This window comes from Xyrauchen texanus, chromosome 47 (assembly GCF_025860055.1).
Source record: "Xyrauchen texanus isolate HMW12.3.18 chromosome 47, RBS_HiC_50CHRs, whole genome shotgun sequence".
Classification (NCBI taxonomy): domain Eukaryota; kingdom Metazoa; phylum Chordata; class Actinopteri; order Cypriniformes; family Catostomidae; genus Xyrauchen; species Xyrauchen texanus.
The window spans coordinates 27,029,055-27,082,634 of record NC_068322.1 but is presented as its reverse complement, the minus strand read 5'-3'; the positions used below and the strand labels follow the sequence as shown (position 1 = coordinate 27,082,634).

Here is a 53,580-nt window from a genome sequence, read left to right as displayed (position 1 = left end):
TACACAACTGCTTGTTCAGTCACTTGTCATAACTAGACTGGACTGTAACGCTCTCATTGCAGGCCTCCCTGCATGTGCAATTAGACCTCAGCAAATTATCCACAATACAGCAGCATGTCTGGTCTTTAATGAACCAAAGAGAGCACATGTTACACCACTCAATGTCTCTCTCCACTGGCTACTGGTTGATGCTCATATCAAATTCAAGGCTCTGATGCTGGCAAACAGAACAGTCACTGGATCTGCTCTGACATACCTAAAATCATCTCTGCAGAGCTACATACCCACTAGAAGCCTACGTTCGGCTAAGGAACGTCGCCTTGTTGTACCTATTATCTTTTCCAAGAGCACTTAACTAGTCACTAAAAACTATTAATAAAAAAAAATTTTGCATGTTTATGTTTTGAATACTATTTTGATGCTAGTGAAACTTTGTAATATGGCACTTTTGTACCACTGTCCCTTAAGATGATTCGCTTATGTTTTCCTCTTTTGTAAGTCACTTTGGATAAAAGCGTCTGCCAAATGAATAAATGTAAAATGTAAATGAGGGAGTGTGGGCTAGGATTCTAAAAAATGTCAAGCCTGTATCTAGAGATGCAAGGGTGTGACTTATGCAATTCAAAATTTTATTTAGATTCTATTGGACCCCCTCTATATTGTATAGGCTTGCCCAGGGGGCATCCTTACCAGATGCCCAACCCACATCAACTAGCTCCTTTCGACGCAAAGGAGCAGCGGCTCTACTCTGGGAGAAGCCTGCCACCCTTCTGAGGAAACCCATTTTGGCCGCTTGTACTCGTGACCTAGTTCTTTTGGTCATGACCCAGCCTTCGTGACCGTAGGTAGGAATGAAAATTGACTGGTAGATCGAGAGCTTTGACTTCCGTGATGAGCAGTAATGAGCACCTTGGAGTAAACTTTACCAGGGAGGCTGAGAATTGTGATACCCCTGTAGTTGTCACACACTCTCTGGTCCCCCTTTTTGAAGAGGGGAACCACCACCCCATTATGCCACTGCTTGGGCATTGTCCCAGACTTCCACGCAATGTTGAAGAGGTGTGTAATCCATGACACCCCCTCCACATCCAAAGCTTTCAGCATTTCTGGTCAGATCTCATCAATCCCCGCTTTGCCACTGTGGAGTTGTTTGACCACCTAATTGACCACCCCCTGGGAAATTGAATCTGATCCCCCATCAAGGAGTTTAGGAATCTGAACTCCTAAATCCCAGCGTGTTGGGATTTAGGAGTTCTTCAAAGAGTTCCTTTGAAACTCCTCGGTTGAGGTCAACAGCATCCCATCTTTGCTGTATACAGCTTGGATGGTTCCCCGTTTCCTCCTCCTAAAGTGGCAGATGATTTTTGGCCTTCTCCAAACTTTCCCAGTTCACCTGCACTACTCGCTTGGGTTTCCCAGGTCTATCCAGAGTCTTTCCCACACCCCCTGACCCAACTCACCACCAGATGGTGAACGATTGACAGTTCCGGCCCCTCTTCACCAGAGTGTCCAAAACATATGACCTCAGATCCGACTTCATGATTACAAAATCGATCATTGACCTTCGTCCTAGGGTACTCTGGTACCACATACACTTATGAGCATCCTTATGTTCGAACATGGTGTTTGTTATAGATAATATATGACTAGCACAGAAGTCTAACATCAAACATCCACTCGGGTTCAGATTGGGAAGGCCTTCCTCCCAATCACGCCTCTCCAGGTGTCCTTGTCATTTCCCATGTGCGCGTTGAAGTCACCCAGCATCACTATGGAGTCCCCTACTGGGGCCCTATTCAGGTCTCCATTTAGGGTCTCCAAGAAGGCCGAATACACTGAACTGCTGTTCATATGCACAGACAACAGTAAGAGTTTCCCCCCCACAACCCGTAGGCCTAGGGAGGCGACCCTCTCGTCCACCGGGGTAAACACTAACGTAGCAGCGCTCAACCGGTACTTGTGAGTATCCCCACACCCACCAGTCGCCTCACACCCTGGGAAACTCCAGAGAAGAACTCTGGTCCGTCGAACCCCCCGGCCTTCATTGCCACCAAAATGGCAGCGCACCCGACTCCTGCGGTTTCTCCAATGGGAGGTGGGCCCAAGGGATGAAGAGGGGGGTGTCACATCACTTCTTCGGGCTGTGCCAGCCGGGCACCGTGGCAAGCTCTGCCACCAGGCGCTCGCCAACGAGGCCTCCGTTTGGGCCTGGCTCCAGACAGGGGCCAGGGCTTCCTCTGGGCAGGGTAGCTCCTCCTCTTGCCGTTATTTCCATGGCGTCTTTGTGAACCATTCTTAGTCTGGCCCCTCACCTGAGACCACTTTGTTTTGGGAGACCCTACCAGGCTCCCTGGCTCCAGACAACTCAGCCCTCAGGTTCATAAGGGCACACAACCCTCTCCAACACGATACGGTGATGGTTCCTGGAGAGGTTCTTGGAATCAATAAAATGTTAATCTTAAAAAAAAAAGACTTTTATAGTGAGATTTAAATGGAGGGATTATGTAATTTTGTGTTTATATTCATGACTGTAATGTCTTGACTCACTCGTGCTATCACTTTCCTTATGTTTATGTTGATGTCAAAAGAATGGCGCTCTCCAAGGCCTAGTCACCTAAAGTCATTTTGAAAAACACTTTTCAGCTCTTCATGCTCATTTACAGCATATACAGTATCATATGATACACCTAATGACCTTTAAATCATACTTTATGGACAACAGTTTCTATTGTTGTAACTCTTTCATAAATGCTTCACATGTGTCCACTTTACATTGAGGTACATTTTAATAGGTTATTAATGGTGAATAAGTATTATAAAAAATTGACCATGTGGATTATTTGGCAAGTATTGCATGAAAGTCGCCCTTTTTGTGCTGGTTGTTATAAGTTCAAGTATAAGTTTGTTTATTGTCATGTGTGGAAGGTAAGAAGTTACACTGAACAAAGAAATTCTCCTATTTGCATCCACACGATGTTCAGCAGTAATACATAATAGAAAATAACCATATATCAATGGTTTATAATGTAAATACATTATTACCATTTTCATTAATGAACCTTAACGTAGAGATTTTTTTATTTTTTTGTAAACTGTTACCTTTATTTCCATTTACTAATGATGTCTCATGTCTCATATCTGCCCATTACTAATATTCATGTTCATTACTTGGCTTTAATAACTAACTTTCTATTTATTCAGCAAACTTAACATTACCATGGCCTTGTTCATGCAGAAAATACTGACAAAGAGAGAGCAATTTCATAACACACACGACCTGAAAATGAAGATTCATATTTTTTATCTGTTTTACCACCAGAGAAAAACTCTACTTTTTATTATTTTTATACATTTTATTATGTTGGAGTACACTTGCATAAAGATGTTTGAGAGTACACTGTCCTGTCCTGAAGAGCCCTTTGACTTTAACAACAGCAGGGAATGGAGCTCTTACTGTAAGCATCACAGCCGAGACCTGAGCAGATCTCACACTGAAAAACATCTTTACATGTCAGCTTTTAAGGAATGTTCTGGGTTTAATACAAGTTAACCTCAATCGACAGCATTTGTGGCATAATGCTGATTAGCACAAAAATGTATTTCAAGTCGTCCCTCTTTTTAAAAACGAAACAAAAATCTGGGTTACTGTGAAACACTTACAATGGAAGCGAATTGGAGACAATTTTTAAACATTAAAAAACTATTTTTTCAAAAGTATAGCCACCAGACATATAGGATATTTGAGTTAACATGATTTTAGTGTGATAAAGTCGCTTAACCTTTTCTGTGTAAAGCTATATCCAATTTTTCAACCTTTTTTACAATTGTACAAAACCTCAAACCTTAAAACGATGACGATTTAAACAAATTTAAAGCTCAAATAATACACGTTTTAACAGAAGCATTAATGTATTTTTTTTAATTGTAAGCTTCACATTTTTGCCTTAAACCATCCAAAAATTGGCCCCATTGACTTCCATTGTTAGTGCCTCACTGGACTCAACATTATGCCATAAATTCTGTTAACTGAGCTCAACTTGTGTTGAATCTGGAATATTCTTTTAAAGCAATAGTTCCGTAGATTGAAAACTCATCATATATTCACCAAACCCATTTGACTTTCTTGCTTCTGTGAAACACAAAAGGTGAATTTTTCAAGAATATCCTGGCCTCTCTTTTCCATATAGTCAATGTGAAAAGGGACTGAGAGAAGTAGTCGTGTCTGATTCGTGAACACTTTTAAGCTGGTCATTTTTGGGCCATGACCCTGTCAAGAACCACTGGTCTAGACACAAAATAAGTACAGTTTTCAGACAAATAGGACACAGATAGCAATTATCAACCAGTTGTTGTTGGTTTTTTGTTTTTTAGGGGGACTAACATGCCATTTTATGCCTTAAACATTTTTCATCTTTATCTTTTTTATTATTTAAAAGAGAGGCATTAGGTCTAAGCATCTCTTTTAGCTATTAGGATTTAAAAGCATTTCATTGTAATTCAATAAACACTCATGTTTTAAGAGTGTCTTGTCAAAACAGCAGTAGCAGTTGAATCGTGTGCGTCAAGCAAAATCATTGGAAAATATTCCTGTTTATTTTAATATCTATGACAATCGATAGATGCATTTTTCTTGATATTTTTAATGTAATCTTTGTTTTGGATGAGATCTTTCTATTATTAATGAAATGATGAAACTGATTGGAACACATCTTCATGCAGCAGCTTTATGTGTCCTGCAGATAATACCAGAGACAAACCAATTAAATTTCCTCTTAATTTGTCCATTCACTCCTCTAATTACAGCATGCAACTAAATCTGCATAATTACACTTTCACTGATCTGTGCTGTCTGATTGACATTTAAATCTGCCATGTGAACAAATCAGCAATTAGAGATGCATAAAGCAAAAATGATAATCAGCCTTCCATGACTTCATTAAGAACTTAGTGAGGAGAGACAGGAATGCTTTGAGTAGCAGTTCTAGGGACATAATAACCCACAAATTTAGCCAAAAAATCAAAGAGGATTTGAGACATGCTGGGATGTACAGGTGAACTCAGAAATAAAAAATCATGGCTGTCAAATTATTAAATGTAATTGAGATACAGTGATTAATAAGTTATAAATAATTGCATATGCTATTAGAAAAAGCCCTTAAGTGAAGAAATTATTGTGAAAGATGAGTAAAGTATTGAATATTACATTTGAAGTAATATCATAGCAATGAACATTTAAGCATACAGTATTTCTGGCCTAGTCCAGTTATTTATTTTGCCATGGAGTTTCACACAGTACACGTTACAACATTTAGTCTTTTTATTTATTTTAAACACCTTGATATGGATAAGGGTAATTTCTAATGTATACTAAACACACAAATAAATAATATTTTCACACTTTTTGCATTATTTGGCAAGTGATCATTGATTATTCTTTATCTTAAAACATCACTTGTCTCATATTTTATTTCAAGCATGCTCTTCACATCACTAACTAAACTTTTGACTCAGTAATCAAGTACATTAACTTCTGGAGAAAGAAAAATTGCCACAACTGTGAGATAGTGGTGAAATTTGAAAAATTATGAATCCTTGAAATGGTTTATTCGACACTTTGTTTAAATTATAATAGTTTTAAGCGTGCAATCATTTGTATTTTTGTAATAGATTTTCATAGTTTAATATTGAAAGTCTGGGTCAAAAACAATCCAATCTACACATAAAAGGATTTTTAAGAAGTACCAAGAATAAACGAGGAAGGCCAGGAAAAATACTTTAAAATGTGACCTTTACATAATAAAAAGAAAATGTTAAAAATGTTTCTTTTAAGAAAAGTCAACCCCCTGGGACTTGAAATGGCCTAACAATGAAACTAGTAAACATTGCCAAATATCTGATTTTTGTTTGGTTAATGTTAAATGTAATTTACTAGCTACTACAGCTATGACAAATAAACCAAATATAACACTTTTGCGAACGGTTAACAAATAATAGCCATTTCTAGGACATTCTAAAGCAAAATAACTCCATATTACTTTTCGTTGTAGTCTTGTCAGCGTCACAATGCATCAAAAGGCTTAATTTCCCACAATGCTCTGCTGGTTTATGCGCATGCCTAGACCTACATGTGGACGCGCGAATATTCCGTTTGTAAGATGGCGGTGTGAATGCGCGGCCTGCTGCTGCTGAGATTACCTGATTATTTCAGACATTCAACATTGTGCGTTTGGCGCAAACGGCTGTCGGGACACTCTGTACGGTAAGTCTATAACATTATTAAACAGCGGTTTATTTCACACTGACCGGTGTTAGGTCATAGTCACCTTAACACGAAAACCGGCCTGTGATAAGCGCATTTAAAACACAAGAGTCATTTAATATCACGATATAAACACATACAAGCAGTTTACATGACTTATAATATAATTTGACTCCGGAATTACCCATTTAAATCATGTTTGAACTTGTTAATTTTTTTTATCAGATGGTAGTTTGCGCAATTCGTCTCGTCATTCAACTGACATGCGCTTAAAATGCGCTTTTTCATATTAAATGTACTACAACATGGACTTGATCACTGAATCTTTATAAATGAGTGACATGGTCCAACAGTTCACATGCTTGAACATGCATATTTAAGTTAGCAGGATATGTTCCTGGGTCAGGAATCATAGACCTAAACGTAAATTTAACCATAGATTAAAATGAACCCTATTTCTAGACCTACTCTTACCTTCGACCTAAACATCAACCTATGATAAGAGGAATAAATCTCAGCTGAGCAGTTGATATATATGTTCCAGGTCAATACATGTTTGATATTTATTCAGTCCTGTTTGAGGAAGTCATGTTGAGCTAGCTAGCAAAACTAGCCATTTTCAATAGAGATTGCTAAGACATGTGACCAACTGGGCGGCAACGTCATCAGAACGCAAAGAATTATGGGTACGTTTGGCCCGTTTACATGGCCTGGCATCGCATATCAGGCTAGTGGCATGAAAATAATTAAAAAATTAGCGTGAAAAACAGAATATAATCCTACAAAATGCAGCGGGCTAAAGAAAACATTGTCGGACCATACCGCCTAAAACTACATCCTAATGCAAAGACGAGATATGACGAGAAAATAAAGGGAATCAGAGGACTGGATTCTTACGCGCATAGTGACTGGTCAGGGGAGGGCAACCTGAAAAGGCTGTGTTGTGGTGCTTTTGCAGACAGCCTGAATGTTTGCAGACATGGTTGCTTGCGATAATCAGAACTGTCCTATACAGTGGTTCCATTTAGGTTGCGTGGGACAGCGCACCAGCCAGAGAAGAGTTATGGCAATGCGATGCTTGCACATGTCTGTGACTGATCCACAACCTACTTCATACATTTCCAGTTATCTTTTCTATGGACTCTTTATAAATGTCTTCATCTAAATGTATTTACATGTTAAATATGTAAAGAAACTGAAATTAAGTTGGTTGTTACTACCATTTAAGTTACGTAATTGTGTATTGCATCCAAACTGATTTTGCACAATTCTTCCTTAATACAGATAAAGGAGGCAGAATTTCATTCAGTCTTTGTGTATTTTATTTACAGAGATGGCTAAAAATCATTTACATGTGAGAAGTGACATTACAAAATCTTTTGAAAAAATAAATATATATATATTTACATATTAGATGGGAGCATGGTGTATAATTCCTACACGACGGCTTCACAACAATACTTGGACACATATTGGTCAAAGCACAGCACACAACCACAATTTTATCCAGCAAAGTCTTATCCTCCCCCTCACAAGGCACCACATATCCCAGGCCCAGTCAGGATCACACTCCAACATTTCATAGGCAGGTTTGCCTGCAAACACAGTCACCAAAAAAAATAGCTATGTAGCCTAGATGTACAACATTTAAAACTGATTAACGTTACGCTTTAGTACATTGGTAACTTAAGCTCATTTTCTAGCCATTTCATACTAGTTAACATTGGCCTAACGTCAAATCTAATGGTCTGGTTAAATCAAACAAAACACGCTGGTTATTTGCCCACAACATACCATTTACAATTACTCTCTGTAATTTAATTTTGTGAAAATGCTTTGGACACACCATCATGTGTGGTGGAGTGTTATCGAAGGTAATCTTGGGCCTCCTTACTGCTGCTATCCATGCCATTCGTCGCCTTTTTGTCACCTCTGAAACATGGCTTGTACTATTATTTTTCCCACGCTGGAAAACGATAAAAGGATTTTCCGTTCTTAAGCTTTATGCCACTTCTATCGTGAGAACGACTATTGCAGTTTATAACACAGCAGGTAGACGGCATCTTGAACACTGCGTTCTTCCCTCCATGCAATCAAGTCTGGCGCCTTCTGTTTGTGCTGCGGATTCCCAAAATGCTTTACGTTCACCACTGGTAATGCGTCACGATGACGTCACATTAGCAATCTCTATACATGTAGTCCTAATGTTGTCTTTTGATTCTCTCCCAAATAAATAAGAATGTGTGGACAGAATTTGATGTTTTTTCTCCCAACATGTTTTCTTCAATTTCTTTGCATGTGTGTCAAACTGGCCTTTGTCCATTTATTCTGGACTGTGTAGTGAATTTCAAATTCCATGTGGAATTAAAAAATCAATTCCCTGTGCCTCTTTAAATACATTTTTCATCCATATTTGTTTTAACATCTGCAGTGTTTGTGTTTGACAGTTAAGTTGTGATGGCCAAGCGTATTGCAGATAAGGAGCTGACGGACAGAAATTGGGATCAGGAAGATGAAGGAGAAGAGGTATGTATTCATCCAAAATGTGCACATTTTTACTGTCAAACATCATGGCATATTCCCAGTGGAAACCCAATACTTATCAATGGTGATGGCGATGAATCAACGGTGGGTATTTGAATTAGGGATGGGCACGGGTACTCTGTGGCAGCAATGATCGATCATGAAAACGATGATCGATGGTGATCATGCATGATTTGACTTTTTACTTCGAAATTCAGTTACTATTACCTGACAACTAAACGCAAACGTGTCAAAGTACAAGCTTATTTTTTATTTAGATATTGATTATGTTGTGATATATTCCGGTACATTGTTTGTCAGAGACATCTCATAGCAACCAAACAGATTTATGGTGCTGCAGTTTTATCGTTAAGAGAATGTAATTAACTTTTGAATGCCTGTGTCTGTAAAACGTTTGCTAAACATGTTTTATTATAATTTAATGTAAGATCATAGACTCGTTAATGGATATTATTTAATAAAAGTGAATGTTTGTCACTGTGTGAACACACACCTGTATCTCGACGAAATGAGTTGAAGATTTCCACATGAGTTTCCAATTTAGAAGTCCAACATAAAGTGTCCTTCCGTTGCACTTTCCGCTGCTGAAAGGTGGAAATTCAGACTGAGTTGAATGGAACACTTCATGAACAGGGTTTCCGTTGTCCGGTAATTACCGGACATTGGCCGGTAAAAAAATTAAATGTCCGACAAAATTAAATCTCTGCGGTCAAATTGTCTGATTAAAATTGCCTAATAATCCCGTCCCCCTAACACAATCTGAATTTGAGAATAAGCCTAAAATGTATAAAGCAAAAATACACCGATCTCTTGCTATGTTATAAAGGAACAGGCTCTATCGTTTGAAAGTTATGAAACAACATCGCATGCTGCATTTCAAATAAAGCGCACGCCTAAAACGGCTGCAATATAGACCTAAACAACGAACGATTGAGTGAGACGTTTCAAATATGGCCAGGCCCAGGCAGACTAGCTTTAAAAGCTTTTTTCAGAGGCCAGACGATGGTGAATCAGGAACATCTCATTATAGATAGATCAGTGCTTCTAATCCGCGCATGCGTTTTTTTTCTCTATCATCAAAACTGAATAGCCTATGTTCATCAGTGCATGGTTACAGTCTATATCAAGCAGGGACATGTTTGTGTGCATTTTATTTTGTGATTTCACCGGAATTAATAGAGAGTCTCCGCAACGGCGATAGATTGAAACGCGCGTTCTAGTGAAGATTGCGCAACTCGCGCAGCGCGTCGTCCATGCAACTGATAGCAGCGGACACGAGCGCTCAGCTTGATTTCAAAAACAACAGATTTTAGCGCCAGATCTCTTATTTAATAACGGACTAAATGAATGATCTGCTAGTTAACTGGAGATGTTTTATTTATTTGTATTAGGTACATCCGTGCCTCAATGTTTCAAAAAGTGAATGTGTGTGAAACCACAGTAAAAAACAATTGGCGTTGATTGACGCCAATCGGACGTTCATGTTTTTTTTTCGTCTATTTGAAAGTTAAGCTAATAATAATATGTTGCATTCTATACGGCCTGATTATGTCATTTTTTAAGTTACATAGACTGCCTCCAGTTTTCCTCAACTTGACTAATTAAGAGGCGATATATTTGACCGGCATATCATCAAAATGTCCGTAAAACGAAACCTCACCATTTTTTTCTAGCGGAAACTCTGTTCATGAATCATCACAACAAAAATATGGAGCATATCGGCTATCCCCACAGGAGCAAACTTTTGGAGACACACACCAGGTGTGTGGCAGTAGACTCAACCCGCTGAAGCAGCGCATATACAGCAGGCGAGAGTTTCAAACAGCTAGACAGAGCAGTTAAATGGAACACGGTGCAGGCCAAAACTGAACTTCAACTTAACACTCATAATAAAAAGCAATGGTTAAGGTGTCTCCTGTTAAGCCAACAGCAAACTGAAAATAGACAGTTCAGACAGTCACAAAAAAAATTGGTGCGCACATACTAATGTTACTACTGTAACCTGAAGAACAGACAGATGTACGTTGTGCACATTCTTTCATTGCGTTGGCCAGCGAATCTTCACATAATAACAAAATATTAATAATTATATTTTGATTATGCAATCTTTTGTACATTTTGTAACAGATTATTTTATAACAACCTATAATAATGAATAGACAATGCACTGGAACAACAAGACACTATGGAACAGCCATATATGATATATATTATATATAAAGTTATGTGCGTGTCATTGCCACTCGAGTAGACAAAACGCCCATCCCTAATTTGAACTAGCAATCTTTCAGTGATCAGCCCAGATCTTTAACCACTATCAAACACAATCTTGACTGGGTTGTACAGTTTGATGAAAAGTTATGATGGATGAAGATGATTTTTAACCTAATTGCACATGTGCGATAAGTGTTATTTCAGCCTACGAGGAACATTGCAACAAAGAACATGTAGGCCTACAATAAGTCTGATGTCTACTTTAATATTGAACCAGAGCGCTCCAACTTTAGCAGGATGCCGTCAACATGACATAAGGAAGGGTCGCGGTAATGTTTCTGCTATGCTGCGCACTAGTTGCACATTAAAGCCTATGCCAAAAAATTTTTAATCTGAAACTATTAGTCAAAGTTATCGTCAACGTCGACAATAAAAAAATGTCAACACAAATTTTCGTTGTTGAATAGTCGTTTGATCTCATTTAACGTAACGTGAGATCACATTAAACTCTTTATGATGATGCGTGAGAGCAGCACTGCAGTTCACGTCTGACTGAGGAGAGGAAGAATTACACAGATCACAGTCCAGATGCACTCTAACCTTTTCCAAACAGCTTCAGCTGATGTAGATCCCAAATTATGAGGGAATTATACAAAATAAATACAGTGGAATTACAATACATTGTGGAATAGTGGAGCTGGAGCTACTGCTCTGCTGAAGCAAAACTTGCATGTCGAGCAAAGGAAAGGATGTTGAATACAAGTATATTTTGTCTTGACCAAGTAAAAAAAATACACTTATGTGCAAAATGCGCTTATGAAAATACTCCTCCTGTATATTTAAGATTAATTCTCTAAATATCTTATATGTTGCTTCTCAAGTAAATGTATCTTCTTTTAAGGATTTTTAGGCATTTTTAAATGGAGAAGTAGACAAAACACTTGATGATAAAATGATTTTTTTGCAGTGAATTTCATTAATGAATTAAACTTAATAAAAAGTATTTTTCCCCTTGAATTTATTGAATGTCATTTAGAGGTATTTTAAAAGATGATTTTGTCCTTTATTATTTGTAAGCGCGTTTAATACAACTTTTAAGTCAGGACACAAGCTGAATAATCAGTCAAGAGATAATGATTAATTGCTGCAATCGCAGAATAGTCGAATTATCGTTCTAATAATAATTAGATTAATTTATTATCAAAATAATCATAGTTGCAGCCCTGCTCTGCAATAGGGTGTGAGCATCGAGCAAAATTATGTAACGTACAAAGAGGCTGAATGTGATCCACCAGCATCATGCTGACAGATGAGGTAGCTTAATTAAAATGACACAGTTATGATTGTTTTACTACAAACTTCGAGACTGTATATTATATTTGACTGCAGTGCTGGAACAGGGCTAAAGCAAAGTGTGGATATAGATCTGACTATGCAAGACTGTAGTTTGAATTAATCACTTTTCTTTGATACATTAACTGCATTTATAAGATAGCTTATGTCGTCATTAGCTAGCTAGCCAGCTTTATCAATAGCTGTTAGCTAAATTTGGTGGATGATGACAGTAGCTGTTTATAAAATACACAGGACATTATAAATATGTTGACAATTCAGTATTGATATGATTCCATTACAGATTAGCATTGTTTATGTCAGTTACTGTGAATCTGCATACCTGACTTTTAGTATAAAGAGAAGATCATTGAAATTATTTGAAAGTTACGAAGCAAGGTAGCTTGCAATTCATCAGCGTCAAATCAAATCACTACCATGTACACAAGTGCAACAGTAGGTGAAAGTCTTGTGTGCAGTTCAGAGCAACATAGCAGTCATGACAGTGACGAGACATATACCAATTACAGTAAACAACATACTTACACAACACATTTTACATATCTAATGTACACATACTTACACAACACAATAATTATATACAATGTACAGTAAAAAATACACACTATATACAATACAGTAAATAAATAAAAGAGTATATATATATATATATATATATATATATATATATATATATATATATATATATACAGGTGAAACTCGAAAAATTAGAATATAGTGCAAAAGTTCATTAATTTCAGTAATTCAACTTAAAAGGTGAAACTAATATATTATATAGACTCATTACAAGCAAAGTAAGATATTTCAAGCCTTTATTTGATATAATTTTTATGATTATGGCTTACAGCTTATGAAAACCCCAAATTCAGAATCTCAGAAAATTAGAATATTACATGAAATCAATAAAAAAAGGATTTTAAATACAGAAATGTCGGCCCTCTGAAAAGTATAATCATGCATATGTACTCAGTACTTGGTTTGGGCCCCTTTTGCATTAATTACTGCCTCAATGCGGCGTGGCATGGATGCTATCAGCCTGTGGCACTGCTGAGGTGTTATGGAAGACCAAGATGCTTCAATAGCGGCCTTCAGCTCTTCTGCATTGTTTGGTCTCATGTCTCTCATCTTTCTCTTAGCAATGCCCCATAGATTCTCTATGGGGTTCAGGTCAGGCGAGATTGCTGGCCAATCAAGCACAGTAATACCATGGTCATTGAACCAGGTTTTGGTACTTTTGGCAGTGTGGGCAGGTGCCAAGTCCTGCTGGAAAATGAAGTCAGCATCTCCATAAAGCTTGTCTGCTGAAGGAAGCATGAAGTGCTCTAAAATGTCCGGTAGGCGGCTGCGTTGACTCTGGACTTAATAAAGCACAGTGGACCAACACCAGCCGATGACATGGCTCCCCAAACCAACAAAGACTGTGGAAACTTCACACTGGACTTAAAGCATCTTGGATTGTGTGCCTCTCCATTCTTCCTCCAGACTCTGGGACCTTGGTTTCCAAATGAGATGCAAAATTTGCTCTCATCAGAAAAGAGGACTTTGGACCACTGAGCAACAGATCAGTTCTTTTTTTCTTTAGCCCAGGTAAGACGTTTGACATTTGAAGCCCATGTCCAGGACCCGTCTGTGTGTGGTGGCTCTTGATGCAGTAACTCCAGCCTCAGTCCACTCCTTGTGAAGCTCCCCACACATTTGAATGGCCTTTTCCTGACAATCCTCTCCAGGCTACGGTCATCCTTGCTGCTTGTGCACCTTTTTCTTCCACACTTTTCCCTTCCACTTAACTTTCTATTAATGTGCTTTGATACAGCACTTTGAGAACATCCAACTTCTTTTGCAATTACCTTTTGAGGCTTTCCCTCCTTGTGGAGGGTGTCAATGATTGTTTTCTGCACAACTGTCAGGTCAGCAGTCTTCCCCATGATTGTGAATTCAACTGAACCAGACTGAGAGACCATTTAAAGGCTCAGGAACCCTTTGGAGGTGTTTTGGATTAATTAGCTGATTAGAGTGTGACACTTTGAGCCTACAATTCTGAACCTTTTCACAATATTCTAATTTTCTGAGATTCTGAATTTGGGGTTTTCATAAGCTGTAAGCCATAATCATAAAAATTATATCAAATAAAGGCTTGAAATATCTTACTTTGCTTGTAATGAGTCTATATAATATATTAGTTTCACCTTTTAAGTTGAATTACTGAAATAATGAACTTTTGCACGATATTCTAATTTTTCGAGTTTCACCTGTATGTATGTATATATATATATATATATATATATATATATATATATATATATATATATATGTGTAGTTGTATTGAGGAGAATATATTTGACAGTCCGGTGTGAGATATAAGATTAATAAAGTGCAGTGCCAATTATTGATTGTGAGAGATCAAGTGTTCAAAAGTCTGACTGCTTGGGGGAAGAAGCTGTCATGTAGTCAGCTGGTGTTGGTCCTAATGCTGCGATACCGCCTGCCTGATGGTAACAGTAAGAGCAGCCCATGACTCGGGTGGCTGTAGTCTCTGATGATCTTTCAAGCTTTTTTCACACACCGCCTGGTATATATGTCCTGGAGGGAGGGAAGCTCACCTCCGATGATGTGTCTGGCAGTTCGCACCACCCTTTGCAGGGCTTTGCGGTTGTGGGCGGTGCTATTGCCGTACCAGGCGGTGATGCAGCCAGTCAGGATGCTCTCTACAGTGCTGGTGTAGAACCGTGTGAGGATGTGGTGGTTCATTCCAAACTTCCTCAGCCGTCTCAGGAAGAAGAGGCGCTGGTGAGCCTTCTTCACAACGGCCTCAGTGTGGGCGGACCATGTGAGTTCCTCAGTAATGTGGACACCGAGGAACTTGAAGCTGCTGACTCTCTCCACCGGTGCTCCATTGATGGTGATGGGGCTGTGTTCTCTGTCTTTCTTCCTGAAGTCCATCACAAGCTCCTTGGTTTTACTGACGTTGAGGGAGAGGTTGTGCTCCTGACACCAGTGTGTCAGAGTGTGACCACCTCTCTGTAGGCTGTTTCATCATTGTCAGTGATCAGACCTACCACTGTCGTATCGTCAGCAAACTTAATGATGGCATTGGAGCTATGTGTTGCCACACAGTCATGTGGGTATAGTGAATTCAGGAGTGGGATGAGAACACAGCCCTGTGGGGCTCCAGTGTTGAGGGTCAGTGATGAGATGTTGCTGCCCATTCTAACCACCTGACGTCTGCCTGACAGGAAGTCCAGGATCCAGCTGCACAGCGAGCTGTTTAAACCCAGAGCCCGGAGTTTCTCATCAAGCTTTGGAGGGCACTATGGTGTTGAATGCTGAGCTGTAGTCTACAAACAGCATTCTCACATATGTGTTCCTTTTTTCCAGATGGGAGAGAGCAGTCTGTAGTGTAGATGCAATGGCATCATCAGTGGAGTGGTTGTTGCGGTAAGCAAACTGCAATGGATCCAGTGAGGTGGGCAGCACTGAGAGGTTAATCAGAGATCACATCTGCTCTAAGCATTTGCTGATGATGGGGGTCAGAGCAACAAGACGCCAGTCATTTAGGCAAGTGATTTTGGCTTGCTTCGGTACAGGCACAATGGTTGATGTTAGCAGGCAAGATCAAGTTAGCTAAAATTACACACATCAATCATTATGGCACTATATTTCACATGATTTGCAGTTATGTAAGCTTACCTGTCAAATAAGAACACAATTCGGGGTCTGTTTTGATCCCCAAAACTGAACGAAGGTCCCTCCAGGAATCAGGAAAGATGGTATTCAGTAGATACATTTAAAAAAAAAAATGTTTTGCTTACTCTGAGTTTGTGTAGGAGCCGGTGTTGTGCTGGAGCTGGCCGTTTGCTGGATTCCATCTGAGTGCTGCAAATGATCTCAGACACCTCAGCTCAGGATGTAATTTGAGTTCAGTTCACTTTAATTCCACAGAGCAGTTAATTGTGACAAATTCTGCAGCCTATACATTTTGTTTAAAACCTAAAATAATACAAAAGCACTTTCATCTCCAACCATGACTTATATTTCAGTGATTAATTATCATTATAATTTGTATTTGTACATTTTATAATTGTATTTGTGTAACAAGTAATTTTCTGACGGATTCTTTGCCTGATGGTAAATGGAAAGGTACATATAGAGAGAGGTGTGTGTGCGTGTGTGTGTGTATATATATATGTATGTGTATATGTGTATGTATGTGTGCGTGTATGTGTATATATATATATATATATATATATGTATGTGTGTGTATATATATGTATGTGTATGTGTGTATATATATGTGTGTGTGTGTATGTATGTATGTGTGTATATATATATATATATATATATATATATATATATATATATATATATATATATATATATATATACATACATTCATTCATTATATACACTCACCTAAAGGATTATTAGGAACACCATACTAATACTGTGTTTGACCCCTTTCAGCCTTCAGAACTGCCTTAATTCTACGTGGCATTGATTCAACAAGGTGCTGAAAGCATTCTTTAGAAATGTTGGCCCATATTGATAGGATAGCATCTTGCAGTTGTTGGAGATTTGTGGGATGCACATCCAGGCCACGAAGCTCCCATTTCACCACATCCCAAAGATGCTCTATTGGGTTGAGATCTGGTGACTGTGGGGGCCATTTTAGTACTGTGAACTCATTGTCATGTTCAAGAAACCAATTTGAAATGATTCGAGCTTTGTGACATGGTGCATTATCCTGCTGGAAGTAGCCATCAGAGGATGGGTACATGGTGGCCATAAAGGGATGAACATGGTCAGAAACTATGCTCAGGTAGGCCGTGGCATTTAAACGATGCCCAATTGGCACTAAGGGGCCTAAAGTGTGCCAAGAAAACATCCCCCACACCATTACACCACCACCACCAGCCTGCACAGTGGTAACAAGGCATGATGGATCCATGTTCTCATTCTGTTTACGCCAAATTCTGACTCTACCATCTGAATGTCTCAACAGAAATCGAGACTCATCAGACCAGGCAACATTTTTCCAGTCTTCAACTGTCCAATTTTGGTGAACTCTTGCAAATTGTAGCCTCTTTTTCCTATTTGTAGCGGAGATGAGTGGTACCCGGTGGGGTCTTCTGCTGTTGTAGCCCATCCGCCTCAAGGTTGTGCGTGTTGTGGCTTCACAAATGCTTTGCTGCATACCTCGGTTGTGACGAGTGGTTATTTCAGGCAAAGTTGCTCTTCTATCAGCTTGAATCAGTCGGCCCATTCTCCTCTGACCTCTAGCATCAACAAGGCATTTTCGCCCACAGGACTGCCGCATACTGGATGTTTTTCCTTTTCACACCATTCTTTGTAAACCCTAGAAATGGTTGTGCGTGAAAATCCCAGTAACTGAGCAGATTGTGAAATACTCAGACCGGCCCGTCTGGCACCAACAACCATGCCACGCTCAAAATTGCTTAAATCACCTTTCTTTCCCATTCTGACATTCAGTTTGGAGTTCAGGAGATTGTCTTGACCAGGACCACACCCCTAAATGCATTGAAGCAACTGCCATGTGATTGGTTGATTAGATAATTGCATTAATGAGAAATTGAACAGGTGTTCATTATAATCCTTTAGGTGAGTGTATATATAATGTATGTATATATGTATGTATGTGTGTATATATATACCTCAGGGATGTGATTTTTCCGGATTAATCCGGAATTCCGGATTTTCCGACCTGAAAATGTGACCTACTTGAATCATGTAGATCTGTAAAAAAAAACTGGTGGTGGTGGTGGGGGTGGGGGGGGGGTTAGAATCGCGAGCTCCAAACCGCGCACAGAAGAGAGGGAGAGCGTGAGAGTCCCGCATGTAAACGCCCCCCCGACTTCCAATCCTAGTGACGACGTCCCTGTCAAGAACATCGCCGGATCGGATGATCTGGGTATGTATTATTGCTTGTGTCTATATAACAGTTATAACCTATAAGTTATTAATTTGAATTTGTTGTCGATTGATTAGATGAGCGATTTTGATTGATTTTCCACTATGGTAGGATGTTTAAGCTGCATTAACATTACTTGTATTTGCTAGCTATACAATAATAATAACATCTAGCCACCCTTAAAACTTTGCTGTATGAATCGTTGTATGATGTATAAGTCGTTTTCAAGGTTTTGGCAACTTATAAATTAATTTCTTGTGAATGGTTGTGACAGTGTTTTTATGTAAAGGCGTTTCAGACGGCTTGGATCCGCGGGGTCGCTCTGCGCTACCTCATATACCGTAAAACTTAAAAAAAAAAAAATAGCCCAAATCGTCGAACTGTACCGGCTTGTATTTGAGACAGGCGTCTATATGAGACAGGCCTTTATAATTTAGTGTTGAGATGTTGTTCATTGAGATGTTGTTCCTAGAGTCTCTAATCTCGACGGCCGGCAAGAAAATGGCAAAAGATGCCATCATGGCAGCAGCTGTGAGTGCCAGGCGCAAATTCCAAAAGAAACGTGTAGAGGCTCTAAAAAAGCTTGCTACAGTACAAAGGCTAAAGAGTCAGTCATACAAAAATTGAGGCCTTCTTTTGACTTGAAAATTTGCATGTTGCACATTTAGCTGTTAAAGTTGGGTAAAAATGTAAAACAAAAATAAGTTAAAATATATGTTGCACGTTAAGCATTTTAAGTTTGGTAAAAAAAAAATGTAAAAAGATACATTTTATTTTTTAAATTCAAATCAGTTGTTGTCATGTCATACTGTACAAAAAAAGTTGCATGTTGCACATCTAGCTGTAAAACAAATTAAAATGTATTTTTTGTTCAAATAAGTTGTTACGGGTCCTGCTTTACTATATATATATATATATATACTTTAATCTCTTAATTATTTTAATTGCATTTTCGTTTCGTTTGGACTGCAATGCAAAATCACTGAAGCAAGAATATTCACCAATCCGATGTAATTGGATATAGAGAGAGAGAGATATCTCTCGTGAAGGAGGAAACAAAACTAATTCACACACAATGTATTTTCACGGACAACGAAATACCCAACTGGTAGAGAATATACGAATGAGTTTCTTTGCCAGATAGATGTTGACAACTGTTGTAAAACCATCTTTCAAGTTGAACACACATTTTAATTGCACTTTCAATTTATTTCTAGCTTAATTTGAACTATTTTTTTTTATTTATTTTAACAAAAAATGCAAAGTTTGCTATCAAAGTGTCTTGCTTTGTGTATAGCCCTAACCATGCTTAACGAGGAGTTTTTTTTCTGCGACCAATCAAAACCAAAACTCTTATCATGGTCTAACAGGGGGCAGCCCTATGCTAATGTGCATATGCCATTCATGGTTGCTGGACTACTCTGTGTGCTGTTATTTCATTCCTAAATATATTACAACAAATTTCATGTGCAAATAAATTACTACATTTTGATGACTAAACAGAAATCTGAAGAAACCGCTATCTACCATTTAAAATCAAATCTTTATTTTTCAGATTCCTTTTTACCAAGTTATATAGTTTTGTGAAACCTGAGAGAGAAGAAAAAAAAAATATATATATGTGTGTGTATGTATGTATGTATGTATATATGTGTGTGTGTGTGTGTGTGTGTATATATATATATATATATATATATATATATATATACAGTGAGGAAAATAAGTATTTGAACACCCTGCTATTTTGCAAGTTCTCCCACTTGGAAATCATGGAGGGGTCTGAAATTGTCATCGTAGGTGCATGTCCACTGTGAGAGACATAATCTAAAAAAAAAAATCCAGAAATCACAATATATGATTTTTTTAACTATTTATTTGTATGATACAGCTGCAAATAAATATTTGAACACCTGTATATCAGTTAGAATTCTGACCCTCAAAGACCTGTTAGTCTGCCTTTAAAATGTCCACCTCCACTCCATTTATTATCCTAAATTAGATGCACCTGTTTGAGGTCGATAGCCGCATAAAGACACCTGTCCACCCCACACAATCAGTAAGAATCCAACTACTAACATGGCCAAGACCAAAGAGCTGTCCAAAGACACTAGAGACAAAATTGTACACCTCCACAAGGCTGGAAAGGGCTACGGGGAAATTGCCAAGCAGCTTGGTGAAAAAAGGTCCACTTTTGGAGCAATCATTAGAAAATGGAAGGAGCTAAACATGACTGTCAATCTCCCTCGGACTGGGGCTCCATGCAAGATCTCACCTTGTGGGGTCTCAATGATCCTAAGAAAGGTGAGAAATCAGCCCAGAACTACACGGGAGGAGCTGGTCAATGACCTGAAAAGAGCTGGGACCACCGTTTCCAAGGTTACTGTTGGTAATACACTAAGACGTCATGGTTTGAAATCATGCATGGCACGGAAGGTTCCCCTGCTTAAACCAGCACATGTCAAGGCCCGTCTTAAGTTTGCCAATGACCATTTGGATGATCCAGAGGAGTCATGAGAGAAAGTCATGTGGTCAGATGAGACCAAAATAGAACTTTTTGGTCATAATTCCACTAACCGTGTTTGGAGGAAGAAGAATGATGAGTACCATCCCAAGAACACCATCCCTACTGTGAAGCATGGGGGTGGTAGCATCATGCTTTGGGGGTGTTTTTCTGCACATGGGACAGGGCGACTGCACTGTATTAAGGAGAGGATGACCGGGGCCATGTATTGCGAGATTTTGGGGAACAACCTCCTTCCCTCAGTTAGAGCATTGAAGATGGATCGAGGCTGGGTCTTCCAACATGACAATGACCCAAAGCACACAGCCAGTATAACCAAGGAGTGGCTCTGTAAGAAGCATATCAAGGTTCTGGCGTGGCCTAGCTAGTCTCCAGACCTAAACCCAATAGAGAATCTTTGGAGGGAGCTCAAACTCCGTGTTTCTCAGCGACAGCCCCGAAACCTGACTGATCTAGAGAAGATCTGTGTTGAGGAGTGGGCCAAAATCCCTCCTGCAGTGTGTGCAAACCTGGTGAAAAACTACAGGAAACGTTTGACCTCTGTAATTGCAAACAAAGGCTACTGTACCAAATATTAACATTGATTTTCTCAGGTGTTCAAATACTTATTTGCAGCTGTATCATACAAATAAATAGTTAAAAAATCATACATTGTGATTTCTGGATTTTTTTTTTTGATTATGTCTCTCACAGTGGTCATGCACCTACGATGACAATTTCAGACCCCTCCATGATTTCTAAGTGGGAGAACTTGCAAAATAGCAGGGTGTTCAAATACTTATTTTCCTCACTGTATGTATGTATGTATGTATGTGTGTATATATATATATATATATATTATTATTTATTTATTTATTTTTTTTTTTTTTGTAGCAATTTTATGTTTATTTACTATATTAAATTGTGTTATATATCGGCATTGTCTTCGCCACCCTGCTGTCTGGATATAGGCGTCGGCCATTAAAAAGCCCATATTGGTCGACCACTACTCCAGAGCACACAGGACCTCAGACTGGGCAGGTTCACCTTCCATTAGGACAATGACCCTAAGCACACAGCCAACGCGAGTGGCTTAGGGACAACTCCGCGAATGTCCTTGAGTGACCTAGCCAGAGCCCGGACTTGAACCCAATCGAACATCTCTGGAGAGACCTGAAAATGGCTGTCCACTGATGGTCCCAATCCAAACTGACAGAGCTTGAGAAGATCTGCAGAGAAGAATTGCATAAAATCCCCAAATCCAGGTGTGACAAGCCAATGCGTATCAGCAAAATTGCCGCCTTCAGGATGCAGCCTACAACACACAAAAATTACTTAAGACTCACTTCATTATTGCTAAATTGGGCATACCTGCTACTACGCCATAAGGTGAACTAGGAAAAAGTGGCTAGAAAATGATTTTCGTTCCCACACCTGGGCACTACTTTTTAAATGACTTTTTGCATAGACAAAACCATTATCGACTATGTTAACAGTTCTCCGCAAAATACCCTGCAGTTTTTTGTCACAATCCATAAATTTATTTAATTGTGAATAGGAAAAAATGAAAATCTTATGCTGCTGGTTTTGTTTGTAACTTTATTTATATACATTTTAGCAACACAAAATATCTCTCAAACTGACATTTATACATGTACCTAAACACTTGAGACAGGTTTTGGTGCATTATATACTCAAGTGTGAATGTACACCATGAAATATGGCACATTTGTAGAAAATATGCTTCAACTTAACGGATTGGCACTAAGCAAAATTAAACAAACATTATAAATTTAGCAAAACTGTGATGTTTTATACATCAACATTTTCAGTAGGTACTGTGTAATCACAGGAAAATGATTACAGTTTAAATTTTTTTTGCAAAATTTTTTCAGCTTGTAAGGATTCAGATCTCTTTTTTTTTTTGTTCAGTTTAGTTGGAAGATATCAGCTCACTTTTCATTCTCACTGTTATTTTTTGGAACCCATTCAACTTAAATATTATCATTTGTAAACGAATAATAATATATTATAATTGTTTAAACCCTCACGCTTTTATTTTTGACATTCTGAACTCTCCAGTAAGTCCTGTATGTGTCTGTTTGTAGGCAAGATCACCGTAGTTTTCAAACTCTGGTAAAAAGCAACTCCAGTGCCATTATAAATGCATATTATAAGTGAGCCGAACTATTGAGCATCTACATCTGAGATGATGTTTGTGAGTAGTGCTCAAATACTGCGCACCGCGTGAAGGCATCCTGGGTTTAACCAGGCTGGATTGTGTGAGGAGCTCACAAATCTTTGAAAGATGTGGATAAAGTCCCCATCTGTCCTCCGGCAGGCAAGGTTGCTTTGGCTGGGTCATGTAGCCCGCATGCCTGGCCAACGCATGCCTAAACAGCTTTTGTTCGGCCGGATAGAGGGGGCTAAGCGGCCGTAGTACGGGCTGGAGAAGAGATGGAGTGATATGGTACAGGAGGATGTGGAGCTGAGTGGACTTGCCGATGACTGGAACCAGCGGCTTCAAGATCGGTCTTTTTGGAGGAGGCTTGTGAAGGACGCTACTGGCCAATTGGAGGCAGTATCCTACCAACAACAATGGAGGGCAGAGGAGCGACGCTCACTACAATGAGCAGAGCACCAGGTGGCTAAAGCACAGCAAGTTGGCACAGGTGGTGTCACCTGTTGGATCTGTCCCGTGACCACCTGCCAGTGGGCGTTCGACACTTCACATGGCACAAGCGTCGTGGTGACGTCACCGCCACTTAGTGGTGAATGGCGGTTGTTGTGTGTGTAAACAGAGCAGCAGCATTCACTAATGCGCTGGAGCTACATGTGCATTTTATATATTTACTTATTAAACACAGCCTTTTGTGATTCACAGAGCTATCACACGTCTTCAAGTGGCTTTAAATAAAATGCACTAGTCATATGAACTACTTTAATTCTTGGTATAAACATATGGTCATTTTTTTTATCTTGACAGTAATGAACATGACTTAACACACAGTATCGGATTTGGATCGGGCTGTTCAGACCGATACACGATCCATCTAAAAGCTTCAGTATCAAGAGCCGATACAGATCCAGGTATCGGATCGGTGCATCCCTAATCCAAAACTTATTTTGTTGCAGTGTTTAATGGGCTAATACTGCCCTCTCTCTACTTGTTAACATGTTTTCTACCCACCTTTAATTCACAAAAAACAAACTCTCTTCGTACCGTGGCCCTTAGAGTTCCATATCAGCGATTTAAAAATTTAAAATAAATAAAAACAAAATATAGATATATTTTTTACACAATAAGATACACACTGTGGCACATTTATTATGATTCATTATGTTGTGAACATCAATCATCTAGAGCTGCAGCAATGCATGTGAGGAATGAGCGTCTCAGCGAGGGAGAGTACTACTCAGTCGGGTTCAGTTTGAGACTCACATTTAAGAAAACACAGTTTCACAATGAATAAGACATCCTATGCCTTTAGGCATCTCACATTGTTGCAGCTAACTAATAATACCAATTGACATTTTAAAAACACGTCCACGCATGAAAGTCTGAACTTAAAACGACACTTAATGCTCAAGCAAGCCTAATTTTAACTGCAGCATGACTTGTTTTGTGAAATGAACATCTCAAAATTCATAATTTTTCATATGAATCTACCAAGGAGGACTATAATACCTTGAAAACTCGATCTAATTATATTTGTGATTTAAATGTTGCTTGCAATAAATGTAGTTTCGTCAGGGTACACGGTTATGCTGCGTTCTATTCAAGTTGGATGTGGGATATTCCTACTTGATCTCTCCAACCTTCAATGCATTCCATTCCCCGATATGCGGAACTGTAACACTTCCGTTAGCTTAGCAGGGGATTGACTCTCTTTAGAGATGTCTCCTAGCAACCCAACTGATAAACAATGCTGCAGTGCTAGCATTTGTGCTTCAGGTGTACAATTATCAAAAGAGATTTTAATTTGTTAAACAAGCTTTAATATCATGTAATGTGGAAAGGAACTCATTTATCGGAATTGCTCAGTGAATGTTTATCACTTTGTATATCTCCCTGAGTGTCAACATGTTTGTGACATCATGTCCCTGAATCTCGGCAGAGTTGAGAATTTCTGCACAAGCCTACAAGTTGTAATTCTGACTTCAAGATGCATTTCATTGCACTTTACCTGGTAGGAAGTTGTAAAATCCAACTTTCCGAGTTGAATGGAACACAGCACTACTTTTCAAAACTTGATCTGACACTGAATGCTCAAGCAGCCTAATTTACTCCTGATGTTGCAATAATGCAAAAAGCACTAACCAATTTGCTTGAAGTGAAAATCTGTCCTCCTTTCCTGATTAATAAATGAAGCAATCACACGATCATGCAGAACATGTCAGGTTTGTAAATCCATAAGGATCTCTTTTTCAATGGCGATAGTGGCAGTGATGACAGCCGAGTTTCGGCAAGATCTCTTAAACTTCGCTTTCAAATAACGTCACTTAAAGCGTGATTGCGTCACTCAAGGCCAGCTAGAAGTCCTCAACCGGGACACATCCTAAAGATCACACCCACCAAGATCAAATAAATCAATCTGATTGCCTGATGAATCTGACAATCGAACTATAGTTTCTCATTCATTTGCACTGTTGAGGGATTCTGTGGAAAGGTCTGACATGGTGGAGCTCAAACTCACACGCTACTTTGGGAATGCGATTTGTGAAACACAAGCATAAAGGAATACATTCTGACTGGATAAACTTTTTGTTTTTCTCTTTGTTTGTAGATTAAGAATCTGGTAGTGGTGGTGGTGTAGTGGGCTAAAGCACATCACTGGTAATCAGAAGGTTGCTGGTTCGAACCCCACAGTCACCACCATTGTGTCCTTGAGTAAGACACTTAACTCCAGGTTGCTCCGGGGGGATTGTCCCTGTAATAAGTGCACTGTAATTCGCTTTGGATAAAAGTGTCTGCCAAATGCATGAATGGAAAGCAATTAAAGATACTTAGGCAAAAAGGTGATTGAGAATGAAATGATGAAAAATATTTATTTATTTGGCATGTTAGGCCAGCAGAGAAGGCTTTGCTGGCCCTGAGAATTCGCCTCTGACTTGCAAGTTTTGCTCAAGTGGATCGCCAGCTCCCACTTTATTTCACGACAACACTGCCTCTATTTATTTAGTATGAGGGAATTATAATACAAAAATACAAAATTTGCGATTTTACATCACCTTAAGCTGCTGTTGTGAGTGATTGAAGTGATTCTAGGTGTGAGCTGCAGTGCTGCCCTCGCGTCATCATTAGTTTCATATGATCATGTTACGTTAAATGAGATCAAGCCACTATTCGATAATGAAAACTTCTGTCGATAACATGGACTTGTTGTTTCAGCTCTAGTTACATATAATAGATAATAAAATGACGTAATGTCACACACAAGGCGTTAAACCCGTGAAATAAGCTTGCGTTTGCATATCATGTAACGTTAAGTTTTATCTAGAATACTTAGGTTTGCTGGGGGAATTAAAGGGGAATAACTACTTGGATTTCACTGCAAAAAATCATTTTGTTATCAAGTGTTTTTGTCTTGTGTTCCATTTAAAAATGCCTAAAAATCCTTAAAACAAGATACATTTACTTGAGAAGCAACATATAAGATATTTAGAGTTGCTTTAAGAGAATGAATCTTAAATATACTTCTGCCAGTGCAGGAAAGAAAATCTATACTTATATTCAACATAAATGCTCTAAAAGCAAGTCTAAATATCTTATATGCTGCTGCTCAGGTAAATTATCTTAAGGATTTTTCCATATTTTAAAATATTTAATTATTAAAATGAATTAAATATTATATTCAACATTGTGCAATATAGCTACTAAAGTAAATGTACATAAGGAGTTTTAGATATTTATATTGAAAACAAACCAAATAATTTTATTTGCATAGTATAATGGGCTAAGCTTACACACTCACGTTTGTGTTCACTTGATTTCGATCCATCTTTAACTCGCAAAAAACAAGCTGCTCTTTATAGAGCTGCATATCGCCAATTTTCTTCACCATAAAGCGAGCAATCGCTATAAACAAAATCTAGCATGCGCCAGTGATGAGCGCCTCCGCGTGAGACAGACTTATCAGCCGGGAGAAATTTGAAACCCTTGCGCTGTTTTTTTTGTGAGTCGTATATCTCTGACCGCACAGACAAATGCCAGTTTCAGATTGTGAATATGTAACATTTTAATTTAATTCTGCTCAAATGAACGAAACGACTTAAAGATTTGTTAATTGTGCTGAACGAGACTCAAATATCCAAGTCAGTAACATGATCCGATCTTCCCATAACTACCTCTTACGTCGAAAGATCAAGGAAAATGTTATTCCTTATGTCATAACCCCTTTTAGTTATTTCCCTTAAGAATAAAATGTGTTATTGTGCGTGTTGTTAGTGTACTTATCAGATTGTCTTCTGTTCTCAGGCTGGAATGTTTTCGGTAGCAAGTGAAGATGTCATGAAAAATCGTGCCATCAAGAGGGCGAAGCGTCGCAATGGAAGCACAGAGGTAACTTGTGCCTTGTTTCACCTAGCATGCATCCAGTCATGTGTTCTGACAGTGAATTATACATGAGTTGTGCTGTTTTGACTCAGGGAGAGAGTGGAGGGGCTTTTAAGGTGTTTAAGGGTTTCTCGCTGACCCCGGCTGCAGCAGGGGCAACATCATTCTCTGGTTTTGGTAATGGAGATGGATTCAAACCTCTCTCCAGCCTGACTAATGGCAGCATGGCATCAGTTGCTCCATCCTTCAGAGGTTTTATCACTCCTACATCTGCTAAGACCAACAGCGGTAAGTCTTTTACAAACAGTCATTTTAATACTGTGTCCATGTGCAATGCAATAAGTAAAACACAAAAGTAATTGGACACATACGCCACACTTTAAAGTGTCTGAATGTGATTGCATTCATAACATATTCTTATATGTGCCCGAAAAGGTGTGTTTATTTTCATTTAATGTTTTCCTTTCAAAAAATTTATCTATTTTTTAACTAGATTTACAGTAATGGCTGCAGTAAATGTGCAGTTTTAATGTAACATGATATCTGTAACCCATCCTTAATGTTGAGCCCTTGTTTTGGTTACTATATTTCTTTATTTTATTTTTTTCATTTTTCAAAGCCACAGAGAATGTTGATGATCTCAAGCAATATAATCGCTATATGTGCTTTTCTGAAATGTGCATTGCACTGTGCATTTGAAGCCTTGTTTCCTGTGAATAAGTCTACCAGGCTTCTCCCCGATATGCTTGCTAAAGAGACAGTATGGCACAGAGCGGCTCTCTCCTGAAACTCAGTTGTGCTTAAAAACCCAGTAAAACAAGAACTTTTGCTGGTTTTAGGCCATATATATTAGCTTTAAGGGAATCTTTATGCCAGTGTACGTCTAAACATTGACAAAATTTGTTTTTTGCGTGTGGATTTAAAAGGAAATTACCATCTTATCGGAAAACTAGAGGAATCAATTACATACTCAAAGTATATTTGCTCTTCCTCAATGTGTCTATCTGATTGGAACAAGCAGAGTGACAAGATGACAAGCACACACATCTGAAGCTGAACTAACACAGGTACTTCACTAAAAACAAGTGATACATTTGCTCAATGTTGCATTTCTGCTTTGATTTAAATCTTATCTGCATCTGAGAGAAACGGTGCGCACGTTTTTTTTCTGCGCTTTGTCTTTATGGCTCTTCTGCAGTTTATTATCGTTCAGTAACACAGTGATATTGTGAATGATGTATGTCCATAAAAAATTATACAAGCTCTCCTCAAAATCCCAACACGACAATGAAAGAATGAATGGACGTGTCTCAACACCCGCTGTGACTTCTTAACTTGAAAACGGAAGTAATGCCCATATTTCTCACCAAGCATTACGAGAAGTAGGAAAAAGGTGGATGTAATTCCCTAGCTCTGGCTGCAATAATTTTCGACCCTGTTTTGCAGCTGATAAGATGTTTTATATGATCCGGTTGCAAATGGTCAGTGCTAAATAATGTTGTAAACGGTGTGCAAAATGATTTGTGATTGGATTACAAAAAACACATACAGAGGTAGTCAAAAATCACATTGAATTTGAGGTTTAAAACGGTGTTCTGATGTGTCCCGGACGGCAGCGAAGCACCACCTCTCACCAATCAATCACCCGCCGAACGGAGTTTACACTTACAGTGGTGGCTAAAAGTTTGGAATAATGTTTTTGCTCTTTATAGAAAGAAGTTGGTACTTTAATTCATCAAAATGGCATTCCACTGATCACAATGTATAGTCAGGACATTAATAATGAGAAAAATTACAATTTGAAAAACTATTTCAGAACTTCTTAATCTACAAAGTGTTCTCAGCAAAGAATCCTCCATGTGCAGCAATGACAGCTTTGCAGATCCTTGGCCTTCTAGCTGTCAGTTTGTCCAGATATTCAGGTGACCTTTCACCCCACACTTCCTGTAGCACTTGCCATAGATGTGACTGTCTTGTCGGGCACTTCTTCTTACGGTCTAGCTGATACCACAAAAGCTCAATGGGGTTAATAACCATAACACGCTTTTCCAATTATCTGTTGTCCACTCTGACCTTTTCTTTATGTTTTTCTGTTTCAAAAGTGTCCTTTTCTTTGCAATTCTTCCCATAAGGCCTTCACCCCTGAGTCTTCTCTTTACTGTTTAACTTGAAAGCAGTGTTGAGCGGGTCGAATTCAATGAAGCTGTCAGCTGAGGAAATGTGAGGTGTCTATTTCTCAAACTAGAGACTCTGCTGTACTTATCCTCTTGTTCTTATATCTCTTTCTGTCCTTATTAGAGCCAGTTGTTCTTTGTCTTTGAAGACTATTGTGTACACCATTGTATGAAATCTTCAGTTTTTTTTTGGCAATTTCAAGCATTGTGTGTATATATAGCCTTCATTCCTCAAAATAACAATTGACAGACGAGTTCCTAGAGAAAGCGGTTTCTTTTTTGCCATTTTTGTCCTAATACTGATCTTAAGACATTGTAGGGTATTACATATATAATTTAGAGGTGTGGACACAATCAGTTAAAATGGGTAATTTGCACGCATGCTAAAATTTAGGAGGGAATTTAGGGTCTCGATATATGTGAGCTATGAACTAAATTAAACTGTCCTTATTAGGTAATGAAATGTATAACAGAATTAGTCACGTTTGACAACCATTATAAATGATATAAATGACAAATAACTAGATTATTTGTCTTAATAGATTCTCCTCCATTGAAAACATTAATACAACGTCTAATTCTATCAGCTCACAATTTCTACTGTAAGGAATTAGCTTTAATAAATAAATTATGATTAATTCACTTATTGGAGTGATATTATTCTCATGGCTTATTGTAAATAATATCACATGTATTTAGGTACAGCTTTGAAGCAAAATCTTTCAGAAACAGAGATGAGATTATCAAATATACCATAGTCAAGTCATCTTTGAATACAGACAAACTTTATTGCTATTCTAAACATAATTCTAATCTAACACATATATACCTGAGACAGGTTGGAGAAAAGAGTGACAGAATGTGAAATAAATGATCAATATAGTGAAAATGAACTTTATGGAGTCTGTTGACAATTACTTAAGAACCATTTCATCCTCCTTTGAGTCTACATCGATCTGCTATCGGATTACACAAATTATTTAATTAATACACCAGCACTTTGAGCACAATATTGGATGTGTTACTTCCGTGTCCTGGCGTCCTTTTTGTTGCTCTGTTCTTGGTCGAAAGTTTGTACTGTCGACGTTTTGATTCTCGATCTCTTTGTGTATGATCTCATTTATTGTCTGTATGAGATGATGATGGTTTTAGCTGTGAAGCGAGGCCTTCTCACTCCTTGGGATGTCGAGTACCGAGTTCCCTTGGATCTCACATGGGAGGAAGAGTGTTCAGAGAGCAACTGAAGAGCAAGATGAAGAGAGGGCAAGAGAGTCAGAGGACGAAGAGTCAAGAGGCAGACTTCTTCCTGTTTGGAACTATTTTAACTGAGATTAGCCGCATCCCCCAAAGGTGTCCTGCGCCAATCGGAAGTGACTTTTCAGAGTCACATGGTCAACTGGGCTGTCTTTTCTGACAGTTTAGTTATGGTCCTTTGTTTCAGACTCTTAATGATAGTTAAGTTAGTTGATCTCAAAAATAGTGCATATTTAATCATGAACTTTTATATCTTGAGAATGGGTCAAGTAAATTTTATACAAAGATGTATAAGATACATGATATTCATTGTCATCAGATTTTTCTTCATACACAAACAAATGTTTACATACTAAACATGACATGTTTTTATGGATGCTATACGTGTAGGTAATAAAACATAAAAATCTCTGGTTACAAAATCATATTGGTTTTACACATTATTGTATTTTATCAAGTTAAACCTTATAGTTACCATTCTTAGTAGAATGAGATGAATCATACAAAATGAAAGATTATATTTATCAATTATAGGTGATTGCACATCACTACACACATTTTAAAGAGGTCCATCAGTCTACAATCCTTAATTCGTTAGGTACAAACGTTACCACAGTTCAAAGTGATTTTCAGCATTATCTAGCATGGCTAGATTAAGATGAAATGTCTTTTAGAGTTGTGCAAATCTGATGGTCCTTGTAACCTTACAAAAAAGAAATCTGCTTTAACTGTGTGTGGAAGATCAGGTTGCGGAGGGGCCTTTCTGCCGTTTTACGATGGTGAAACATTCCAAACTGGAAGCCTTTTTTTTTTTCTACATCCAGATATGTTTTCAATTCTTCTGCATATATAATCTTACAACATGCAAGTCTATTGCATACTGTGGGTACTCAAACAAAGATGTTAAGCTTCATTTAACAAACCAAAAAGCTTTCAATTGTGTTTGATTTAATGGCAAGTGATTTTCTAGTTACAAATTAGCTATTTAGCATGATTAATCAAGGAAAAGGTGATTGTTGATGGAAATCAAAAATGTTTTTTTTTTTTTTTTTTTAAAAGTGATAGTGCTGTTTTTTACATCAGTAATGTCCTGACTATACATTGTGATCAGTTGAATTCCACTTTGGTGAATTAAAGTACCAATTTCTTTCTGAAACAGTTTTCAAACTGATCTTGAAGCAGCGAGATCATTGCCAATTGACCAATTATGTGTATTTCCTCTTCTGGGATCAGCCCGAAACATGCACTAAGTAGTACTGGCTCATTCTTGTTAAAGTGGATACTATAAACTTCAAATTCCAATTTATCATGTGGAATCATTTGTGTTCACATACATGGTTAATGACGTGCCGTTAAGTCCGGTTGGTTGATTTGAATTAGAGACTTCCATTGGCTGAATCAACTGCAACACTCTTCAGGTGGACAAGAGGGTGCGTGTCAGTTATGCTTTTAGAAGCAGCTTTTTGAAAACTGCAGCTGTTAGTCAACCGATATCTCTTCCATCCTTAGGTCATTTAACCTTCAACAGCTCCGCCCCCTCCAAACCCACAGATGCTGATGTCACGTCTAATGGCTCTGCCTCCAGCAGTAAAGAATACAACCGCCAGCTCACCGCTCTCAACTGCTCTGTTCGCGACTGGATCACCAAACATGTCAACGACAACCCACTGTGCGACCTAAATCCCATCTTCCGTGACTACGAGCGGCACCTTTTCAGCATAGAGAGGAAATATGGCAGTGGTGTGTCAGATGGCAGCGTAGAGAGTGTGTCATTTGGGGGGGAGCAGAAACGGCTTGTGTCTGGCAGCAGCACAGCTCCACCGCTCTTCTCGTTTAAGGACAAGGATGGCACCAACGTAGAGAAGCCAGCAGCAGCACATGCGCCAGACATGATTCCTGCTGGCGTCTCCTTTACTTTCGGTCAGAAGGTGGACAGCTCTGTTCTTGACACACTGGCGTCTAGTGGAGGTGCGTCATTCTCTTCCTCGGGGGCATCTGTGTTTGGAGCTGCAGTTAGTAGCGGCAGTCCTGCAGTGTCGCCTTCTCTTAATGCGGCCAGCAACAGTCAGAGTGCAGGTAAAGCAGCAGTGCATGCAGTGTGTGTTCTTTTTATTTTAATAAAGTGTTAAATGTTGGATAAATTGTACTTGTATAACTTTTAATGTTAAATTGTATTAGTTTAAATATTTTGTCTTGTTAGTTCAACCAATGGATTAACTAATGTCAACCTGTTAAAACAAATATTTTATATTTGCTTACTAGACTGACTGGATAGCAATTCAGATTTCCCCATTCAATTCGGTTTCACAAGCTCTTGACCCAAAATATGCAGTTCAATTGAAATTTACTGATATATTAATAAACACAACCAAATCTGAAGTAAAACCCCCAAGATGAATTTTTTTTTGTTTTACCCAAGCCATATTTGCTACAAATTTACTGTGTTTTAGCAGCACAAGGGGGACCTACACAATATTAGGCAGGTGGTTTGTTGTGTGTGTGTGTGTGTGTGATGTATGTAATGTACGTACACAGATCAGCCACAACATTAAAACCATAAATATATATATTAGCGCTGGGCGATATAAAAAATATTTATCGATAATCGCCTTAAAATTATTCTGATATACAATTGTATCGTCAACCCCCCCTTCCGAGGGTCGTGAATATTTTTCCTTTATTGATTTTTGTTTTAAAACGTTTATTCATTTATTGAAACGAAAAATATAAACAGAAGACATTTCTAAATTTAAACTAAACAAAAACAATTAAAATAATGAAGTGATCATTAAACCTTATATAACCATCTCCCCAAATCCAAACATTTTCCATCTCCAACATTTGCCATCACGCAAGCATCCATCAACACAGATGGAAAATTACTTATAGCCAACAGATTAAGAACTAAAGACAATAATAAAATAATAAATTCCCTTATGCTCCCAAAATAATGCTGCTAAATGTGTGTTCTCATCCAATTTGTGTTTGTTTTGTGTTTTGGTAATACAGTTAATGCTGCCTAAAGAAAATAAAATAGAACAACATTTTAGGTTCAAGGTGAACGTTTCTTGTATTATTTTATGATTTAATCACATTTGTCTTTGTTTATTTAATACAAAAAAATATATTACTGAAACTGCAGAGTTGCGTTCACAATGCACGTTAAGCGCAAACTCGCAGCACCTCCTGAGATGATTGGAGAACATTTGCAGCATTCTTATAGACCACATTATTCTTGCAAACAGTTTTCGGACGAATGAAATGAAGAAAGACAAACACTTTACGTGTGTGCCTAATTGTCTTAGAAAAATAATTAGTGCGAAAAAACACTGGCCCTAAAAATAGCATTTATAAATATGACCTGTGCATGTTCTTCATGACATTCACCCTATCACTCCTTTCTCCTGTGAACTTATTGTTTTTTAGATGAGAATGGAAAAGAATCCGACGAGCCGCCCATTCCCGTGGTTAAAGAAATTAAGGAGAAAGACGCTTTCTACTCTAAAAAGTAAACTTCACATCAATCAATCATCTAGTTTTTAAACGCACCTCTCTTTGATGTCATGTTCATATCTGGTCTTCTCTGCAGGTGTAAGTTGTTTTATAAGAAGGACAGTGAGTTTAAGGAGAAAGGAGTTGGTACGCTGCATTTAAAGATGGCATCTGAGAATAAACTACAGCTGTTAGTGCGAGCTGACACCAACCTGGGTGAGTCTGTTAATAAAATAATTGATCTACAAACTGTTTTATATACAAGTTAATTAAATCCTAACTGAGATCTGCATCTATTAAGAACTTTTGCCAGTCTGATAATGTTGATGACATCAATCAGGCTGTGTTGCATGATAAACATGCATGATCTGTGAAGTTTTAATTTTGATATTCCCCTCATTGGTCAGATTGTTTGTAAAAATACATTTAAAAATTTTTTTTTCACACAAGTCCTGACATTTAATCGTAGAAAAAGTTTCCTGTCTTAGGTTAGTTAGGATCACTACTTTATTTTTATTACGAATTTGAAAATAGTAGAGCGAATAATTTATTTCAGCTTTTCTTTCATCACATTCCCAGTGGGTAAGAAGTTTACATACATTTATTTTCTTTATTAGCATTGCCTTTAACCCTCTGGTGTCGACAGACGCGTCCTGCTGGATTTTCTTGTCATTACAGCGGAAACAAAATAATATTCTCCCGTCATTTTGGGGCATACAGATAAGTGTAAGACCTCAGACTTTAAAGGGTCTACTTTTATTTATGTACACTCACAATAACAACTAAACCTTGTGCTTTTGTAAAATAAAGAAAATAAAAAGGGTGAGCTTTCAGCAGTCTCTGTGGTCACGAGCATATTTCAGAAACACGTCACTAAAATGAACTAAAACTCTGCGAATACTTATCACACACACGTGAAACATATGCCTAAAGAATGCTTAAATGTCTACTTTTAAACAAAACTATTCAAATTTAAAACAAATATTCTTCTGCAATGTAATCTGTTTCTTCTGGCTCAGCTAATTATCTGTAATGTGATCACACCCACCAGCAGAGCGCACTATTCATACGCTAATGTGCTGAGATGATCAAATCAAATGGTGCACGCCCCCGACTGTGCCTTAAAAACAAAGTTCATTCACTTTTCTGCAAGTTTGAAAGACAGCACAAATGAGAACTCCTGGATAGTGACGAAGTTACAATTTTCCTCAGAAGAAGAGCGGGACTCCGATGAACGTTTGTATTTTGAAGAGACTTGATCCAGCTGAGGATACATTTTCGGACTAGTAGTTTAGTTTTCATTAGCTTACACGCTATTTATATAAACATGTACATATTTTACTAGTGGGACTTGCCATTTGAAATATGACTCCTAATAAGCATGTTTGTTACATTTAAATGCTGTTTAAGTTGAAGCAGGTATTTAAATTGTATGCAGTATTATATAAAATAATATGAATGTTTAGATTATATTTTAAAACTAGTGTTTATGCTGCCTCATCAATGAAGCTTGTGCTTGCAAATATGTGTTCAGGTGTAAATGAGTAAAATGCACTTTAAATATGCCCATATTAGAAAATCACCATTTTATAATGATTTCTGAAGGATCATGTGACACTGAAGACTGCAGTAATGATGCTGAAAATTCAGCTTTGATCACAAATTGCATTTTACAATATATTCAAATAGAAAACTGTTCTTTTAAATTGTAAAAATAGTAAAAAATATCACTTTTCTGTATTTTGGATCAAATAAATCCAGTCTTGGTGAGCAGAAGAGACGTAAAGAAAACATATAGTCAGATTAATTATTTTAACCTAAAATGTGATTTTGATCATTTAAGTCTCCTCACATTCATTCTCTTGGTCACATTCACTCATTGATAGGCCCAGGGGAGGGGTCTTTTGTCTCCTCAGGTGTGAATTACAATCAATATTCATTATAGTTCACGCCTCCTTTCAATACTAAAAGTGTCTTATAAAAGTTGAATTACTATATTGTTTTGTATGAATGAGTGATCAGGATGGTTTTCACATCATTTTGTAGCAAAAACTCTAGAGCTACAAGATCCAGTTCTCAAAAGTCTTGTGGACAAATGTTTAGTATGTGTTATATGGCCTTATTTCAGTGACTTAAAATTTTTGGTTTTTCAAAAACCACACATAAACGTTATTTTGTCAAAAATACAAACCTGTACATACATGTTGCTCACATATTATTGTAGCCCAGTTTGTGCTGAATACAGTGTTATCAGACTTTAGACATTAATGTGATTTTAAGCAACTGAAAAAAGCACAAATGTCAAGGCATGTCAAAACTTCTCCAGGGCCCAAAACACCCTCAGACCCCAGAGGGTTAAATTGTTTATCTTGGGTCAAATGTTTTGGGTAGCCTTCCACAAGCTTCCACAAGTTGCTGGAATTTTGTCCCATTCCTCCAGACAAAACTGGTGTAATGGAGTTGGTGTTGTAGGCCTCCTTGCTCACGCGCAATTTTTCAGTTCTGCTCACAAATTTTCAGGTCAGGGCTTTGTGATGGCCACTCCAATACCTTGAATTTGTTGTCCTTAAGCCATTTTGACACTATTTTGGAGGTCATTGTCCATTTGGAAGGCCCATTTGCGACCAAGCATTAACTTCATGGCTGACATGTTGAAAATTTGCTTCAATATATCCACATACTTTTACTTCCTCATGATTTTTTTTTTTGTAATTTGTGTCCAAAGACGAGATCCACACAATCCATTTGACATTAAATTGTCTCTCTTAAAACCCTTTGTTGAGCAATATAAAAGAAAAAGCATTTATTCCAATCTCACATAGCACAGATGAGTAAAAGAAGCTGTGCATCTCCACTCAACCAAAACATTCAGTGAGACGCAAACTGAATAAAACCTAAAGAGAGACTCTTCAAGAGACTACATGTAAATAAACAATTATCTAACTAAATATTATACAGTGCATCTGGAAAGTATTCACAGCGCTTCACTTTTTCACATTTTGTTATGTTACAGTCTTATTCCAAAATTTATTAAATTCATTATTTTCCTCAAAATTCTAAAAACAATACCCCATAATGACAACGTGAGAGAAGTTTGTTGGAAATCTTTGCAAATTTATATAAAAAAATAAAAAAATCACATGTACATAAGTATTCACAGCCTTTGCCATGACACTCAAAATTGAGCTCAGGTGCATCCTGTTTCCACTGATCATCCTTGATGTTTCAACAACTTGACTGGAGTCCACCTGTGGTGAATTCAGTTGATTGGACATGATTTGGAAAGGCACACACCTGCACCGACACTACCCATCTAACCTGATGGAGCTTGAGATGTCCTGCAAAGAAGAATGGGAGAAACTGCCCAAAAATAGGTGTGCCAAGCTTGTAGCATCATACACAAAAAGACTTGAGGCTGTAATTTGTGCCAAAGGTGCTTCAACAAAGTATTGAGCAAAGGATGTGAATACTTAAGGTGCGTACACACTGCCAGTGACTTTGTCACTGCAGGTCGCCAGTGGCTGGCAGTGAAGTCGCTAGTGGGCTTTCCCACTACTGGTTGCCTAGTAACTTTTATAAATGACATTCGCGGATGTCATTCCATTGCTGTTGACAGCGAATCTCTTTTCTTGCCACTAAAAACAAACATTTTGGAGGGAAAATACTAAATATAAATGGAATCGGTACATAAAATGCTTTATATCAAAGATGAATGAGAAACAAGGCGTGCTGTTTGCCATAGCGGCTGTTTATCTGCGGTGAAAATGCAAATGCCGTTCTGTCTGGGTCCATAAAATCCCCGCGATCTCAGATACACCTTTCCACGCAGTATTTTTCTTAAAAATGCCCTTGTACGTGGGAAGAGACATATCATAGAGCACTGTGATGTTTTTTATTTTTATATAAATTTGCAAAGATTTCCAACAAACTTTTCACGTTGTCATTATGGGGTATTGTTTGCAGAATTTTGAGGAAAATAATGAATTTAATCAATTTTGGAATAAGACTAACATAACAAAATGTGGAAAAAGTGAATCGCTGTGAATACTTTCAGGATGCACTGTATATATATATGTGTGTGTGTGTGTGTGTATATATATGGGGCAGTGGTGGCTCAGTGGTTGAGGCTCAGGGTTACTAACCAGAGGGTCGGGGGTTCAAGCCCCAGCACTGTTGGGCCACAGATGCCACTGTTGGGCCCTTGAGCAAGGCCCTTAACTCCAGGTTGCTCCGGGGGATTGTCCCTGTAATAAGTGCATTGTAAGTCGCTTTGGATAAAAGCGTCTGCCAAATGCATAAATATAAATAATATATATATATATATATATATATATATATATATATATATATATATATATATATATATATATATATATATATATATATATATATATATATATATATATATATATATATATATATATATATTAGTGCTGTGCTTTTAATCGTAATAAAGTCATTCACTATTTTCGAAACCATAGCAGACTAATTTAAGTAAGTTTATTCTCTTTTTTTAATTGGTGCGCATTGACAATCTCTGTAATCAGAACACAGTGTGATAAAAGTGAGAGTACAGAAATTGGGAAGGTGAATAAAAAAATAAATGAATAACTGCCGCTATTATCCATCATTTATGGCGACATCAGACATTACCCCTACTGAAATTTGTATTTATTTTATTACACTTTTTTTTTTAAATGTATTTATTTATTTGACAGAATCATGTCCTCCCTATTACACAGCCCTAATATGCAATGTTTCTAGATATGTTGATTGATTATACAAAATTCACTTTTACATGGTGTTTGAACATAAATTTGTGTACACCCTTTCCCCATTAATCATAAGCGCTGTCTCTGAATAAGCTGTTCGCAGATTCTGTACAAAGTGACGTCACTTTGTACAGGCCCTGCCCACGACTGTTGACGGACACTGCAGACGGACGTGTTTTTTTGTTTGTTTCGTTATACCGCATAGCAAACATTGTAACAGTATTTGTTTGTGGTGCTCATCCATCCTTGCAAAACTGTTTAGCGTAACAATAACTGTGTTCGAGGTCTAAATTGACCCCCCCTAATCGAAATGAATGGGTGAGATGATAAAACAGTGCATTTGTTATGTAAATAAAAAAAATCTGTAAATCTGCCACAATGAAGAAAACAGAAATGAAGGGGTGATACTGTAACATCCACAATGCAGAACTCACATGCGCTCTCTCTCTCTCTCGCATACACAAACACACAGGAATGGAAAGGTGAGAATATAACATAGCATATTTTTTTATAGAATTTGTCAAGTAAAATCCGCAACAAATGCAAACGCACTGAATCGGACCATAACAAATCCAGAATGAAGAATACACACAGACACACACAAACAAATGTTTATTGCTGTTGGCTTTATTTAATGTTGTATTAATTTTTTATGCATTATTGAATTGGGATGTTTGAAATAAATAATAGGTATCTAAAATCTAACGTGGTATCATTGGAATTACTGACACCTCAATACAAAAATGCTCAACTTTATCAAAGACATTAAAAAAAGAATTATTTTTGTCAATGTCTAAACATACTAGATCTAAATGCATAACTAGTCTTATGATATGAAAAATCAATTTGCTACTGGCAAATGAGTTGACCTGTGCAGTTATCTGCTGGTTATGTTATTTCATGTTGAAATGTATAATTTTTTTAAAAATGATATTCAACACCAGATGGCAGATGACAATATGTCCCTGAATACATTTGTGACATGTAGTTAGGGTAAAAGTGAATTTAACAATTTTCTTTATATAAATATGAATGGTGTTAAATAATTTAGAGGTAAATAAGGTGAAAAAAAGAAATACCACAAGCCCCCCATGCATATGAATTATAAAAATGTACCAGGTTAGAAGGGCCGTCTATGTCTAGCATTAGCTGATTGAGAATGTCTTTATATGCAAGCAGAAATGGACATAACTCAAATATACCCAAATGATCTGGAATCCAATTGAACCTGAAAATGTGTATTAAATCCCAGCCCTAACCCTTTTATTTAAAGTGTATTTACTTTTCTCCCCAAAACGAAACGGCCAATTCCCAATGCACTAAGTCCTCATGGTGGTGTAGTGATTTGCCTCTTTTTTTTTATTTTATTTATACATATTTTTATTTTTTTTTATACACAGGTGCACATAATACAAACAAAAAGAAAGGCAGTAAATCAGATAATTAAGGCACAAAAAACAACAAAACAAAAACAAACAAAAAAAAACACGTGTCAGTACAATGAATAGATATCACAAAGTCCACTCGCACAAATTGAGTCAAGCAGGCCTGAGCCGGAGGGGAGTGGCAGCCTCAGTAAAGATAACTACCCAAAGATTAAAAAAATAAAATAAAAAGTGCATTGCATTTAGGTCCCAGTTTGAGTTCTATCCTTCCTGATGTATTCTATGAAAGGGCCCCAGATCCTCTTGAACTTGAGAGTTAGACATAGAGAACCGAATTTCTTCAAGGTGTAAACAGGAAACCATATCATTAAGCCATCTCTTGAAGCAAGGAGAGGAAGCTGACTTCCACTCCTTTAGGATAACCCCTTTTGCAATGACCATACCAAACATGAGGGCTTGTTGTAAAGCGGATGGTAGAGCCAAAGAACCTTCGGAGCAGCCCAGTATTACTAAGAGACAGTCAGGAACCAGTTGTCTATTGTACACAGTACTGTACAAACTGAAAATGTCGACCCAGAATTTTGTGAGCGTCGAGCAGGACCAGAAAAGATTCCCAAGAGTTCCATTAGTTGATTTACATTTATCACAAGTGGGGGAGACAGCCGGAAATAATTTGTTCAGTCTAGTCTTGGAATAGTGCAACCTATGAACTACTTTGAACTGAATAAGCTGAAGTCGAGCATTAATAGAGCATGCTTTTATCCTGTTTAACCCTTTCGCCCATAGCTCGTCAGATATAACTTCGCCGGTGTCTTTGATCCACGCCTCTTTAATCTGAAGAGAGGGGGTTGCCACAACAAAGAGATTAACAAACCGAGAAATCAAATGCTTGGAGGTGGGAGGGCTGGTCATAATATCAAAAAAGGCATGTTGCATGGGGGTCACATCTAGGAGCAAAAAAGTATGCTTGACAAAATTCCTAATTTGTAGATAACTAAAAAATTGGTTAGCAGGGAGTTTGAACTTAGCCTGGAGCTGGGCAAAAGATGCAAAGTAATTATCTACATAAAGATCCCTGATAGTAGTTAAACCTTTATCTGACCATTGCGTAAAGACAGCATCCATCAAACCAGGCTTGAAACAGGGTTTCTGACATATGGGGACATGAATTGAATTTTCTGGGAGTTTCAGAATTACCTTGATTCGAGTTGCAAAGTAAAAAATGATTGCGTAGCGATTTAATTTTAATATCAGGTTTTGAGAATAGAATGGCTGACAAGGAGGCACCAGTAAGTGACACAGCATTACTAAGCTCAATCTCAGGCCATCTAGGGCAGGGTCCACCCATCTCTGCACCCCCAGCCGTGGACAGATTCCAGAAAACCCATGCTCTGGCGTTGCAGGCCCAGTAGTAATGTCGAAAAACAGGCAGGCCTAAACCACCCACCTCAGTGGGCTTCTGTAAGTGGGCCTTTGAAATACGGGGGGGCTTGGAGGCCCAGATGAAGGGCATGATAATAGAGTCTAACGTCTTGAAAAAGAAAGAAGTGAGGAAGATGGGCACATTCTGAAATAGATAAGTAAATTTAGGGAGCACGACCATTTTAACAATGTTGACACGGCCAATCAATGAGAGGGGGAGAAGTTTCCATTTATCTATCATACCCTTTAGCCTATGATAGATAGCACCTCAGATTTAGAGGTGCTAATCCTCATCCCAGCTGCTTCACACTCGACTGTCAAGCGATCCAGTGAGAGCTGAAGGTCACGGACCGATGATGACATGAAGACAACATCATCTGCAAAAAGCAGCGATGAGATCCCCAGCCCACCGAACCGCACACCTTCCCCACCCCGACTACGCCTCGATATCCTGTCCATGAATATCACAAACAGGATTGGTGACAAAGCGCAGCCTTGGCGGAGACCAACCCCCACATGGAATGAACTCGACTTCGTGCCGAGGACCCGGACACAGCTCTCGCTTTGGACGTACAGGGATTGGATCGCCCTAAGAAGGGATCCCCCACCCCGTACTCCAGCAGCACCTCCCACAGTATCTCCCGGGGACCCGGTCATACGCCTTCTCCAGATCCACAAAACACATGTAGACCGGATGGGCATACTCCCAGGCCCCCTCCAGGATCCTTGCGAGAGTAAAGATCTGGTCCGTCGCTCCACGGCCAGGACGAAAACCGCATTGTTCCTCTTCAATCCGAGGTTCGACAATCGGCCGAACCCTCCCTCCAGCACCTTGGAGTAAACTTTACCAGGGAGGCTGAGAAGTGTGATACCCCTGTAGTTGGCACACACTCTCTGATCCCCCTTTTTGAAGAGGGGAACCACCACCCCGTTCTGCCACTCCTTAGGCACTGTCCCAGATTTCCACGCAATGTTGAAGAGGCGTGTCATCCATGACACCCCCTCCACATCCAAAGCTTTCAGCATTTCTGGTCGGATCTCATCAGTCCCCGGGGCTTTGCCACTGCGGAGTTGTTTGACTACCTCAGTGACCTCCCCCAGGGAAATAGATTCTGACCCCCATCATCCTCCGGCTCTGCCTCTACCATAGAGGGCGTGTTGGGATTTAGGAGTTCTTCAAAGTGTTCCTTCCTCCGCCCAATAACCTCCTCAGTTGAGGTCAACAGCGTCCCATCTTTGCTGTATACAGCTTGAATGGTTCCCCGTTTCCCCCTCCTAAGGTGGCGGACGGTTTTCCAGAAGCACTTTGGTGCGGACCAAAAGTCCTTCTCTATGGCTTCTCCGAACTTTTCCCACACCCACTGCTTTGCCTCCCTCACGGCCGAGGCCGCAGCCCTTCGGGCCTGTCGGTACCTTGCAACTGCCTCCGGAGACCTCCGGGACAACAAATCCCGGAAGGCCTCTTTCTTCAGTCGGACGGCTTCCCTGACCACCAGTGTCCACCACGGTGTTCGAGGATTACCACCTCTTGCGGCACCTAAAACCTTGAGGCCGCAGCTTTCCACCGCGGCTTCGGCAATGGAAGCTTTGAACATTGCCCACTCCGGTTCAATGTCCCCAACCTCCGCAGGGATGCCTGAAAAGCTCCGCCGGAGGTGTGAGTTGAAGATCTCGCAGACAGGGATCTCCTCCAAACGTTCCCAGTTCACCCGCACTACTCGCTTGGGCTTCCCAGGTCTGTCCAGAATCTTTCCCCATCCCCTGACCCAACTCACCACCAGATGGTGATCGGTTGACAGCTCTGCCCCTCTCTTTAGCCGAGTGTCCAAAACATATGGCCTCAGATCCGACGACACGATTACAAAATCGATCATCGACCTTCGGCCTAGAGTGCTCTGGTACCACGTACACTTATGAGCATCCTTATGTTCGAACATGGTGTTTGTTATAGATAATCCATGACTAGCACAGAAGTCTAATAACAAACATCCACTTGAGTTCAGATCAGGGAGGCCGTTCCTCCCAATCACGCCTTTCCAGGTGTCCCTGTCATTTCCCACGTGTGCGTTGAAGTCACCCAGCATCACTATGGAGTCCCCTACTGGGGCCCTATTCAGGACTCCATTCAGGGTCTCCAAGAAGGCCGAATACTCTGAACTGCTGTTCGGTGCATATGCACAGACAACGGTCAGAGTTTTCCCCCCCACAACCCGTAGGCATAGGGAGGCGACCCTCTCGTCCACCGGGGTAAACTCCAACGTAGTGGCGCTCAGCCGGGGACTCGTGAGTATCCCCACACCCGCCCGTCGCCTCACACCCTGGGAAACTCCAGAGAAGAATAGAGTCCATCCCCTATCCAGGAGTACGGATCCAGAGCCAAAACTGTGCGTCGATGTAAGCCCCACCAGATCCAACTGGTAACGCTCCACCTCCCTCACTAGTTCCGGCTCCTTCCCCCCCAGTGAGGTGACATTCCACGTCCCCAGAGCAAGCCTTTGCTGCCCGGGTCTGGTCCGTCGTGGCCCACGGCCTTCACTGCCGCCCATATGACAGCGCACCCGACTCCTGCGGTTCCTCCAATGGGTGGTGGGCCCAAGGGATGTAGAGGGGGGTTCCACGTCACTTCTTCGGGCTGTGCCCGGCCGGGCTCCGTGACAAGCCCGGCCACCAGGCGCTCGCCGACAAGCCCTCCATCTGGGCCTGGCTCCAGATGGGGGCCCCGGGCTTCCTCCGGGCAGGGTAACTCCTCCTCTTACCGTTTTATCCATGAGTCATTTGTGAACCATTCTTAGTCTGGCCCCTCACCTGAGACCACTTTGCCTTGGGAGACCCTACCAGGAGCACATGGCTCCAGACAACACAACCCTCAGGATCATAAGGGCACACAAACCTCTCCACCACGATAAGGTGCTGGTTCCCGGAGAGGAGGCTCAAGGGTATTATAGATAAGCACCTCTAAATCTGAGGCCATGGTTCTCAGCAGGAAACCGATGGAGTGCGTACTCCAGGTAGGGAATGAGGTTTTGCCCCAAGTGAAGGAGTTCAAGTACCTCTGGGTCTTGTTCACGAGTGAGGGGACAATGGAGCGGGAGATTGGCCGGAGAATCGGGGCAGCGGGGGCGGTATTGTACTCGCTCTATCGCACCGTTGTCACGAAAAGAGAGCTGAGCCGAAAGGCAAAGCTCTCGATCTACCGGTCAGTTTTTGTTCCTACCCTCACCTATGGTCATGAAGGTTGGGTCATGACCGAAAGAACTAGGTCGCGAGTACAAGCGGCCGAAATGGGCTTCCTCAGAAGGGTGGCGGGCTTCTCCCTTAGAGATAGGGTGAGGAGCTCAGTCATCCGTGAGGAGCTCGGAGTAGAGCCACTGCTCCTTTGCGTTGAAAGGAGTCAGTTGAGGTGGTTTGGGCATCTGGTAAGGATGCCCCTGGCCGCCTCCCTAGGGAGGTGTTTCAGGCACGCCCAGCTGGGAGGAGGCCTCGGGAAGACCCAGGACTAGGTGGAGAGATTACATCTCCACACTGGCCTGGGAACGCCTCGGGGTCCCCCAGTCAGAGTTGGTTAATGTGGCTCGGGATAGGGAAGTTTGGGGCCCCCTGCTGGAGCAGCTGCCCCCGCGACCCGACTTCGGATAAGCGGTTGAAGATGGATGGATGGATGGATGGATGGACCCTTGAGCCTGCCAATCAGATCCATATAATTAAGTTTAAAGAGAAGTTTTGGATTTCTGGGGATGTTAATCCCCAGGTAGGATCTGATCTCCTCCAGTGTAAATTCAGATTCCAATTCTAATCTTGCGAACTCAGGAAGGACTGGAATGTCTAAAGTATGGAGAAAATTGGCAATATCTGTATCCGTGGCAGTAGATCTTGAAATATATAGCTGGCTGTAAAAACTTAAAAATCTGTCATTAATCTGCTTGTGATCAGTTAAAAGCTGACCGGTGGAGGAGGCAATTTTATGTATTGCCCTATCAGATATGACACCCTTCATTTGCCTAGCGAGCAATTTATCGGCCTTCTCACCCAGCTCAAAGTGCTTCTGTTTTAGTTTACGAATATAGTTCCCAACCTGCTCACCCAAAATATGGTTATATTCATATTTCACTTTCAAAATAGAGCTAAGAGTGTCATCAGAACCTGTTTCGATAATCTTCCTCCAGTTCAGCTAGTTCAGCCTCAATATCAGTGCGACGCCTGATCCTAGCCCTTTTGCGAGACGACTGATACGAGATGATGTGCCCTCTTATTACAGCTTTAAACGACTCCCACAAAATAGAATCTGAGACAGCGCCATTGTCATTAATGAGCAGAAAATCTTCTATCTTGGTCGATATATAGCCACTGAACGCGTCATCTAAATATAAAGAGGGGTTGAATTTCCAACTATATTGAGTGGCATAAAGTTTGAAATCAATCACCACTGAGAGGGGCGCATGGTCAGAAATTAAGATGCTATGGTAAGTTGAGCTTATTACATTCAAAATAAGTCTAGAGTCAACCAGCATATAATCAATTCTTGTGAAACTGCCATGCATGGGAGAAAAAAGAAAATTTCCTTTCTAAGGGGTGCTGGTGCCTCCACATATCAACCAGGTCCAGAGATTTGGCAAGGCTGTTGAGAACAGAGACAGATTTCAATAACGGGGGCACGGACGAGGAGGACCTATCCAATAGCGGATCAGAATAGCAATTAAAGTTGCCGCCTGTAATTATGTTGTAATCGTATTCTGTGACAAGATTGAATATTTTACAGAAAAAATCGGGGTTATCGAAATTTGGGGCATAGATGTTTGAGAACTAAAGGGACTGAGTTGACCGTACCCGTGACAAGTATGAACCTCCCACCTGGATTGGTAGTCTGCGATTTGAATACAAATGGGATGGTTCTGCGAACAAGAATGGCAACCCCCCTCGCCTTGGAGGAAAAGGTGGACTGGTATACCTGAGAAACCCACGTAGATCTTAAGCGCCTCTGCTCTGAAGGTTGGATATGGGTCTCCTGCAAAAATACAATATCAGAAGACAGGGACTTCAAATGTGAGAATACTTTACCTCGTTTGAGAGCCCTGCCCATACCCCTACAATTCCAAGTAGTAAAAGTGATGTGACTCATCCCTGACCTAAGTGAATAAATGACATAGATCTATGCGGAGGGACATAAGGTGAAGTTTGATATGCGACATACAGAGGGCTGGCAAAACAAGTGACAAAAAGACAGATGAAGAAAAACAAATAAAACCCCCCCAAAAACCCAAACCCGCTAAAAGAACTATGCGGTACATCCCACTAGCTAACAAGGAGGCTGCCGGGTAACAGAACCAACAAAACCACTCACCGAAAAGCCCACTTACCACGGTGCTCATCTCCAACACATTAACTAATGTTTAAATTGCACCCACAAGAAGTATACAGTGTAAGCGATATTCAGAACACACGCTTGGAGTAGATATAGATAACAGGTGGGAGGGTATAAACGGTGCAGCATATAAAACATCAGACTTAAGAAAATAACAAGAAAATACCATAGGGAAGAGTGTGTTTATATGAAAAACTAAACAAATTAAGACATATAGCCGGGAGTATCACTCAATATTAATACAGACCTAAGGTAAATAATTAACTTGTCCCAGAAATGGATTTGTGTACCCAAAAAAAGCACACTGTGTGAAACACTATTTAAACACAACGTTACCTTATGCTGCATCAATGACCAACTGAAAGTAAAAGTTTGACCTGAATCTTTATCAAAACGCTGGATAGGAAAATATCCAGTCCGGAAAAAAAATAAATATATATATATATATATATATATATATATATATATATATATATATATATTTTACATTTATGCATTTGGCAGACGCTTTTATCCAAAGCTGACTTAAAGCACTTATTGCAGGGACAATCCCCTGGAGCAACCTGGAGTTAAGTGCCTAGCTCAAGGACACAATGGTGGTGGCTGTGGGGCTTGAACCAGCATCCTTCTGATTACCAGTTATGTGCTTTAGACCACTACGCCACCACTATATATATATATATATATATATATATATATACAGTGAGGAAAATAAGTATTTGAACACCCTGCTATTTTGCAAGTTCTCCCACTTTTAAATCATGGAGGGGTCTGAAATTGTCATCGTAGGTGCATGTCCACTGTGAGAGACATAATCTAAAAAAAAAAATCCAGAAATCACAATGTATGATTTTTTAACTATTTATTTGTATGATACAGCTGCAAATAAGTATTTGAACACCTGAGAAAATCAATGTTAATATTTGGTACAGTAGCCTTTGTTTGCAATTACAGAGGTCAAATGTTTCCTGTAGTTTTTCACCAGGTTTGCACACACTGCAGGAGGGATTTTGGCCCACTCCTCCACACAGATCTTCTCTAGATCAGTCAGGTTTCTGGGCTGTCGCTGAGAAACACGGAGTTTGAGCTCCCTCCAAAGATTCTCTATTGGGTTTAGGTCTAGAGACTGGCTAGGCCACGCCAGAACCTTGATATGCTTCTTACAGAGCCACTCCTTGGTTATCCTGGCTGTGTGCTTAGAGTCCTTAGAGTCCTTTATTTTGGTCACACATTATACACACTGTTTTTTTTGCATATATACAGTGAAATTTATTAGTTTTCACATATCCCAGCTAAGCTGGGGTCAGAGTGCAGGGATGATACGGCGCCCCTGGAGCAGATAGGGTTAAGGGCCTTGCTCAAGGGCCCAACAGTGGCATCTTGGTGGTGCTGGGGCTTGAACCCCCAACCTTCTGGTCAGTAACCCTGAGCCTCAACCACTGAGCCACGGTCATTGTCATGTTGGAAGACCCACCCTCGACCCATCTTCAATGCTCTAACTGAGGGAAGGAGGTTGTTCCCCAAAATCTCGCAATACATGGCCCCGGTCATCCTCTCCTTAATACAGTGCAGTCGCCCTGTCCCATGTGCAGAAAAACACCCCCAAAGCATGATGCTACCACCCCCATGCTTCACAGTTGGGATGGTGTTCTTGGGATGGTACTCATCATTCTTCTTCCTCCAAACACGGTTAGTGGAATTATGACCAAAAAGTTCTATTTTGGTCTCATCTGACCACATGACTTTCTCCCATGACTCCTCTGGATCATCCAAATGGTCATTGGCAAACTTAAGACGGGCCTTGACACGTGCTGGTTTAAGCAGGGGAACCTTCCGTGCCATGGATGATTTCAAACCATGACGTCTTAGTGTATTACCAACAGTAACCTTGGAAACGGTGGTCCCAGCTCTTTTCAGGTCATTGACCAGCTCCTCCCGTGTAGTTCTGGGCTGATTTCTCACCTTTCTTAGGATCATTGAGACCCCACGAGGTGAGATCTTACATGGAGCCCCAGTCCGAGGGAGATTGACAGTCATGTTTAGCTTCTTCCATTTTCTAATGATTGCGCCAACAGTGGACCTTTTTTCACCAAGCTGCTTGGCAATTTCCCCGTAGCCCTTTCCAGCCTTGTGGAGGTGTACAATTTTGTCTCTAGTGTCTTTGGACAGCTCTTTGGTCTTGGCCATGTTAGTAGTTGGATTCTTACTGATTGTATGGGGTGGACAGGTGTCTTTATGCAGCTAACGACCTCAAACAGGTGCATCTAATTTAGGATAATAAATGGAGTGGAGGTGGACATTTTAAAGGCAGACTAACAGGTCTTTGAGGGTCAGAATTCTAGCTGATAGACAGGTGTTCAAATATTTATTTGCAGCTGTATCATACAAATAAATAGTTAAAAAATCATATGTTGTGATTTCTGGATTTTTTTTTTAGATTATGTCTCTCACAGTGGACATGCACCTACGATGACAATTTCAGACCCCTCCATGATTTCCAAGTGGGAGAACTTGCAAAATAGCAGGGTGTTCAAATACTTATTTTCCTCACTGTATATATATCTCTCTCTCTCATACATGCATGCATATATATACACATACATAACGTTATTTTTCTATATATACACAATGATAATAATGTATAGGATTTAAGAGTCATTCGCTGGGCCTAAAGAGTTGGCAAACCGTTCAGCTTCAGCTGGAGACACAAACATCTTCGATGTGTTGTTGTAGTCGACGTGAAGCTTGGCTGGAAAACGCAGGGCACATTTAGCACCAGCTTCGGTTAGCCGCTTCCTCACGGTTGTGTAGGCTTGCCGCTGAGCTGAGACCTCCGCCGTGTAGTCAGGGAAAATGGAGACTCTCTTACCGTGATAGTACAGAGGTGCTTGTTGACGGCTGAATCGCAGTATGTCGATCACGTCCCGATCGTTGTGGACCTTGGCAATAATGATCCGTGGCCGCTCATTAGGCTGAGGCTTCGGTCTCAGGCTACGGTGGGCCCGGTCTATTTTCACGGGTCTGCTAAAGTTGTCTTGGCCGAAAAGTTCTGGTATCAGCTAGAAACAAAGTCAATAGGGCTGCCTTTCTCCTCCCCTTCTTTGATGCCCACAATCCTGACATTGAGTCTACGGGAGCGGCCCTCCAAGTCGTTCACTTTAGCCCTGAGGAGACTGTTAGCCACCTGTAGCTCGTTGCACGTAGCTTCCAGGGCTGTTATGCGGCTGACATGGCTTCGTCGAAATCATCAAAGCGGCGCTCATTTTCATGGCTTTTTTTCTGAAGCGATGATAGCGTTACTTCAATTGCGTCGAGGCGGCCCTCCAAAGATTTCTTTAAACCATCTACGAGAGAGGTGATTTTCGCCAGCTCAGCCCCGTGGTTAGCAATACCAGCTAGTATAGCTTCGTTGCTAGCAGCCGAAGAACTCGTCTTGGATGTATCCCTCTGACTATCGTCTTTCTTTGGCATGTTGACAAACTCACTTCTGACAGGCTACAACACAATTTTAAGGGCAGGCCAACGTAAAATAATGTTAAAGTGCAATGATATAAAAGTAAAATAAAGGAGATGTCACGGAGCACGCCGAAAACACGTCTACTCCATCACTGCGCACGAGCACCGCCCGTGATTTGCCTTTTTGAAAGGAATCTCAATTGCGTCTGAGACCGCCGATCGGCACATCTTTTCACGTTGCTTGTTGAGCGCGTTACCGCGGAGACATGGCGTGTGTGGAGGCTTTTATGCCATCCACCGTGGCATGCACGCACAACTGTCATTATAGCAACCACAACGAGGTTACCCCATGTGACTCTACCCTTTCTAGTAACCGGGCAAATTTGGTTGCTTAGGAGACCTGACTGGAGTCACTCAGCACGCCCTGAATTCAAACTCACGACTCCAGGCATTGTAGTCAGTGTATTAACTCTCTTGAGCTACCCAGGCCACCTTTTTATTTAAACAGTAAATATTAATGTGAATATTACTTAAAAACAATGGCATGTTGGCTTAAACATTGTAGTGGAATAATTAATGTAAAAAAACTAAAAGCAATGTCATAAGTATAAAGTGATCCAAAACATGGTAATTAAAGAGCAAAGAATTGCCGTAAGAACAGTTGTTTTGAGGTTCTGTGTTTTTCTGGTCAATATTATGGTGTGAAAAAGTTTATTTAAACAGCTTGTATATGTTTTTATTTACCTGGATTTCGCTATGACAATAGCCATGTAAGATAGCATGGCGTTAAAAACAAACACCTTAAGGAAAAAAGCTACAAAATATTATTTTGACCCATATAATGATGCACGCTTTTAACAGAGCGTGTTGCGCTTGAAAACAGTCTAGTCAGTCTAAAAGAAAGTGATGTTTTCCAGATAATGTGCTCTAGGAGATTAACATGTGCTCACTGGTTCCTCTGGTTTTTCTCAGGAAACATCTTGCTTAACATCATGGTGCCTTCCTCCATGCCTTGCTCACGAACTGGCAAAAACAATGTGATGGTGGTGTGCGTGCCAAACCCTCCAGTGGACGAGAAGAACCCCAGCACACCTGTTCCAGTGCTTGTACGTGTCAAAACGGCAGAAGACGCAGATGAACTGCATCAAATCCTGCAGGAGAAGAAAGCCTGACCGCTCTCTGCCCGTCCACAAGTATCCGTGTGTTTGAATGGGACTCACACAACCTGGTTACATTACACACACCTTACTCTTGAGTTTACTCGATCTATTGCATCTAACGCTGACACACGAGCTGTTTTAATCACATCTACTGTGAAATCACTCATGGTCCTACTGTAACGCTTGTTTTTTAAAATTGTATTTATATAGCATATATATATATATATATAGCATATATATATATATATATATATGCGTATCGGTGTATTATCACACACACTCGAGTCTGGATCTATGAACATTCCTTATAGATTTTTAATTTAGCTGCTATTTAAAGTAAAATACTGAATGGTTCCCTCAAGACTGAAAATTGGTCATCATTGACGCATCGTGTTGTTCTGGACAAGTATGAACTTTCATCTGCTGTTGAGCATGAGGATGTCATTCAAGCTCAAACTTCAGAAGTCAGACACGCAGACCCCATTTTTAAGTCTTTATTAGCTGAAAATCAAAGTATCCAAGCGCAGTGTGACATTTTTAATATTCTGGATGTGAATGCAGTTAAGTGCAAGATTAACAGGAGCAGACCTCAATTTAAGTTATCATGATTACAGAAGTTTTGGAATATGGCACAAATAAAATGTAATATTATTATGGTGTGCTTTTAGATTTTATATAAAAAAAAATTATTAACTGACTGAATTTTCCTGAGGAAAAAAGTAAATCATACAGGTTTGGAACAACAGACCGAATCTTTTTTTAAGAGTGGTGTGTTCCTTTAAGGGATTAATCAAGATGGAGCTGACTGTTTTATGTGGATGGCTGTGGTTCATTTTTAATTCTTGGACATTTTTCTGAACATATTGGATATGTAAGTATGGATTGAGTTCTATACAGTTTTCCAGGGTTTAGAGGTCAGTTTTAAACATTGCAGATCCTTAAATCTTGATTTTCCAATTGAGAACAATGTTCATACAAATAGTTATATTGCTGTCATTAAATTTAGTTGCCCACATTTTTTGATCTGAGAAATGAGAGCTGTACCCAGTTCTTTTTCTTGTTGCCGTTTTTGGGGCACTTGTTGTGTTTGTCAATATTTATTGCAGATGAGGATTTTGCATGAAGTACATGAACCCTGTAAATGAATCCTCGCCCTTGAATGATCTGATGTATGTATAGAGTGATTGGTGGCATTATGGAAATCTGTCTCTAAAATGATCTCTAAATGAGTTTCCTTTAAGTGACCTTTTTACTGCCTTACTCATTGAGGTATGTGTTTGTGTTGAACAGCACTAGATCTACTTTACATTCTTAGACTGGTGAATAAATCAAATGAACCTGACCAGTGTTTCCGCTTATGCGAGACTAAGCTCAACCCTGTTATTGAAGTTACTGTAAGAACTTAAAACACAATTTCCATTAAGAACCGTTATTATAACATTTGGTCTGAAACCGGTTATTATAAAGCTACACTAAAATCCATACTTTACCCAAATACACTTAAAAAAACTATAATAATGATATTATATTTTAGAGCTGTCGGGACGAATTTTGCGGGAAATTGCATACAACATCCGCCCGTGCATGTTGACGTCATATCTAGGATCCGGCTACTGTAGCACATGCGTGGGAGTAAATGAAGCTGAAAGTTTGTCACAACGAAAGAGGAACAATTTACCATGGATTATTCAAATTGGCAAACTTCCAGGGAATCACTGGTTGTAAATCAAAGAAACCCAGAACGGAGCAAGAGT

At 39.6% G+C, this 53,580-nt stretch overlaps 1 protein-coding gene across 1 annotated transcript; it reads left to right on the top strand.

Annotated features, from left to right (window-relative positions):
- Positions 1-6,129: 6,129 nt before the first annotated feature.
- On the top strand, positions 6,130-53,162 carry LOC127638667 (nuclear pore complex protein Nup50-like). Its single transcript, XM_052120281.1, has 8 exons — positions 6,130-6,259; positions 8,707-8,785; positions 27,275-27,358; positions 27,445-27,640; positions 32,290-32,856; positions 34,207-34,288; positions 34,370-34,488; positions 51,639-53,162. Exons 2-8 carry the CDS (start codon positions 8,717-8,719, stop codon positions 51,836-51,838), a joined length of 1,317 nt encoding a protein of 438 aa, XP_051976241.1. The 5' UTR covers positions 6,130-6,259; positions 8,707-8,716; the 3' UTR covers positions 51,839-53,162.
- The last annotated feature ends 418 nt before the right edge of the window (positions 53,163-53,580 follow it).

What these genes read in the sequence shown, in the direction of transcription:
- LOC127638667 (XM_052120281.1), top strand. Translation starts at nt 8,717, where the DNA reads ATGGCCAAGCGTATTGCAGATAAGGAGCTGACGGACAGAAATTGGGAT. An exon ending in ATCTGCTAAGACCAACAGCG is followed by an intron (nt 27,641 to 32,289) that starts GTAAGTCTTTTA and finishes TTCCATCCTTAG; the next exon opens with GTCATTTAACCTTCAACAGC. An exon ending in CAGCAACAGTCAGAGTGCAG is followed by an intron (nt 32,857 to 34,206) that starts GTAAAGCAGCAG and finishes ATTGTTTTTTAG; the next exon opens with ATGAGAATGGAAAAGAATCC.